Below are 72,089 nucleotides of genomic sequence, written 5' to 3'. Positions count from 1 at the left end.
GCCCTATTTGTGTTTTCCACTTGGCCGCTTGTTTGAGGGTGATAAGAGGTGGAGAACCTATGGGTGACCCCATACCTCTTTAAAACCTTAGCAAGCTGGTGATTCGCGAAATGGGACCCGCGATCACTAATTAAGGCCTTTGGTACACCAAAACGACTAAACAACTTTTTCAAGAATTCAATTACAACTTTAGCATCATTAGTCGGAAGGGCTTTAGCCTCGGCCCACTTGGACACATAATCAACGGCTACCAAAATATAAAGAAACTTATGTGACGGAGGAAAAGGACCCATAAAGTCAATCCCCCATACATCAAAAACCTCACATACCTGTATCATTTGTTGAGGCATTTTGTCTCTCTTAGTGATATTACCTTGACGTTGACATGCATCGCAAACTTCTACCAACGTCTTTGCTTCCCTGAAAATCGTGGGCCAATAGAACCCTGCATCATATACCTTCTTACCTGTCACAGATGGTCCGTAATGACCACCGGTAGGACCATGGTGGCATGCATCCAAAATCACACGGGTTTTAGCACCGGAAACACATCTCCTGATCATTCCATCTGCACACATTCTAAACAAATACGGTTCCTCCCAAAAATAATGCTTAATCTCAGAAAAGAATTTCTTCTTTTGTTGAGATGTCATTTCTTCAGGGAGAACGTTAGCACAAAGATAATTAGCAATGTCTGCAAACCATGGTTCTTCTTCTCCTTGTACCTGCATCAAATCTTCATCAGGAAAATAATCATTAATCTCATGCTCTTGCAACTCCTCAAGGCGAGGGTTTTCGAGCCTACTCAAATGGTCGGCCGCCACATTTTCCGCCCCCTTTTTATCCTTGATCTCTATGTCGAATTCTTGCAAAAGCAAAACCCAACGAATGAGACGGGGTTTGGCATCTTGTTTGGAAAACAAGTACCTCAATGCGGAATGGTCGGTGTAAACAATAGTCTTATTCAAAACCAAGTAGGGACGAAATTTGTCAAAAGCATACACAACGGCCAACAATTCTTTCTCGGTCACGGTGTAATTTTGTTGGGCCGGATTCAAAGTCTTGCTAGCATAAGAAATGGGACAGAAATGTTTATCCTCCCTTTGGCCTAAAACGGCCCCTAAGGCATAATCACTAGCATCACACATTAACTCAAAAGGTAATGACCAATCGGGTGAAATCATAATTGGTGCATTAATCAACTCTTTCTTTAACAAGTTAAATGCGTTAAGACAATCATTATCAAACACAAACGGGACATCTTTTTCCAACAACTTGCTCATTGGCCGGGTTATTTTCGAAAAATCTTTTATGAACCTACGATAAAAACCGGCATGACCCAAAAAGCTTCTAATTGACTTGACATTAGTAGGTGGAGGTAACTTAGCGATAACATCAATTTTTGCTTTATCAACCTCTAGACCTGCTTTAGAAACTTTATGTCCCAACACAATCCCCTCCTTTACCATAAAATGGCATTTCTGTAACACCCCGACTACGGCGGAAACACGAGATGCCACAGAATGACATGGTACAAAAGATTAAATGGAAAAGATCTTAATTAAAGTCTTAAAACCATTCCAAATTAAACGATTACATAGTTCAAAGTAAAGTGTTAAAAATCATTACATAAGTCCAAATCCGAATAAAAGATAAACTGTTTGCATTACATGTCTTCGTTCACCAAACAAACACAATGTCCGAAAGCGGTCCATAAGCAAACCTACTGCTCTAAACCTGAAAAGCATGAAGAAAAAGTGTCAACTACGAGAGTTGAGTGAGTTCATAGGTTTTTAACTAATACAATAAGCATATATACACATCATAACAAAATAAATTGGGAATCACCAATTTCCATGAATATTTCCAATTCATCCTTTGATAATCATTTGTTCAACTCATTATAACCCATGTAAATAAATCCTTGTCATATGACCACAAGGTCTAATTCCATTATCTTAGATGAGTAAATGCTTGAGCCACTACTACTACCATTTTATTCAAGTCCGATTACAATCCAATAATTCAATTCATAGCACAAGCTGTCAATCAAGTGCCGTAATAGTAATAACAATGATGATAATGGGTCGTGCCATGGAGACGCCCGATTATCTTAAGGTAGTTAGAACACCTGGGGGCCAGACTAGAAGTGGAGGTTGTCACGAAGGCAACCAACCTTCCAACGGTACGCTTTGGGTGGGCGGACGAAACCTAGTTGCGCAACTAACTAACTACAGGCCTCCACTTTCGGAGTAAATAGTAGTGTACCGAATGCCGCGGTTTGACAGAACTCAAGCTCATCACATAAATCCTTTATTATCATTTCATACTCATATATCAAGAATCATTTCATATAACAAACTCTCTTTCAAGAAACATTGCATATATAGAAAGTAGTTTCATTTATCATGCTTTTCACCCCGAAAGTAAAACACATAAAAGAGTTTGAAAGGGGGCTATGACTCACTTGATTTGAGAGTAATGGGAGCTGATCAAATACGAGATGTGCACCTAGTGGTGTCGTCCCTCAAGCAAGCCTAAACCATGGTATTCAAATATACACAACGTAAGTGCGTGTTACATGAACTAGTGAACTAGATCATGAGATTTATGCTAGTAGGCTTGCCTATCTTTGGTTGTTACTTAATTATGGAATCAAAGTGTATTATGATGTTTAAGATGTTTGGTTAAATTGGAATTGATGGTAAGAGTAGTTTTTGCGTTAAGCGTTTTTGCGCGTTTGCTGGAATTTCGGTAATTCGGCTTTGATTCGCGAGATTTCTTTTGCACACTTTGCTTTGTACTATTATTTGATATTGGTACACTAGTATTTTGGATTTTAAAATATATTTTCTGATTTATATTAATTTCCTTGATTTATTATTATTTAATTAATTATTTATTCCATTTATTCATTAATTACTTAAATAATTCCTTATAATGATTCTTAGGTTCTTAAATTACCTTTAAAATTTATGGATAATTATATTTGGATTATCTACTGATTATTATGTTCTTAAACTTGTAATATTATATTTTATTTATTTATTTAGGCTTTATTAATAATTATTTAATATTAGTGATTAATTAGTGATGTTAACTTAGTTATTTATTCTTAAATTATGTAAAACTTGTTCCTCTTCTTGAAATTATTTTTCTCCAATAGGTTTAGGTTATTTTAACATTAGTTATGTGATTTTGTCCAAGTTCATGATTTATATAAGTTATTATTGATTTATTTATTCCTTAAAATCCCTTTTAAATTCACTAAATTATAAAAACACTTAGAAATCATCACAAGAGCTTTTGTCAAAAAATCCCAGGCCTTTTTAGGCAACTTTTATCAATAAAAACTTGTAACCATTCAACCTCTCTTGTGTCCTTATAACTTGAGGACTTTTAAACGTAAAATCGTTTACCGAAATAGTGATTTTTGCCTCATTTCTCAACCAAATTAAATGCTTCAAAATGGATTTTTGTTCCTATTTCATTTTGTCCAGAATATCCATCATATTTTGATGTCCTAAGTCGTGATTGTGGTGGTGGTGTGCTATGTGCAAATTTTGTGCTTTCGGTTGGTGATTATTTGACCCGAAAAGACGATTTTTGAGCTTAATCTTGCCATGCATCAAATGACTTGAGTTTTATACTTTTAATATGTCATATTTCCAGTATGTTCATCACATTTTCATGGTCATAAAGTCATGGTGCATATGTGTGCTCAAAACGCATTTTAACAAGCTTTCGGTTCTCGATTTCAAGCCTATTTTGCCTTGTTTGGTTCCATAATCATATTTTTGTTATTACCATAATTTTTCCAGCATATTAACCTTGATATTAACACATTTTTCACTTATGACAAGCCTATTTTCATCTCATAATCCAAACAACAATCCAACCTTCTTAAATCTAGCATATATGCACTTAAATCAATACTTTTTAACATAAAGCTTTAACCATCAAAAATCCATCAACATAAAAATATATTTTTCATGAAATATTCCAGAAATATATATGCAAATATTTATACAACATGTTCATCTTTTTATAAAAAAAAGTTACTTTACAAACTATCAACACATATCCACCTTTTTGATGCTAGCTTTTATAGATCCAACACTTTGTCAACAAAATCTATATTTTCATAAAATTTTCCAGAAATATAACCCTCATATTATTCATAAATATAACCATTTTTCAAAGGAAAAATCACATCAAGAACTATTAAACATATATCCACACTTTTGGGTCTTAAACTAGTTGAATCCTTGGATCTTTTCTTCATGGATTCAACATGCATGAGCATGGAAAGAAAGATCCTATCAACTTTGCCTTCATCAAGTGTATATTCAAGAGAAACATGAAGAAAACATGGACTTTTGATAAAACCTTTTTAATATAAACAAGAATAAGATTAATCTAATAAAGGGATGAAGATATATACCCTTGAAGAACACTTTGAGATGAAGAAAAGATGGCAGAAAATCGTGACTAAAATGGCTCCAAAAACCCTTGTTCAAACCTTGCAACAACCCTTAATCTATAGCTTAATCAAACCCTTTGTTAATCTAGCCTAAACCCTTATTATTAGTATAAGTTTAAGTTGGATTTTTGCCTTGTTCTTGCTCCCCTTTGGCTGCCGAAAATGATGAAGAAAAGAGGGAGAAGAAAGAGTTTTTGAGAGAGAATTGATTAGTGTGTGTGAAATGGGTGTGCAGTGTGTGTTGGAGTGGTGAGTTCCAAGACTAAAAGCATGCAAAGAAATTTGAAATGGAGTGATGTATGTGTGTGTAGGAGGCCGGCCATGGGGGGGGGGGGTATTGAAAGGGTTTTTCTTTTTATTTCTTTTTTATATAATTATTGTATAAGTTGTTGTATAAGTATATGTTAATTATGTATTTGTTTTGTAAGTGTTTAGTTAGTTAAGTGTAAGTATTTGGTTTTTTTAGTTAGGAATGTGTATAAGTCAAGTACATTTATGTGTATGGATATATTTTTGTATTTTTAGTTGGTTACATAGGTCATTGGTTGTAAATTTGTATTAATTTTTAAGCTTATATGCTTACTTATTAAGTTTCCGACGCTTTTACGTACATAATACTTCCAATTATATTTTTAGTTGAAAATTTTATTTATCATGATCATATCTTCTTGATTTGGTTTTATTTTTGATTTGCTGGGCATTCCATAGGAATTTTGATTGGTATCTCAATTGGCGAGTCTTAAGTTATTATTATCGTATCGATTGATCACCTCTAAAAATTTTTGTTCCGAGGTAATTTCATTAGGAAATTCTTATACATATCATTAGCTTTAGATTACTAATTTGGGGCATTACCTACTAGCTTCAAGTATAACTATGGCTTGCGGGAACGTAGACAACCTAACTAGCACATATATAATATTAAAAGTACGGTTGTTACATCCTTACCCCCATTTTAAAACCAAATGTGCCTTTTCACATCTTTCAAACATTTTATCAAGACTCTCTAAACAACTCTCAAACGAACTACCAAAAACAGAAAAATCATCCATGAAAACTTCCATGGAGGTTTCGATCATGTCTTGAAAAATGGCAATCATACATCTTTGAAAAGTTCCGGGAGCATTGCAAAGACCAAATGGCATCCTCCTATACGCATAAGTGCCATAGGGACAAGTAAACGTGGTCTTTTCTTGGTCTTTGGGGTCAATGGGTATTTGGAAGTACCCGGAGAACCCATCCAAAAAGCAAAAATACTCGTTTCCGGCTAACCGTTCGAGCAATTGATCAATAAAGGGTAAGGGAAAGTGATCTTTGCGGGTTGCATCATTCAATTTCCGATAATCAATACATACTCTCCACCCCGTGACAGTTCTAGTAGGAATCAATTCGTTCTTTTCATTCAAAACTACGGTCATCCCACCCTTTTTCGGTACACAATGCGCCGGACTTACCCATGAACTATCCGAAATGGGGAATATGATTCCCGCATCAAGTAATTTTATTATCTCCTTTTTTACCACATCTTTCATGTTCGGGTTCAATCTACGTTGCCTTTGCACAACCGGTTTAAAATCATCAATAAAATTTATGGTGTGCTTACAAAATTCTGGACTTATACCCGGAATATCGGAAATTTCCATGCAAAGGCCTTTTTATGGGCCTTTAGGATGGTCATAAGTCTAGATTTTTCATCCTCCAAAAGTGAGGAGGAAATGACAACGGGCAAGAAAGATGTACCTTCAAGATAAGCATACTCTAGCTGGTCCGGAAGTGGCTTGAGTTCTAAATCGGTTGGGGGATTCTCTACCGAAGTTAGCACTCGTCTTCTATCATTAACGGTGATTTCTTCAGATGTTTCATCTTCCGGTGGCGTTTCATCAACACTCGACGCCATGATCTCTTGCACCATATCGCCAACCATTTCTTGTTCTTCTTTACTACAAGCTAGAAATGCTTCATCTCCCTCCATATCTAGAAAATCCATGAGTTCCGTTTCCAAAACATCTTCTTCCTCGACTACATCAATCCTGAAACAAGATTCATCACATGAGTAAGGATGCTTAAGAGCTCTATCAATATTAAAAACAACCCGGTCATCGCCAACCCCTAAAGGAAATCTCCTTAGCTTTAACACGGATGATAGCATCCGCGGTCATGAGGAACGGGCGGCCAAGAATTAGAGGGACATTAATATCCGCCTCCATTTCAAGAACAACAAAATCTACCGGGAATATCATGTGACCTACCCTAATTTGCAAATTTTCCGCTATCCCCATGGGATATTGGAATGAACGATCTGCTAGCCTAATGCTCATGCGGGTAGGGGTCAAATCACCTAAAGACAATCTTTTGTACACAGAATAAGTCATTAAATTTATGCTAGCCCCTAAATCGGCTAATGCCTTGTACAATACAACACCAAAAGCACAAGAGATAAGAAAAATCCCTGGGTCTTCTAACTTAGGAGGAATCTCATTCTTGATGATAGCTGACACCTCGGCACTCAGTACAGTTGTCTTTGCCTCTTCTAACTTCTTCCTATCCGAAACAAGATCTTTGAGAAACTTTGCATAATTTGGCATACCTGCAAGAAGATCAACTAAAGGAACAGTTATGTTAACATTTTGAATCAAATCAACAAACTTTTTAAAATTTACCTTGATCTTCGCTTTCCTCAATCGTTGAGGAAAAGGTATCTTTGGCTGATACGGTTTAACCGGTGGTTTCTCAACAGGAGTCTTCACGGCGGGTTCCGGTTCCATCTCACCCTCATCATCAACGGTTCCATCGGCATTAACCTGCACAAGAGGAGTAACATCATTAGGCAATGGGTTTGCAGAATTATAAGTGTTACCTGCTCTTGTTGTGATTGCGTTGACTTGCTCGTTTCTAGCGTTCGGGTGGCTATACTTGGCTCCTGATCCTTGGCTATTTTGCTGAGGCTTAGGATTCTCCTGGGTATTGCTCGGTAATGTACCGGGCTGCCTATTTGATGTTCCTAGCCTTTCAAGCTTAGCCGCGATATCCTGAAACGTTGCTTGAGTACTCTTCGAACTTTGCTCAAGCTTATTTGCCAATCCATCCAACCTAGTAGTCATAGCATCCCATTGAGAGGCCATCTTCTCATTGGTAGCTTTCGGAGCACCTACCAAATCCTTCATGATATCTTGTTGGATTAGGGATTCGCTGAGGGACTCAGTGAGTGGCTCATTCAGCGAGCTGTCAGCGAGCTCATACATCTGCAAGCATAATCTATCTTCAAAGTCTAAAGGATATGTTCAATGACTCACCGTCCAGTATTTGTTAGTCAAATATGAGCGGGAATTTGAAGATTAAAAGAATGGTCCCAAGGACACGTGTTGAAAGATCAAGATGAAGACAGGTGACCTTGTACTACTTCGGTGCAGTGAAGTTTCTCTTTCATACCGTTTTTGGAAACAAACAAGATAAAGGAAAGAGGTACCTGATGACCGATTTTGATAACCGGTACCCTGATTGAAGTTCCCTTGCTGATTCTGGACATAGTTAACTTCCTGAGCTGGCTTATCCGGACAATCTTCTGAATAATGCATGTCCCCACAATAATCACACCCATCAGCAATCACCTTAACATCCCTTTCAATGCTTTTGAATCTCACATCTTGGTTGTCAAACCTCTCGTTCATCTGCTTTGTGAGGGCTTTGACTTCAGCAACCAAGCTCGATTCTTCACCACTCTCCACCTTCGCCACAGTCTTAACACCAGTTCTCTTGCTTACAAGCTCATCGCGATCAAAGAACTCCTTGGCCATATCATCTAAGATCTTGTACCCTTCAGCCGGGGTGACATTGTTCAAACTACCTCCAAATGCCCAGGATAATTCCCTTCGAGTTCTCTTTAGCAACCCATCATAGAAGATCTCAACCACTGCTTCTGTGTTCAGATTGTTTCCTGGGCAATTCCTGATCATCTCCTTATATCGTTTCCAGGCATCTACTACATCTTCCCCTGGATCTTGAGTGAATGATCGGATCTTATTCTCCAACTGTCTCAGAGTCCTTATAGAATAGAACTCATCAATAAACCCAACACGAAGCTCATCCCAAGTTGTATACAGATCATCTGGTTGCTCCTTTAACCATGCCTTAGCTCCTCCACATAAAGTGAGTGGAAAAAGCTCAAGCTTCACATTATCATCTTGGTTTGCGCCATAGTGGTAAAACCTGCAAATTTTCTCAAACCTTTCCAAATGGCCATACGGATCATTGTTTGTCACCCCATCAAACTTCTCTTCCTCCACACTTTTCAAATGACTTCCTTTAAGCGAAAAGTTTACTCCGGTGGTTGGAAAGCGAATAGGAGTGCCCCTATTGGTGGGGACATTTCTCCTACGGTCACCGTAAAGACGGTTATTGGGGTTTACCGGTTCTTGATCACCCATTCTCCTAGCTCTAACTGGTTGAGTTGCTTGAAGATTTTCTCTAGGAACCTCGGTTAACTCCGGTTGACGAGTTTTATCCCGATTATCTTCTTCCTCTGAGCTATCACCAGTTTTGAACAAACCACTACCTTCGGAGAATTTAGGACTTAATTGCACCTCGGACGTTGAACCTTTCTTTGAGTAATATTGATCCAAATCTACGTCCGGGTGATCACGGTTTTCGGTGTTTGAATCTATGTTTTCGGTGTTTGAGGGCTCCGTGTTGTTTGATCTAAGTAAGCGTCGTCTGGCTCTCCCTGGATTAGATTGAGGACTAAGCAGAGGTCTACCAGAGGCTCTTGTGTTCATCAACTACAAAGCACCTGCACACTCACCACAAGAAATACCGTTAACCGCACCAGAAACTAACAAAATAACACTAAAACAAAAATAAAATCTATCTATTAAAAACAAATAACTTCCTCACAAATGAATGCAAGGAAGGATCAAATCACAAAACTAAACAACTACATAAACTAAGTCCCCGGCAGCAGCGCCAAAAACTTGATGTGTATTTTCTAGTCTTAAATTTATGAACACGAAATACCTAGCTACTGACTACTACACACTTGCGGGCAGTAAACCCGTTCGTATGCAATATAGTTGACTTGGTAAACCGAGGTCGAACACAAGGACTTAATAAGCAATTGTTACAATAAAATGATTCAGATTAAAAGGGGGGTTTTGTGACCGAATTGTCACGTTGCAAAGTTAGTGAAGAAAGTCAGTAATCCCATAGGATTAATCGCAAAGAGTATTTGATTGGTTGAATCTTAACACTGATTTAAAAGAAACACCTACTTGGATCAGCTCACATGCCAATCATCAGGTCTAAATATTACTTGCATTTGTTGAACGACTCAAAATGTAGACAAGAAGAACTCCCGTTATACTTGAAACTTTAACTTCTCAAAACATAATTATTGCTCCCGCACTTAATTTCTACTCTAAACAGTTAAGCATTAAATACATGAGTTGATTTTATGATTTAATCTTTTGAAAGCTTTCTCCCGAACTGCTTATTCGCCTAATCAGATCCCTCTATCATAAGCGTTTACACACTCGAAATGAATTTAATTGTTTAAAAATCTTTATCGTTGATTTCTCCCGAACTCCAACGATTTTAGGTTAATTAAAGACCGATTAACCATTTCATAAATCGATTGACAATGACATAGATTTCTTCCGAACTTCTAATTACAATTATCAATCAATTAATATAAAAGTTGAAAACAATATTTAAATCCAAATAAATGTGGATCTTCGATTAAACGTATAAACCTTGTTCAACATTCACAAACAACATTAATTCGACCCTATGACATGCTTACTACCCAAGCGGGTGCTAATGATTTAGCTACTCATATTAAAAACACAAGAACAAACAAATAGAGAAGAAATCATATTATACCAAATGAATGAAGATAATCCGGTAGCAATGATGATTACAATACAAAGCCAAAGATATATGAAACCCTAACCACTTGTTTGCTCCCAAAATATTCAAAGCTATGAGAAAACTAATAAAATTATGCTCAAGATTCGTCCAAAGTGCAGAACCCTAACTGAACCCATATACAATATACGCGTGTAACGGCCGTTACTGGGCTAACTGGCCGTTACACTTATACTTGACCACTAACGGGCGTTACTGGGGTAACGGTCGTTACTCGCTAGTTTATTTCTAATGGCCGTTAGTCCACTAACTGCCAGTTACAGGAGAAACCACAAACTCCCTTTATAACGGCCGTTACTGAAGTAACGGCAGTTACAACTTCCAGAATTCGTTTTCTTCGTCTTTCGCTTGATTTCAACCGAATCCTTCTCCCATTTCTTCCATAACTCATCAAAATCGACCAATTCATTCGTCTAATCAATTTCCAACCTGAAAACACTTAACACACCTTCAAAGCATCGAAAGTTGGATATAAAACTATCAAAATGACGAATAATTGGTTCTAAAATCACGTGGGAAATGGTATAAAATATGACACATCACCGTTATCCACTATGCTTACAAGATCCGATTTTGATGTGATTGTAAAAATTCAAGGTAAATCAAAAACTCTAACTAACCATATATTATATCTATCATTACTGTTTATCATAATTTTGCTTCGATGATCGGGTGACTGTAACCACAACTTATTTTATACACACGAATCATATATGTGGCATATTTGAATTTCTTTATAATACAATCTATATAGCTATCGTACATCGTACGGATATTAGGACTAGTGAAGTATAAAAAACGACAGATTTTGGTCATAGTAACTCTAACTAAACATATATTATATCTATCATTACTGTATATTATAATTTTGCTTCGATGATCGGGTGACTTTAACCACAACTTATTTTATATCCACGAATCATATATGTGGCATATTCGAATTTCTTTATAATACAATCTATATAGCTATCGTACATCGTACAGATATTAGGACTAGTGAAAGTATAAAAAAGGACAGATTTTGGTCATAGTAGAGATTTATCAAGGATTTTAAAGGATGTTTATTGGTTTATTATCTTTTGTTTTGATGATATAGTTTCATGGTTGAGTAATGCTTGATTAATTGGTAAAGACCAATGGATGTACAATTTCTTATGGGAAAATTACTTAAATAAACGAAACCTAATGGCATTTTACAATCTAGACACGGTTTTCAAAAGTTACCAATTTAAACAATATATCCGTGTTATACAGTAGAAACCACACGGAAGTTTTTAACCAGTAAAAAAATAACACATGTCACTCCCACTAACACAGATCTTCTCCATTTTCTCTTTCTTCTTCGATTCTTAAACAAATCAATGATCCGCAAACAACCACCTCCTTCAATCAATTATTCACCAACAACAATAACAATGACATCTTCATCCACAATAATAATGAGCAGAATTAACCCTAACCCTAAACCTACATATGAAAAATCCGTAAATCAAATAGAAAGGAAAAGGGAAAAAAAAGAATGGGGGAGAGCTCAGATGCAGAAGGATGTGGGGGATGGAGATGGAGGTTGATTGCATTGTTGGAACAAGCATGTAAGTCGCCTATTGTTATTATTTATTAATAATATTATCATTTATATGTTATTATTATCATTATTATGTTTTAGCTGACAATTAGGCCGAAAACACCATTTGTATGAACCACATCACAAATGCTTTATGTTGCTAGCATGAACTGAGAAGCGTGTACCACCATAGTAATAAACATGGTTCCGGGTCTTTTTACGGGCCAATTTATTTGAATCCATCAAGGCTGTAGTTAGATGCTATTGTGTAGAAATTTTTCCCTTTATAGTTTGCAATTGATTTTTGGACTTGTGTATGTTTTTTGTACAACATTTTGTATTCAGTATATTGACATGCCCAATAGCCTAATTGCTAAGAAAATTTTTCATACGAAGTTATTTGAACATTGGAACTCAAAGCAGTCTACATAGACTGCCCTTTACTTTTATAGACTTTCTATTAACTTGTGATCTATTCCTGCATCCAAACTTGTGTTCTCTATTTAGATTGTAAGTTTGTCTCACGCCGTATACAAAAAACATCATTTGTTATCATTAATCTAGTACAGATACCCTCATTGCGTTATCTGATAGAGTTAGTGTTAGTGGACAGCTGATAGAAACGTTTTAGATATCCGCATGGACCTATATATATGAAACACATTTCCTCATCTATATTGTTCGATGGATGTAATTCCAAGGTGACATTGGGAACAATTTTACTTTCCTCTGATATTGTAACTAAATAAAATATTCATTCGAACAAATAGTTAGCCACTACATGCCTCAGAAATGATTTTGCTTGCTCTCATCATCGTGCTATGTATTACATGCCGCATGCTTATATATATGCTCCTTGGATTTTGTTTATATGTTGATATGCGCTTCTTTGATCTTCAGGTTAGATTTGTTTTTCCTATGTAACTTGTTTGGTTTTTGTTGTGAAGTGGATTTGGTTCGTCTCCAAGTATATCCTATAAGGTTTCAAGTAACCAATAGATGGTATCCTGTTTACAGGTCTTCAATAATTGCGGATTTGCGGGTGCTCTGCGGGAGAAGCAAATTGTGTTCGTATGCTCTAATATGGTACACATGTTATAACTGAGTGCACTCATTTTAAACTGTTTTTTGGTCTGTGACTTGCAAATGTCCAAGACTTTTTCACTCATTTTGGCTCATTACTCAATCCGTCCTTTTCAACCTTAGTTATGGTTAGGTAGATATGCATAACATGATGAATTACACACCCTCCAGCTTTGTTATTTTTCTTAGTACGGATCGTTGACTTACCTTACAAATTTTTGTTGATTAGGCTGGTGACGTTGACCATCTTGCCGCTTCATTACAACTTATAGCATCTCACATGGGATCAACCTGAGAAAGTCTTTTGTACTTCAATACATACATATAATGTATATGAGATGTGTGGTTTTTATTAGCATATATGTTCTTTTGCTTAGTGTTGGATTTGATATATCAGTTCTAGGAACTAGATCAGAGTATAAGTGAAGAAAGTTGCACACGTCTTTTTTTTTTTTTTTCTGTTTCTGTTTGTAGTTCCATGATGCTTAGTTTACCATTTCCAAGTTATTTCTCTCATGTTATGTTGTACCATATTGTTCTTTAGTTTGCCATTTTTGTAAGCATGGACATAATGGAACATGAATGTATGGATAAGAAAAAACAATTAATTGAAAAGACTATCATCCCTTTTGGTCACATTTCATAAATGCAATGATTACGAAACAACCAAATTGATTATAGAATATAAAAAAACACATTGAGCTAATCAAACAACCTTCAGAAACTTTTTCTTCTTTAGTCTTGATTGTGAGTTTAAATGCGGGTAAAGGGATAACCCGAATAGATGTACATACACAAAAACTGGATCAATTAAATAGATGTGAGAATAACTTTTAGATTGTTTCCGTTTTGGTTCCAACCAATATTAGCTTTGCAAAAGACCAAAAGCATGATATGGAGTACACAAAAAAAAAAATAATAAGAAAAAAAAGAAGAAACAAAAGATCATGCTAACTTCTACCAAAACTATTAAGGGCGCGTTTGGTTCGCGGAATGTTTTTGGAAGGAATGGAATCTTTTAAAGGAATTGGAATCTGAATGAATGGAATTTGATGGAATGTTTTTGATTTTTTGAAGATTCAAGTGAGGGACGGAATGAGATTCCTTCCCCCATCCCCAAGGAATGGAGATTCCGTCAAATGAGGGAATGTTAACATTCCAACGGAATGTGATTCTTCCATCTTCAACCAACCAAACACACTATGGAATGGAATTCAATTCCAATTCCATCAGATTCCATCAAATTCTGTGAACCAAACGCGACCTAGTCTATTACTAGAACTTTGTCCATGCTCCAGGCCTCCAGCCTACCCTTCCCATTTTCAACAAGACTATTGTAGAAATGAGTTATGATATCACTCTGTTTTCTGCTCAGCTCATTTAGGAAGGCCTTGAGCTAGTTTGACTTCAATGGGCCCACGAATTTAAGAATCTCGATACTAGCAGCCACTGGTTGAAGGTTAAAGGAACAATACCAAACATAGAGTATAAGGTTAAAGGGCCGGCTTCTACACATCAATATCTATAATACCTTATAAAGCAAACTGGATTCCTCCCTTAACTTAATTAAGAACCTGATAAGACAAAAATACCCTTAAATAATCTTCCTTGCTAAGCACCCTCACGTGATATACCAATTATGCCCTTCAACCATTTTCGTCTCTAACAAAGTAAAACCCTATCAACGACACCACCAGATTGTCTTCCTCACCACCGCCGCATTGCGCGGGTACCATGCTCGTATATGTTATAACACTAATACTCCACATGTCAGCCTCCACGTTATATGATCGGGCCAGCAATTTCAGGTGCAACATAGTGTGCACTACCAACAATATTATTTCATCAATGATCTACAAATCAGCATTAACTAAACTTTCTTAGATATGTGGCCAATTAATGTACCATTTAGTTGATAGGCAGGCTCAGCAATGATTCAGAATGGGCACTTTTGATGGGTTGGCCTTCACCAGAATCATTTATCGACCAACTTTTTAAGATCTAATGGATTAAATATGGATACAAAACACTTATATTGCAACAATAAACCAAAATTTTGAACTATGCTACTTTCTACCTGTTCTTTGTTGTTTTTTTGTGGAAAAATAGGTAACTACTGATATGTCACAATTGCATATTTGGCATGATGGACGATTTGAGTAAATGAGCAAAAATGGGTGAAAATTCTTTAATTTGACTCTTTTTTTTTTAATCTAAACTCTCTGTATCGACTCGTTTGAGATAAAGCACAACCAAATCAACACGTTCATAAGTGTATGGGGTGAAAATTGCCACTCTATTTAGAGGGGAAAAAAGGACAAGTTACTTGGTCTATTGCAGCTGGTGTCCACAGCCATAACGAGCTCGAACATCCTTGGGATATTCAAACCTGAATGCTACTTATGTTCAACCATGTGCATATAACCACCACTGAAAGTATAGTCAATTACACTTGACCACTGACCTGAGCAAATAAGCACTAATACTTGAAACTACGGGACAAAGAAGAAAATAAGCACTAATACGGAGCCAAAGTGTAGATATACCTAACCACCATAGAAAGTATAGTTAATGATACCTCCCACTCTTCATGCCTGAAAGGATTTTGTCACCAAACTATATCTTTAATCGTAATATGTTATTAAAACCATGAGTGAGCGTACCATTTCTTCTTTGTCACCAAACTATATCTTTAATTGTAAAATGCCATTAGTTTTTTGTTTATTTAAGTAATTTTCCATTTCTTATTCGATTTGTGCTAAAGGATGAAGTTTATAAAAAGAAATTGAAATAGTTGTAGCCTTGTAGCTAGGGAACTAAAAATTCCCTTGTCTTCCTAGTAGTTCTACCCCAGCACCCATAAATGATATGATTAAATATATCTTCAATCGCAAGTAAATTAAACAGGCTCATGTTCCACCATATGAACAACAATCCACATCCAAGGATAACTCTTGTTGCAAAATATAAAGCAATGGTTAGTTATCAGTTATCACCACAACAAGGACATAAAGTAGAGCCCGATCGACCCATGCCAATATGATATAGCCGTACTTGCACAGATAACATCCTTTTGTTGGATTTTTCAAACAGAGATGCACACTTTCTTTCGTATTAGTTTGGTCCATCTTGTTTTTTGATTAGCACAATTTTATTCAAGTGTGATGATCGTTAATACAACGACAATGACAACAATACCTGATCTTATCAAAACTTAATTCTTTGACCTCGAAGTTCCCTTGATTGCCCCGTCATCACCACCCAACGAGAGAAAATTTTGAATCAATATATGACTTGAGTTTATCAAATTGATTTTGTCTGTGTCATACTTTTTTCTTATTTTTAATAAAGACTATACTAAATTTAAAGATCTTAACTAGTCCGAGTCGTAGCATAAATGCATAATGCAAACCCCCAACGAGAGAATGCTTTCAGGCCCATTGTTTCAATAAATATGTTCGGAGTTCATATTCTCAACGTTTTTGATATTGACTTTAATTTGTAATTTTAACTTTTTATTTCAAGGGTAATGGTATAAGCCTTAGAAAAAAAAAAAATGGTATGAAACCAGAGTATATTAATTTGAAACATAGAATAAAAAACTGTATGTCTGTATTCTCATCGTTATTTTTAGTTAATTGGTAATACTCGTAATAATCGACTTCACATTTTTAATTAAAGTTGCCCGCAACGGTACGATGATCGTGGCGACCGGAGAGATGTGGATATGTTTTGTGGTGTAGGGTGTTGACACAAGTCTAAAATAGTAAAGTATTTGTTAGTCATTAATTCTCATTGGTAACATTTCCATAGGTAAACCTTCGAATGTTATTTCCATATATCTATACTATATTATAAAACAAATCCACTTTTCAAATTTCAACATTCAATTTCCACAATATATACATAAAGATGCATTGTGTACCATACATCAATGCATACAACTTTCTCTCTGCTTCATAAATCATTTTACTCCACCAATTCTTTCAAAATATTTTATCTCAAAAACCGTACATCGATAAATTATAAAAAATTATATGGGTGTTCTTAAAATTTCATGCTCTTTCATTAGAAATGTCATTCGATATACTTTCGACGAATTTTTAAATCCGAGGATGGAGCCCGTACGGCTAAGACATTTGGCTATGACACTCTATGACATATCACCTTCTATGACCTATCACACTCTATGACCTATCACCCTCATCATTTTACTGTCGTAACGCGCGGATACTTGCTTTCGTAACTTTTGAACGAGTGATATGTTAAATCTCACTGAAAGTAAAACTTTAAGTTACAAACCAGTGACTACGATCACAAATCTTTTCAATTACGTACTCTTGATCAAAAATGAGCAAAAATAATAATGCAACAAACAAAATCACAAAAAACATGAACATGCAAAAAAAAAAAAAAAAAATTAACTTAAAGTACTACAAATCTCATCGCAAAATAAAATACATAGGAACGTATTCTCAATTATAATATTTTGTTGAATCAAAGTTACATCCTTAATCAGTGTGGTGAACTTGATGACCATATGATCAATCAATTTGGAAGCAATAATAAAGTTTAATTATAGAATGACAACTCAAATTTGACGAACTACTTGTTGTTTGTGGCTATTAACATTGGAGAAATGATATTCGTATCACACATTTTATTAAATCTATCATACAGGAATCAAATGAATACAATGTATAGTACAAGTTTTCAAAGCAAATGCGTGGTAAATTTATTAAAACTTGTGGTACGAATATCACTTCCCTTAACATAGATAAAAGTGGTTGCAACTGATTTTCACACTTAACTTTTAAGTCTATAACTTAACGGGTTTTCGAATGATTTAATCTAATATAGTTATGTTGTATGATATATGAACAAACACGTTTACTATAAGTAACCACTTATTGTTGAAGCAAAATAGATATACGAGTACATTTTAACCAGTAAAATGAGAGTTTCAGCCAGCTAGCTGGTAGAGGTGTGATATGTCCATTTATATATACATTCTCATATCGTTTCTAAGTCGTTTTAAGCTTAATTATGTGCAAATTACATGTATATTCGATGCTTTGATGGTATTGTTAGTGGTCGCAGGCTTAGAACAGGTGAAATGGTTAGAAACGGCTTTCGGATGACTAAAAGATGCATTAGGATGGTCCATGGACGTGTATGAGTGAAGACAAAATGAAAATTACAAGTTTTGGCTGAAAACAGAGCTAGTGTGTCGCACCTGGAAGGCTGGTGCGGAGCATATTTTGATCAGAAAGTTGGAAGATGTGAGAAAACAGGGAAGTGTGGCGCACCAACCCTGTGGTGCGTTGCATATCGGGCAGAGATATTTTTGGAAACAAGGCCAGGTGCGCCGCACCTGATGCTTGGTGCATCGCACCTAGAGGTCAGTTTGTGAAGACTTTTTGTAAACTTTATATAAACAAGACCAAAACCCTCCCATTCGAAACACATTTACTTCCAGTCGATTTTAGGGTTTCTTGAGGCACTTTTTAGCAGCTTTTACGTTCTCCAAGTTCTAAGGGTTGCTCGAGGGATTCAAGGCATTCAAACATCGATTTTCTTAGCTTTTCATTCTCTTTCGCACTTTGGTACAAGATGTTTACTCTTTCTTTTACTATTTGTGACTTATTTATGATTATGTCTAGCTAAATAACTTCATCATCCACTAAGATAAAGTGACACATTGAATAATAGTTGCATAATCTTTTGAATTCAAGTTGATTGTTAAACGTTTTGTCGTAATCTTAATGTTTTGAGTTCTTGTGCTCTTATCAACTGTTTTGTTGATAATGTATGAATGATTTAGAGGTATCTAAGTTTAGGAGTACATTGTTCTAGTTAACTGGGTACTATTTATAGGTGTTGACTTGTGGTAATAAGATAATAAACGGCAATAGATAATAGAATTCAAAGTGTTAACGGTTTGATAAAATCGATAGACATGATTGTTTATAATAACAATACAAGTTCGTCAATTTAGTAGGTCTTGATAGGGAAGGTGGTCACCGGAACTTAGGGGTCGAAAGATTGGTTAATGGGTTGGATAGGGTAATAAGCTAGGTGCGCAACTAGTGAGTTCTTTGTTCTACCTCGTTATAAAATCAACAAGATTGAATTGGTTTTAAGATAGATGTAACCTAAATAATGTGTGTCATGGAGTCGAAGTAGATGATCTTTTAATTCTATTTGATATACGACAATTCTCTTTTCGATAAATTCTTTGGAATTTCTAACTCTTATAATCAACTAACTTTTTAATATAAAAAACCAAGATGACGTGGTGTCTTTAAAAACCAAACTCTTTTTAGCTACTTAAAACTCGCTAGCTCTTTGTAGTCTCTGTGGAACGAACCTGGACTTACTTTAGTCTATATTGCATACGGACGGGTCCACTGCCCGATTGTGTATGGTATTTGATTCGGAGTATTTCTAGTATTTTAATATAACTCGATTTTCACACATCAAGGTGTCAATGTGTTCAGGTTAGAGTTAGTGGATTCGGGTTGGCGGGTTGACAATACTCAACATGATAACAAAATCAGATTGGAAATCTCAACCTGAATCCGCCAACTCGTCAACACGAGGCAAACCCACCAACCGTACTAAAAACATAGTTTGTGAAGTGAATTAAGTTGCAACTACTCAATACATCGGTAAAGCTTAACCAAACATCCTTTACATTGCATGTATAGAGACATGCTTTAGATAAGAAACTTACGACTTGAACTCCAATCGCACATACACACACACACACGTACAATATATTCAACTCATACAGATTAATTTGTACGTGTTTCTCTTCGTGCGTCATCTTATTTTAAGACAATGGATCTACTAGCTACTCAATCTCCTTGATGAGATGTGTACATGAGAGGGCCAATTAGTTGTAGCATTAATTTGAATTTAATTGAGGAGACTGATCCAGAGAGCCAAATTATATATATACTGTCAACTACGATGCCAAGTCGATCATAGCTTAAGACTCAAGTCCACTATCTTTGTATCATCATCAGGCCAGTGAGAAACTGGTTGTAGATTTGATTGATCAAGACCTAATGGCCATTTAACATCAACTGATTCCTCCTCCGCATAAGGTGGCCCATAAGGTTCTCCGTTGTCGTTAGACTCTTGGTGACCTGTAAAAGTTTTCAAAAACGATAAATATGACTAAAACTCATAGCCCTAAACATGCCTAAGGTGGAGGTCTATCAAGACACATGGTGATATTGAAGGTAAAGATAAAATAAGAAAACCAGTGGAATCCATGTGTTGATAGTTGAGCTGACTAAACATGTTTAGGCATTTGAATTATACGCCGATAATGTATATATAATTACTCAAAAAAAACTTTTACCATCTATTTGTGGTGCGTGAACCATGGCAATTGATTGGCAATTACTAGCATTAAAGTTTAATGCATTTGGTAAATGGTACCCGTATCTTGTAGCGACATCTCTCTCCCTTTTGTGGGCATTCTGATGCCCTCCTAATGCTTGTGAACTATAAAACTTTCTCTTGCAAAACTTGCATGTGTATACCTTCATGAGCTTTCTCTTCACAAAAGTTGCTTGTGAAGAGTCTCCTAGATGTGGTGCTAGGCTAAGACTAAGCCACCCATTATTTTGATGATCTAGGACTTCTCCAACTCTATCCTTTTTGGTACTCATCGTATCAAATGCTGAACAAGGCAACTAGCTAGCTAGTTGAAAAGGATAAACAAACTATATATGAGTACTATTTTATGGGAAGAGGTCAAATAATGTTGTTTGCTTCACGTTTATATCATGTCTCTATTACTAGTGACCCTAGTGTAACTCATTGATGAGTACCCAGTAACTTTAATAATGAGAAAGTCATTGGTTAAGTTTCACATGTGATAAAAAGTTGGCTAGGTTTTCGATCTCTCACCTTTGGTGAGTTTTTTCATGTGAGGAGTTGAGATGATCGAGTGGACTAGTGGCCCGTCAGTAATATCGTTGTATGTCATTCAAAGAAAAAACATATCATGTTTCTAATTATCTATACTTCTTAGTGAGGGTGTGCATGGGTTAGTTTGGAACGGTACTATGTTAAAGCCGAAAACCAAACTAATTAAAGGTTTGGTGCTAAAAATCAAACACATGCAGTTTAATTTATAGATTGAAAAATAAGTTGTAATATGATAACAAAATGATAGTCTTATGCAGAGGCGGTATCAGAAAAAAATTTCAAATTAGGCAAACTTAGAAAACTTATGAAAAATAAATCTAAAAGGGGGCAAAATGTTAAAAAGCTATAGAATAGTTTTAAAATTTTATGAAAAATTTAAAAATACATGACAAAGTTTAAATTTGGAGGGGGGCATTGGACCCTCTTGCCCCCCACCCTTTAGTACCGCCCCTAGTCTTATGAATTTAAGTTTTAAACCATTGACGTTATTATAAACGTTAAGACAGACCCCGTTCTTTTTTTTACTTAATAGACTTAATAATTAAGAACTTAATACATTAAGTCACATTTAATGTTCTTTTTTTGGCTTAATAAACAAAAATAACCGTCAATGACCTATTTATTACTTAATACATTCAACCATTATTTATATATTCAGCCAGTTAATACATTCATCATTTAATATCGGAAAAAAAGAACGGCAATATAATATGATAGTTTAAGAGCTATGTATAATTTGTTTTAATAAGTGTAAATAGCCATCCAATTTACACATTTGTATAAGCCTTTGACCATAATTCTTGTATGCATTTCGAAAATCTATCTCATACCTCATTATTTTTTCCCACAAACTCCATTGATATACATCTAGAAGTTTAATTTTAGCTTAATTTACTTGAAATCAATTTAAAACAATAACTTTTACAAGAATGCCATCAACTGAAGATTGAAATGTCAACTAGAGTTCGATAGGGCCTCCTCTCAGTATTCTTTGATTTTCATAATTGTGGGAGCAGTCTAATGAAGTTTGTGTTTACTTAAAGTTGCGGTTATCACAATATCAAAAGAGAGACTTAATTAACGAAATGAAGGTGTTAATTTAGTCTTAATTAACGAAATGCAGGTGTTAATTTAGTTATTAACACCATTTCATTTTAATGTTCCAAAAAAAAAAAAACATCATTTCATTTTGAAAAATGATAAATCCTTCTATATAATTAATTTATGTGATCATGACACTTGATATAATTAACAGATTTAAATTAGGAGAATGAACATTTGTCATATTTTTAAATTTTTAATCTTTCTAAACCCTAATATATCACTTTCAATTTAAAATCGATCATCAAGGGATCCAAAGTGTTGTCAATGTACGACCATTTTCTTAGCATCTAGTGCATCTGCTCGGCAACTTCTTCAATGTATTTGATTAACTTTTTGTTTGTCCTTTTGAGGAGCATATATAGTACATTTTGATTTTTTGGTCAGTACAAATTTTCTTTTTTAAACTTTTGGTCAGAACAAAATAACTTTCAAAATCACTACATAATCGACATAAGTTTTACAAAAATGGAATAAGATTCTATTCACATGGCTGTCCTTGATGTTCCAGAAAAGGATAGAATTCACAATCAACGACATTTCCAAATATGGTCATGACAAATATCTTTAAACTTGATTTGAAGTGTCTGGCATTATTTTGTTTTCTACTTTTTTTCTTGCAATTCTATCCTTTTGAAAAGCATTCTAAAGTTATGAACTAATGATAGTGAGAGCACAGCACTCGCAATGCATCCGTGGTGTCCCCTCGCCCGCTCGTTTTTAACATGATCACCAGCACAAACCACAGTATGGGACTCGTGCGGGTCCGACTCGTGATGAGGAGTTCATGTATGATTCCAACAATGGATGATTTTTTCCCTCTAATGATACTAAAAAGAACAAACACTAGTGATGAGCTAGTTTTACAAAAACCTTGGTTGATTAATAATGGATTAAAAGTGTTATGGTTAATTAGTGATTGAAATATGATCAGAAAGATTTTTCTGATGTAAAGATCACTAGGACTAGTGGGTAATATCACTACTTATTTGAATGCTTTGATCCACATGTCACCAATGTGATATATACCTATATATGTTAATAATCTTTTTAACAATTTCGATTGATGAGATATGCCCTATTTGCCAGAAGTGTGCTTGTAATTCTTTTGAGGAGCATGCGGTTCGTTATAAGGAGCTCTCGGGGTTCAAATAGAGATACAATTTGGTTAGTGATGTTCTCTTAGACATTTTTAGGTTGAATGGAATTTCCGCTAAGAAAGAAACGTCAGTGAATTTCTTTTCTTGACTGACCCTTTGGAAGAAAGATCTACCTTCAGACTCGTTGACATTTAGGCCTTTGATTGGAATGAAGGAAAACATACATGTGCGGATCAAGTTCACAGCAGATCAAGTTCACATACATGTGTTATGGTTATTAGGCATTCTCTACTCTTGTGGGCTTAGGGTGCAACTTCACAGCAGATCAAGTTGCTTCAAAAGTTTTGTCATGCAAATTAAGTGGCCAAACACGAGAATGTGTGTCTTCATAACCAACACGTGTTACATTTGAAACTTTGCTCCTGAGGCCGTTGAGCTACTTGGAAGGATCCAACGATCATGCATAATAATGTTTTGACACCAAGATCTATAAATGTAGTTTTTAAATGTCTTAATTTGCTATACAAAAAGAAATAGCGGCACAACTTGGTCTATTTGCCTTTTATTTTTATATAATGATGATTACTTTTATTAGCTTCTTGAATAGCAACTAAGCAAAAAATTTACCCTTTGATTTTACTATGTATCATAATGAGTTACTAAAAGAATTATTAGACTGATTTTTTAGCAGAATATATCATTATTCATTTCTTATTACTATATATAGCTATCGTTCTACTTCTTTCAATCCAGAAAATTTCGTTTGTTATTATTGTATATGCATGTCTTTTCTTTAGTCATCACTCATCCTAAAGTCTTTAGAATATTTAATCAAGCAACGCCTATACATGGAATCATTGATGACGCAAAAGTAAATAAAAAACAATAAATTCTGTGACATACAATTAAATCCACGAAACTGCATGTGACCTGACCTGGGAACCACTTAAATCGACCATTCAATTGAAAACTATGGAAACACTATGCACTCAAAAATTCATTACATCTTAACATGATCTGTTTTAGTAAATTACATTTTCCGTATATGAAGTTGGCATGATTTTTACTTTTAATCCTTAAAGTAAAAAATCATCTTTGACCTTAAACTTGGTTTTCAATCGTGGTCCTTTGGCCAAACGACGTTAGTTTTTAGCCGTTAGCATACGCACTTGCTAAACACGTGAGGGCACTAATGTCACTTCACGTTACACCAGAGGGACGAAAAGTGAAAAAATTAAGCTAAATTAGGGACGAAAAATGAATTTTCGATGGAATTTTCCTACTATACAAATAAATTTATTCTTCCATTCTTTCTTTTCCGATCATCTTCTCCGATCATCTTTTCGATGGAATTTTTCTACTAGACATTTATTTTCCGATGATACCTAATAAAAACTCAACTTTCAATCCAAATCTAAACTACAAACAAAATCATTTACTCAAATTCATGACATTCAAAACACAACCAATCAACCAAATTATAGTTGAAACGGGTCATCTCCTTCCTTTTTTTTCTAACTTTGGTCCCCTCGGTCTTCTATTCTTAGACTTAATCTCACTGAAATACAACTTAACCAACAATTAAACAAATTAACTAGATAAATACAACTTAATCTCACTGAAAATTTCAATTAAAAAAACTAAACTACTGATTTGTACTATAATATAAAGAATTATAAAAAGTATAAATCAAAAAAATCCAAATACTCGAATCCGTATAATCTCTATCGCTATTATAAAAATTCAGCTTCACTCGTAATTTACTAAAAACCGTTAAGAGTTTTAGTAAATAAAAACTTAATTGGTACATATACATAATTAATAAAAACTTAATAATGCAAATATCAGCATAAATACAATTAATTAAAGCCATTAAAAACTTAATCTCACTAATAAATAATGAATGCATGATTATATAGATACATATACATACAAATATAAATATAAATATAAATATAAATATAAATATAGCTATACACAGAGAGGGACAAATACGAGTAATATACATCGTCTTCAAGTTGACAACGTAATTGGTACTGAGAGAAATCGATATCCATAGTCATATAAGATATATATATATATATATAGAGAGAGAAAATAGATATTTAGAGAGAGAAAAAGTGTAGTGTAGAGACAAAATGATTTTGTTTATGTAGTGTTTTGAATGTTATGAATTTGAGTAAATGATTTTGTTTATGGTCTTTTAAATTTGGATTAAAAGTCGAGTTTTTATTAGGTATCATCGGAAAATAAATGTCTAGTCGGAAAATTTCATCGGAAAAGATGATCGGAAAAAAAGAATAAAATATATTTGTATGATTTTCAATTTTCGTCCCTAAAGTAGCTTAATTTTTTCACTTTTCGTCCCTTGAGTATAACGTGAAATACCATTAGTGACCTCATGTGTTTAGCACGTGCGTAAACGCCGTCGAGAGGAAGGACCTTGATTGCAATTATTTTCCAACTTTCAGGTCAAAATTGATATTTTTTACTTCAAGGATCAAAAGTAAAAAACGTGTCAACTTTAGAGACGAAAAATGTAATTTACTCTATTTTTTTTTCTCTCATCATTTTAAGGTTTTGCAGAAACTTTCTTAATTCTTAACCTGCTAATATAGAGAATAGAGATAGAGATGTAATCATGTGAGAAGAATTGAATAATTTCCAACAATTGTTTCTAATTAATTTTCAATGTCGAATTAAGCTATTTGGTGGTTTAAACCGTATCAATTTTTATTTAGTATTAGTCTAACATTGCTATTCTACTTTAAAGTAAAATATTTGATAATTTAAAGTCGTCTAAAAAGATTCAACTAATCATTCAACTTATCTATAATACCTTATAAAGCAAACTGGATTCCTCCCTTAACTTAATTAAGAACCTGATAAGACAAAAATGCCCTTAAATAATCTTCCATGCTAAGCACCCTCTCACGTGATATACCAACTATACCCTTCAACCATTTCGTCTCTAGCAAAGTAAAACCCTATCAATGCCACCACCAGATTGTCTTCCCCACCACCGTCGCATTGCGCGGGTACCATGCTCGTAAATTCACAATGCAAAAGGATTTTCGATCAGGCAAAGGTGAAAACATCATATGAACTATGACTTAAGAATTCCAAAGTCTATTGGTAAAACCTCAAAGCATTCTAAACTTGCATATTTAAGGGATAAGTATCCTGAAATGTAACAAATTTTGAATTAATGTAATCATTTTTAAATTATGTCTATTGTATGTAAAAAAAATACGTGACAACCATATATTGATGTCAATTATTAGTTTTTGATTGATTGGATACATTTTCTTATATACAATAGACATAATTTAATGATGATTACATAAAATAAACACAACTTTAATTATTTCACTCTATAGATCATCGTTCAAAGTTTATTACATTTCAGAATATTTATCCCTATATTTAAAGAATTTGAAAGGAAGATGGAAACCAGTGGACATAGATAGTGCAAAGACAACACTAAACCACATGCTTTAATGAAAGAGACCAACAAAAAATAATGTAAGTAATCAACATAAAGCTTAGAAACTACACGTTGGAATATTAATTTTGTTAAAATTGTTATACATAAGAATAAGAATTGTATGACTTGTTTAGAGATATTAGTTTTGCTTTAATTTATAGATAAGAATTATTAAAATTGTTAATTGTTTTTATTTATCAGTTATAAATTTATGATGTCAATGTTTTAATGATCGAGTTGGTTTTATTCAATGGGGTAATTTTATTTGACGAAGGATACTTTGATATGCAATTTGGGTGATTCATCTATTTACTTGCTTATACAGGATTTTGATGAGATAGAATTGCGAGTAAATTATCGTCGTCGTTGTGTTGTACGAATTCAAAATAAACGTGTTGTAATCCATATGTCGTTGCAAGGGGCAGACACCCTTATAGTATTACCATAAATAACTAAGAACAAGAAATCACATTATATTCGATGACGAACAACATTGAGCGTCTATTAATTAGGGGCTACCCAATACTACAAATTTGTCCCCAAAAACACTAGTCGTAGTCATCATCACTCATCAAAATAACATTCAAAGACTAATTCATTTAAACCAATCCAAAAATAAGGACTAGTTTTGGGCCCATTTTTTATTTGATTTTACATTGCATAAATAAAAAACCAATCAATTAAAATAAAAATTATATATATAATTATTTTTCATGATAATATTAATAACAATAACAACAAAAATAATAATAATATACTATTATAGTTAGTAACAAAACTAAGTTAATAACATAGGGTTAAAACTAAAAATAACAATAAATAGTACCAATAATGATAATAACAATGGTCAGATTTTTTCCGCCTAGCCACCACCCACCCATCTTCAACATTTTCTTCTTCGTTGGATTTTCTATCACACACTGGGAAACACATATACACACATAAATATAGATACATACATATACATATATATTAAAAAAAGGGCTAAAAAGAAAAAGAAAAACACTCAACAAAACTTGTCCATGGATGAACGAATGTGGCAGGGATGAAACCAGGGATGAGATGAACCCAGTGGTATTCGTTTGTCCCTATGTGGTGGACGAACGGGGACGAGAGGAGAACAAGTAGTATAAGGGTGCTTTTTAGACTGTGAGGAATGAAGCGTCCTCTTTCCTTGGCACGCCCAAAAAGGTAATGGAACGCCCCGGAAACACCCCGGTAACGCCGTGTACATCGCCCCGAGGGGCGTTCCAGGGCAAAAACTTCTCCCCCTCATTCGAAATGGAACGGATGAAATTTTGATGCTTTCTAGGCAACTATCCGTTGCCCAACGTCTCTTTCCTTTTATTATTATTTTTTTTTAATTCCTTTACTCCATATATATATACATACTACACACATTTTATACATAAAAATACATATAAACACACATACAAACACACTTATATACATATATACATATGGATAATTTCGTATTTTCATCAGATTCGTCACCAAGTGATGTGTCTTATGGGTCCGACGATTATGATGATGTCGTCGAGTGTGCGGTTGCTATGTCCGTTAATCTAGCGATGCGAGCCGCGGTTAGAGATGGTGATGCCGAACCGCGACAGCGATTTCGGAGGCGCGTCACGCTTGTACGTAACCGTGCTGGGGCGCAACAACCGTGCTGGGGCGCAACAACGGTTGATGCGTGACTACTTTGTTGACGAACCAACTTACAACCCAAGAATTTTTAGGCGTCGTTTTCGTATGCAAAATGGGTTGTTTTTGAGGATTTGTGGTGATTTGGAGAGGGAGTATAGGTATTTTCAGCAAATATATGATGGTGCCGAGAAACTTGGTTTTAGTGCAATTCAAAAGTGTACGTCTGCGATTCGACAACTTGCTTACGGTGTTAACAGCGACTTACTTGACGAATACTTGCATATGTCGGAGAGGACTTCGAGGGAGTCACTTGCACACTTTTGTTCAGGTTTTGTTCTTTATATACGTAATTTATATATATAGTGTATATATATTACGTAATTTATATATATAGTTATAGGTATAGTTTATATATTACATACATTTATATATATACTTTATTATGTATATTTATATATATTACATACATTTATATATATACTTTATATATTTATAGGTATAGTTAACTTGTATGGACCTACCTATCTACGAAGATCGACTTGGACTGATATTCAGCGCATATACAGTGTCCATGAACATGTTCATGGTTTTCCCGGCATGTTAGGTAGTATAGATTGCATGCATTGGGCGTGGGAGATGTGCCTCAATGCATGGCGAGGTACTCACACACGTGGTGATATTGGACATCCGTCGATGATACTTCAGGCTGTTGCCTCTTCCGATTTATGGATATGGAATGCTTATTTCGGACAGCAGGGGTCGCATAATGACATAAATGTGTTTGGGTCCTCTCCTATTCTTGAAGAGATCCTTAATGGTTGGCGCCATTAGGTAGAAAGTTATATTAATTTTTCTTGTGTTACTAATAAATTTTTGTTGAAACTTATACACGTTAGTAGAAACTTATATTAATGTTTGTTGCGTTACTAATATTTTTTGTAGCTTGTTTTTATGCAAATGACAACTACTATGCGAGGGGCTACTACTTGGGTGATGGCATATACCCAGAATATGCCACATTTGTGAAGACTTTTACTGACCCAGTTGATGAGAAGAGAATACTGTTTAAGAAGAAGCAAGAGGCGGCACGAAAAGATATTGAAAGAGCATTCGGTGTGCTAAAGAAGCGGTGGAAGGTTCTTAAAAATCCGGCACGATATTGGGACAGGGAGAGGATGCAAGACGTGGTATATGCTTGTGTCATTTTGCATAACATGATTTTGGAGGACGAGGACAAGGCTACTTGCCAAGACTTTGATGAGGAGGATCCCACTTTAGTTCTAGGATATTGGTATACACAAACTCCGATGGAACAACGTCTCCAAAATCTACGTGCGGTGAAGAATTGAGAGACTCACAACATGCTAACGGCGGACTTGGTTGACCATATATGGTCGACGATACCACGTGACTTCGAGCCCGTTGCCGATCCGTTTGCAGACTTTGGTGATTACGTTAGTTCCGACGATGAGTAGTTTTATGTTTAATGTTTACGTATTAGTATTTTGTATGGTTTAAAACTTTTATTTGATGTGTAGTTTGTATTTTTTTTTAAGAATTATGTAAGAATATTATGTTTTAGTAGTATGTTATTAATAAATAAATAAAAAATACTTACTAAAATAAGAGAAATTAAACAAATAAATAATAAAAAAAACAAAACAAAAAAAAGGAACAAGAGAAAGGAGGAACCCCTCACTCCAAAGAGAACCCCCCAAAATCAAAGGAACTCCACATGTCACAAAAAGAAACAAAAGGGGGATTCTAAGAACCCCTTGCTCCCACTAGCCTTATCCCATGAACATCTACGCATACTAAGACAAATACTAAATCAAAATAATTGCAGATATTATAAAATTATAATAATCCTCAAAAAGGATGAATGTATTTTGAATATAATTAAATCAAATAGTTTAATTGTTCATACCTATATACTGGTAAGATATTAGATTCATGATTCACATTAAAAAGTCACTAATTAATAATTAATTTCGGAGACATCCCCAAATCTTTAAGAAGAGTAGGGGACGAGCAAAAGATAAGGGTGCTATGAGCCGCTTAAATCTCACATAATCATGCATGAATGGTAAAAGACGTTCAAAGGGGTGTGTTTTTATGGGAGCACTTGTTGAGTTTAAAAAAGGGGTTCATTTAATTATTATCTATGTTTCAAGCAAGATTGTAAATGGATGAGAATCCTCTAAAGTTATTTATAACTTTATTGATAAAGTTGTTAATTTTAACCCTTAAATTAAAATCAAGGGTCAAGATTCATAATTGATCTTTGAATCTTGATCTTTGATTTCAATTCAAAGGTCAAGATAGTAAAGCTGAAAGTAACTTTACAAAATCCCCATCTGTTGTAAATACTGATTTTCGGTATTGTCTCGGTCAACCACTGATAAGCAATATATCGGGAATATATCATCTCGGCCGACCATTGATAAACGATATATCGGGGATATATCGACCAAGATAAGCGAGATTTACAACCATGGTTCTAGGTTAAAGAAAACAAGTATTTAAATAAAACAAATAAAACAATCGGTTCTTCTATACTGAAAATCATCTTGCATCATGAAAATTATCGTGCATCATGAAAATTATCGTGCATCAATATATATACTTGTGTTTCGGGAATATTCGTACATCAATATTATCATGATCTAAGGGTCAAAATTTTGTTATATTTGTTTTACTTTAATATTTCTTTTATAATAAGTAACCCATATCTATCTAATACATAAAAAATTAAACAATATGTAGTTTGGAAGAGTTAGTCAGGCATTTTAGTGTGTCATAGGGTTTGAATCTCTGTTTGGCCAATTCACTTTTCTCTATTTCTTTGAGTTGTTAAGTACTCTTTAAAATGTTTATTTAACAAGACACATTTCTTTCAACTATGCTTTATAAGTATTATAATTGTGTTATGAAATCATTATTACATTGCTATTTACATTCCCAACTCACAAAGCTTTTTATATTCTATCACATTATGATTGCACATATTAATTAGATACATTTCCTTTGAAAACAGAGGTCATGGGTTCTATCCTCATCCTTTGCAAGGCCGGAGGTCCTTTTTTATCTTTAGATAGAACCTGGAAGCAGTCTCTCTACACCGTCGTGGTAGGGGTAAGACTGTCTACATCTTAACCTCCCCCATACACCGTCGAGGTATTGGGACCCAAAACCCATGGAAGACGGCATTAGGTGTTACTTACTATATATTAATTAGACAGATTATAGATAAAATTACATTTTTGGTCCCTCAAGTTGGTAAGATTTTTTTTTTTGCCCTTAAATTAATTAATCACAGAAAAACCATGAAGTTGGTTAAATTTTTCACTTTCCACTCCGTAACTAACAACCGTCTATTAAGTTTGTTAAGTGAGGGGCAGATTCATCATTTCATCATGATCATTTCTTATTTTTCTTCCACACTCAAACACAAACCCAGATTCGTCAGATTTTACAGAAAACGAAATGTCAACTGAAATCACGGCGACTAAAATTTTTTTGGGTTTAGTATCTGTGGATGTAAGTAACTTTTACATTTTTTCTATTGGGTGAATGTAACTCTCATTTGGTTTATTGTATGTAATCAACTCGCCAAATTGAACGATTAATGTAAAAGTGTGTATATGACACACCATATGAGCTGCCACGTAAAAGTTTTTGATTAGTCAACCTTAAAACTTTACATTATTCGTTCAAATTTAACAGGTTAGTTATACAATGAACCAAATGAAAGTTCATTCACTTAACAGAAAAAATGTAAAATTTACTTAAAAAAAAGAAAGGAAAAAAAGAAAAAAAAGTGGGGAGTGGTCACGTTGAAAGGAAAGGAGTATAGGCGACAGTCGTTATCTGAATTTTAGGTAAGGATTCCTCGTCAGCCCACCAACCCACTCACACTTGACAACACCACCACCACCACCACCACCACTCACAGATCCAACAACTCCATCCTTCCAACAAACCCAAAATATGGCCATGGCTCTTGCCCTTCGACGACTCTCTTCTTCACACCGTCTCTCCAATCGATCTTCCCTCAAATACTTGGTTCGTTTTTATATCATCTTTCATATTATAATCCATCATAGATGTATATATGTATGTATAGTAATAGTAATGTTGTTTATGCATATAGTCTTCGTTGCCGAATCCAGTTGCACGTGACATCGAAGATTCACGTGTCAAGGTAAAGTAATATTATTATTTTACTACAAATAAGTACAGTATCTTTCTTTTTACCCCCTCCCTCCCAAAATAAATATCTACCGTACCAGATGTAATTCACGCTACAGTTTAAAAAAGTAATTACTGTCACTTTTACTTTTCTTAAGAAATATTTTCATCTGTTAAAACATGAGACAATTTTTTTTTTTTTTATGTAGAACTTATTATGGGATGGATGTCGGATGGAGTGTTATTAAGTTTGTTATGTTTGTTTGTTTTTTTTTTTTTTTCTGATGAATAAATAATGAATATATATATAGTGGACAAAGCAATTGAATGCTCCATTGGAAGAAATTGATCCCGAAATTGCGGATATCATTGAACTCGAAAAAGCTAGGCAATGGAAGGTACTAGTTTGTTACCCTTTTCATTTTACTTGACTTGTTATTCTCTTTACTTGCATTTACGCTTTAGAGATTTCCGTCGAACGTATAAGTTGTTTTGATTGGCAATGAAAATGGAAGTGCTTTTTCGGATTTGGATAACTACGATTGTGTTTGTTTCGTGAATCGACTTAATGAGAATGTGTCTAAATGTAGTAAGTTGGAATGATCTGTTAACAATGTCTTAACTAAGTCACATATATACTGCGTTATCCGTTAAGTTGTTGACTTCCAATATTCTTCTTTTACATGCACAATGCTCATTTTTTTTTTAGATATATTTATCCAGCTAGCTAGGTACTTTATCTGGGGAGCACTTAGTGACTATAAACATGCCAAATTCTGGTTATTTAGACCTTAGACAATAAAGAAAAGTATTCAAAACCGTAACAATTGTGGCCATAACTCATAATCACTTTCAAAGTACTTACAGACACACCTTGATAGGACATATATTGAGCTGCATTGGCGGATCTAGAGTGCATTGAGGGTGGTCACAATCCCCCTTTCAACTTAGTTTTATTAGTGAATTTTCTTTTAATATATACAATTTAAGCTTAAACCATTCATTAGTCTGCCCTCAAGCTTCCATGTGTTTCCATGGTTAGTATTCATAGCCCCCCTGTTTTATAAACTTCTGGAAACGCCACTGTTGAGCTGTAGTTTGTGTTTCGAGGGTCAAACGGATGTTTCTTGAACATCGATACTGATTTGAGTTATATAACTTTTGTTAGCAATGATTGGTAACAAAACCTGGTTTTACGGTAAATAGTATGGATGACTGACGTGATGCCTATATTATATCTGTAACACCATTAAATACGGAGAACGTGATTACCCTGTGTGACAATATAGGGATTCGAGCTTATACCTTCAGAGAATTTCACTTCGCTGTCGGTGATGCAAGCTGTTGGCTCAGTGATGACCAACAAATATAGTGAAGGTTATCCTGGTGCTAGATATTATGGAGGAAATGAGTATGACAAAGTTCACTTTTGAGCTATTACACTTTTCCTCAAACTTTTCGTTTTTATATACATTATTATGTTACTATTTGTAACTATGAAGGTACATTGATATGGCCGAGAGATTGTGTCAGAAGCGTGCTTTGGAGGCTTTTAATTTGGATCCTTCAAAATGGGGAGGTAATATATCAGTTTCCAATTGCTGTCAAAGTTGACCATTGTGCACGAACTTCTATGGCAAAACAGTAAGAAGCCTGTACTTTGTGAGAATGGTTGCTTATTTTGGCTTGAAGCTACCAAAAATGATGATCTTTTTCCATTTACACTTCCATAATGCTAAAGTTCCCCAATTTGTATGAGGCCGTTTTTAATTTGTAATGGAAACCAAGTGTTGCGGGTCAAAAAGTCATTAAACTTTTGACCTTTTTAGCAAGCAAATTTACTCTGAATTGCCTGTGCATCTATTGAGCTAAAGCACGTCATAAGGGCCTAAGGGATTGTTTGCCGATTTCTTTTGAAATTTATTATTGTGGCATAAAGAATGACAATCACATAGTCAGCTTTAGATTTTACTTTATTTATTTTTTTCTTTTAGAAGTGAACTTAAACATGAGAATTTTTTATGAGGATTTTATATTTGTGTTTGTGCTTTAAATATTACCATCTCTGTTGCAGTCAATGTGCAGTCACTATCTGGATCGCCTGCTAACTTTCAAGTTTATACTGCACTGCTGAAACCTCATGAGAGAATCATGGCTCTAGATCTACCTCATGGTGGACATCTTTCACATGGTTATCAGGTGATGATGTTATGTAAATTTTTAACAAGCTAATAGTCGGTCCTATTTGATGAGTAATAACCTAAAGTTTACCAGTTTTGATATAATTTTGCTCTTTTTCATTATGTAGACCGATACAAAGAAGATTTCTGCTGTGTCCATATTTTTTGAGACAATGCCATACAGATTAGATGAAAGCACAGGCTATATCGACTATGAGCAAGTAAGCAATAAACATACATTAAGTTTCATTTTTTCCAAAATCTTTTCTATTTCTTACTATAAAGTTGACTGTATGTTGTAGATGGAGAAAAGTGCTGTTCTCTTTAGGCCAAAACTAATTGTAGCAGGTGCAAGTGCCTATGCTCGAGTATATGATTATGCTCGTATGCGCAAGGTAAAAGTTTTATTCAAGTTATAAAAGCCAATAATTTTTCCTTCCTTGCTAGTCGATAGATACCAAGTTCTATCACTTACACACACGAAGGTTAATGTCGGACCTGACAATGGGAGACGCGGTTAATCAATAATTTCATCTATAAATCATGAAATGGCAGTGATTTCTCATTTCTTTTTCTCAAACAGTAATATCTCGAACCCTCTTCATTTTTTATATAGGTTTTGTGACAAACAAAAAGCTATTTTATTAGCCGACATGGCACATATCAGCGGGTTGGTTGCTGCTGGTGTTGTACCGTCTCCTTTTGAATATGCAGATGTTGTGACTACCACGACACATAAGTCACTACGTGGTCCACGTGGAGCAATGATTTTTTTCAGGAAGGGGCTAAAAGAGATCAACAAAAAAAGGAGAAGAAGTGAGTTATAGCTGTATGATGGCAGTGAGTTTGTTTTTATATCATTATGAATGTTCAGATTATAAACTAGTGTCAATGTGTAGGTTATGTATGACTTTGAAGACAAAATCAATCAAGCTGTGTTCCCAGGGCTTCAAGGGGGTCCACACAATCATACCATTGCTGGTTTAGCCGTTGCATTGAAACAGGTTTATTACCTTTATAGTAGAATTGCTTGGCTGTTATTTAATCCTAATTGGGTTTATGTTTGACAATCTTTGTTCTTTAATATCTAGGCTACAACTCCAGAATATAAAGCATATCAAGAACAAGTTCTTGCCAATTGCAAAAGATTTTCACAGGTTTACTATAAGCATACATATATATATTTTTTTCCATTTGTCCATTGTGAATTTGTGATTTGGTCATCCTATACAATTACACCCACAATCTGAAATGCTAAATAAGATATTTGACTTGCATAGTACAAAAGAGTTGTTATTCTGGGCCTTTTTGGCCGAACATTATCAGAAAGATAAGACCCACAAAATGGATACTGAACAAAATGGTACATAATAAAGCAAAAGAAGCCTTATTCATATTTATATTTGTATAACCAAAAATGAAGATATGATTGTGGGCACATCAGATGAATTTACTGCATTTTTATTGACTTTGCAGAGCTTGATAGAGAGGGGATACTCTCTTGTATCCGGTGGAACCGATAACCATTTGGTTTTGGTAAATTTAAGAGACAAGGTATTTTCACATTAAATATTATTACTTATCTGCCTATATGTGTCATTCTTGGTGGGCAACTTATAAGTTTCTAGAAATTTACCTGGTGTGATAGTTAAAGGTGGCAAGATGGGTGGAATAAGTAACCGATCAAAACTGCTTTGGCTTGAAATATCTCATTTTAGTATGGGTCAAACTGGGGTGGGTTGAGCTGGGTTTTATAGATTAGTAGGAGTAATGCGTTTTTTATTAGTAAAAACATAGTACGATTAAAACATAGTCTTCATTCATTTGACTCATTTGTTCACCTTGATTTTTTCTAGTTCCTTTAATTTGTCTTGTTGGAGATTATAAAAAAACAACTCTGCCCATTCATAAATAGACATGTTAAGTTTCACGCCTCTAAGGATATAATTGGTTTTGAATACAGGGTATTGATGGGTCAAGAGTTGAAAAGGTTATGGAGTTGGCTCATATTGCTGCCAACAAAAACACTGTTCCCGGTGATGTGTCTGCCATGGTACCTGGTGGTATACGTATGGGTAATGTTCACAGTCTCTAACTTCTTTCACACGTCTGAAGAACAAAGATAACTTTCCATATTTCTAAATTTATTAATATTGATTTTTTAACATTTAATTTTGAAGAAATCTTGTATTTCTTATGGTTCAGGAACTCCTGCTCTAACATCTAGGGGATTTCTTGAGGAAGATTTTGTCAAAGTTGCCGAGTTATTTGATGCCTCAGTCAAGTTGGCCTTGAAAATTAAGGCTGCTTCTTCAGGTTAGAGGTCACTTTATTTTTACTAAAAATAACTAGTTCTACTTATGGACTACTTTTTGCTTATTATAGTTCATTAATGACTAGTTTTTAGTCTAAATTTAAAAACATTTATAGAGTTATAGAAATAAATCGATAGCCATGCCAATCTGGAACTAATGAAGCTCTTTGTTCTGTTCATGAAATTGGTATCAGGAACCAAGCTGAAGGATTTCGTTGCAACTATGAATGGAGATGAGAAATTTCAATCTGAAATTAAAAAGATCCGGGGTGAGGTTGAGGAGTATGCTAAACAGTTCCCTACAATTGGGTTTGAGAAGGAAACAATGAAGTACAAAAACTGAAAAAGATAAGTATGCCACACAGAAGCCTAAACATACTATAAACAATCAGGTGTCCCACGCTAGTAGCTGAATAAATTCTAATGGGGTTGGTAAAAGTTTCTTTGAACTTAATAGAGAAGCTAAGGTTCGTGGTCTAAAGTTGTGTGTTGAAGCTTGGGAGATGCTAAGATTCATTCGGAAGATTTGGCGGTCATATATAGTTCCATATCTGTTCCAGTTTTTTGCTGATTGTAAGTTTGTGTAACATGGATATTGATTTTTGTTCTTTCCATCTGATAAGCAATGTAATTCGTTGTATTGGGCCATTGGCGCATATATTACTGTCAACACTTCTGTAGAATTTCTTTTTTGTAGAGCACTCAAATAACATACAGCATGATCAAAAATTATTTTTTAAAAGCTTTTCATTTAGAATATTAGATACATCCTACAATCTTTCTGATCCTTATCCTACAATCTTTCTGATCCTTATATCTTAAAAACTGGTAGTCCTTTCCTACCTTAAGCAACGTTATATAACTCCCCGAGTAGAGCTGACTAGCTGAGTACTAACTACAAGCTAGGGCAGCGAGTCTGCCAAGTTCGTCGTGTACTCCCCGCCTTGACTCCCTGAGTATTCCCGGTATAGAGCAAAGTACTTGCAACTCCCAGTCCACCGAGTTGGTAGCGTCTAGCAAGTTCTACAACCATGACCTTAAGCATAACCGTTTTTTTTTTTTAATCCTAATCGAAACAAGTGTCTATTTTTAGTAGAGGTAAGAAAAGAGAAGTAAGATTTTACAGGTTAATTTTTTTATATTATTTTTATGGAAAATGATAAATCTTCCTAACCAAATAACCTAATAATCTTCCTAAAACATTAAGATGGTAATTTGTGGTATTCACTAATTTTCTTTCTTAATCTTATATCATTATTAGGAAAATTATTAAGCTATCTGGTTAGGAGGATTAATATTTTTATATGACAAGGAGTAAATACTAAAAATGTGGGGACCTAAGCAAACAGACACCAGTCAGTAAGTCAGTATCCCTCTCCTTGGTTTTCCTAAAATCAATTTTCATCCAAACACACATACATATATATACAGATAGATATAGATATAGATAACATGAAATTCAAACAACATTTCAAGCTTAAAAACAAGCACACCCCACACAAACCATAAACCATGTCCAAAAAAATTACTTAAAACCATTCAATCATCCATAAATAATACTAACTTCCATGGCATCTTTACCTTCAGTAATTACAACCACCAACACCATCAAACTTGAATCAGATTTCAAGAAACGTTCCTCTTATTTCCCTTCTTTTGAAAAGGTACAATTTTTATTTTTTATTTTCAACACCCATGTTTTATTTAGTAAGGTATATATGTATATATATGTATATTTATATCAATATGCATATCTATAGGCCCGCACCTTTTTTAGTCATTAAGTGACTGAATGTATAAATAAAAAAAAATGAAATTTGACTGAATGCATTAAGTTGTTATCTAAAAATGTGCTTTTTAATGTAGTTACTCTGTTTCAGTAAAAATAAAAAGTATATGTATTTATATATCTTTCTGTTGTTGTATGCAGAAAAATGTTAACTTGGATAAGGGTTTTGATGTATTGACTTTGGACTATGATAAAGAGATTGAAACATCAGCTTATGTTCCATTATTACAAAAATGTATCGAAAAGAATTCGTTGCAAGAAGCACATACGATTCATGGACATATCGTGAAATCCGGGAGACAAGACGATTTGTTTGTGATGACTTCCTTAGTGAATGTTTATGGAAAATGCGGTGCAATGGAAGATGCACGTAAAGTGTTTGATACATTGTCTAAAAGAAATGTTGTGACTTGGACTTCTTTGATGTCGGGTTATGTTTATAATTTGCAGGCTGAAGAAGGGGTTAGGGTGTTTTTGGAAATGTTGAGAAGTGGTTCGTATCCCACGAATTATACGATTGGTGTTGTTTTGAATGCATGTTGTGCTTTACTTGATGCTAAGTTGGGGAAGGAGGTTCATGGGTATGTTGTGAAATATGGGCTTGAGGATGATACAAGTATTGGAAATTCGCTTTGTAATTTGTACTCGAAATGTCGTGGAAATTTGGATTCTGCGATGAAAGCGTTTTGGAGGATTGAGGAAAGGAATGTGATTTCATGGACGACGGTTGTTTCTGCCTGTGGTGAAAATGGGAATGCTGCAGATGGGTTGGGTTTGTTTTGTGCGATGCTTGAGGAGGATGTGGAGCCGAATGAGTTTATTTTGACGAGCGTTTTGAGTTTGTGTTGCACAATGCAGGCTATAGATGTGGGTTTGCAGGTTCATTCGTTGAGTATTAAAATTGGGTATCAGTTTAATTTGCCTGTTGCGAATTCAACTATGTATTTGTACTTAAAAGGTGGATTGTATAGTGAAGCAAAGAAGTTATTTTATGGATTGGAGAAAGTAAGCTTAGTAACCTGGAACGCGATGATTGCAGGCTATGCCCAGATGATGGATGTTGCAGAAAATAGTGTTGTAAGATCTCAAAATGGAGCTGAGGCACTTGACATATTTTTGAGATTGCAAAGATCGGGATTGAAACCTGATCTTTTCACCATGTCTAGTGTTTTAACAGTTTGTAGCAATCTTGTCGCTTTAGAACAAGGAGAACAAATTCATGCGCAAACCATCAAAACCGGTTATTTAGCAGACGTTGTTGTTGGGACAGCTTTAGTTAACATGTATAGTAAATGTGGTAGCATCAAGAAGGCAAGTAAAGCTTTTGTTGAGATGAATTCGAGAACTTTAATTTCTTGGACATCGATGATAACAGCTTTTGCTCAACATGGTCTTGCTCGACAAGCGTTGGATCTGTTTAATGATATGAGATTAGCAGGTGATAGGCCAAATAAGGTTACATTTGTTGGCGTTCTTGCAGCCTGTAGTCATGCGGGAATGGTGGATGAGGGTTTACGTTATTTTGAAATGATGAAAAGTGAGTATAAAATCACTCCCATTATGGATCATTATGGATGCATAATTGATATGTTTGTGAGACTAGGTAGGTTAGAAGATGCTTTTGATTTTGTGAAGAAGATGGAATTTGAGCCAAATGAGTTTATTTGGTCTCTGCTAGTTGCAGGCTGCAGAAGTCATGGGAATTTAGAGTTGGGGTTTTATGCTGCTGAACAATTACTCAGCCTCAACCCAAAAGATCCCGAGTTGTACATTATGCTGTTGAACATGTATGTTTCGGCAGGAAAATGGAAGGATGTATCAAGATTAAGGAAAATCATGAAAGATGAAAAAATTACAAAACCGAGAGATTGGAGTTGGATTAGCATTAAAGATAAGGTTTATTCCTTTAAACAAGATGATAAATCATGTTATCAGTGTCATGAAGTTCATGGGTTATTAGGGGATTTGCTTGAAAAATCAAGAAATCTTGGATTTGAGTGGAAAGAAAACTTAGATATACCCGAAAATGAAGAAATAGAGGATAGAGAACCAAGTTTTTCTAGGGCTCATCACAGTGAAAAGTATGCTGTGGTGTTTGGTTTATTGAAGATACAAAAACCATCACCCATTCGTGTCGTTAAGAGTATGGGTATGTGCAGTGACTGTCATAGTTTTATTAAGTTTGTTTCTGTGTTAACCGAGAGGGAAATTATGGTAAGAGACAACAAACGGCTACATAGATTTGTTCATGGGAAGTGTTCATGTGGGGATTTTGGTAGTCTTTTGTGATCCGACTTTTGTGCATTCTAAAGAATGTTGATGCAATAGGGTCAGTCGGCTAGTGTTTTGTTGTTCATCATCTTCAACTTATAGTTCAGTTGTTAAACCAGAGATATGTTGTACCAAATATACAGTTAGGATTTGTATGTTTATATGGTTCAAATTAATTGACACTATTATTATTTAATAAAGTTCAGTTAGCAGGATTTTTCTCTTTACTAATAGAAAATCAATATTCAAAAACTCTACAAAAAATAAACTCTGAAAAGCCTATGATACATCATACGTATAGTAAGTGTTAAGTTTTATAACTGTGATGCTTTGATATCCCTAGTTTCAGGTAGCAGATACCAGCTGTAACACCTACAGTCTTTCTATGTTTTCGAGTAAACAGCCATTAGAATTTATAGCTCAGCATGATATGTTATTAAGAAAACAGCAGGATTTGGTAGTTTGAATTCAAGTGATCATGGCACTTATATACTTTGTTGTAGTGGCGGTGTGCAATAAAAGGAACCTAGACTTATAAACCACCAACCAATCCCATACTTTGCTGATGTGGGATGCTAACACAAGCACTATGGTCTATTAATCATACCCATATAGATATTTCCTGAATGTTTCTCAGCTATAAACATATCGTGTGGAAGTATGAAACCATAATCAGAGATTCACAAGATTTACCCGCTAGTGTGATCATGGACGTAAGTCATTGATTTAAAGATTTATATATACTTACTCGTATCTATTGTTTTTCTCTTATTTCTTTTAATTGTGATTCTGTTCATACTTATGTATTCTTGCAGGCTGCTGTATCTAAATGAGATCACAAGAGACGTACTGACAGAAAAGTGTGGCCTGGAGATTGCAGATCATGTTTTCTGCCACTACGAGAAATAATGAGTATATGAAATGACAGGAGGTATATTCGATTACTTTGTTTAACTTCGGTGACATTCTACATTGTATATTCTAGTTTCCTAGAATAGTTGGTATGTATGTATGTATGTATGTATGTATGTATGTATGTTCTGTTTGCTTGTGTTTCCATTGTATATTCTAGTTTCCTAGAATAGTTGGTATGTATGTATGTATGTATGTATGTATGTATGTATGTGAGTCTTAGGATTGGATCTAAATTTCTAATATTGTGTAAAACAAAGCGTGAAGAAAATGGATTGTCAATTTTCTTAGTCTAGTCCACCTTCTAATAACTGTCACTGCTTTAGACTGTTACTGAATCGTAAAGCAATTCTGAAGGAAAGTTTGTACTTAAAGACTACTCAAGTTGAGAAGTATATCTTACCTTGTCAATTTTCTCATCCATTTTCTTCACGCTTTGTTTCAATATTCTGGCTGTGTGCCTGTGTCATGTATCTTATCCTCTGTCTCTAATGTTAAGAAGTCAAACCTTTGAAACTCACTATCTCATTCCTAAACCATGATCAAGGCAAACAAAAGTTTACTAGAACATAAGTATATTCCAAAAATAAATTCGGTAACTATAATATTATGTAGAATGTCACAAAGTAATGGAAGTGACCTCTCATCTCTCTATATACTCTTATTTTCTGTCTGTCAATCACAATTTAATGTTTACCGTTTCGTAGATACTACATAACTAAGTTAAGAAGCTCAACAAGATCTCTATTATTCAAGAACGTCCTCTATAACCCACTTCTCTTATAAGCCATCCTTTGGCAGTCATTCTTAGCTATACGAACAACTGATACCCAATTTAGTTTTGCAGTTTAAGTACAGGACACTTGACTTTCCAAATCAGAAAAAGCAACAAAACTGATAACAATTAACAAACGCCCAACTTCAATTATGGATTAAGGTATATGAAACAATGAAACCACAATTTAAAGAACAAAATAGGCACACGAAACAGGCACATATGCCTATATTCTTATTCATGCTGTCCAAATTGTAACAAACATGATCAAGTAAATCAATAATAACAAACTTAACGGACTCTTATTACTTATTTGGAGTCACAACCATCTTAACATCTTGAACAGCCAAACCAGGTCCCTGTCTCATATCTGTTGCTGCAACCACCGGTTGATAAGTGGTCGTCATTCCTCCCTGTGACGTCGTATAATAAATCTGCCTACCCGTTGCATCAATCCCAACCTGCCCATATCCCAGTTCAACCTGTGGCCTAACAATTCCAATAGCTTCTTGATATGTTCCAACTTTTGGTTGCTGAATTTGCGGTTGTGGTGTCATTGTGCTATACACTGGCTGCTCCCGATAAAACTCAGGCGGACTAACCATCCTTTGCATCCCATAGTAAGCCTGTCCCTGAGTAACCCGAGTTGCCGGTCGCAGAGTCTGAGCTGCCGCTGGAGCAGGAACTGGAGGCGGTGTTGCAGATGGATAAACACCAGTCGAAGAAGGAATCAAATAAACCTGAGAATCAGTTCCTGCCACTGACATAGGATAACCCCCATTCGTCATATGTCTCTGGTCCTGCCAGTAACGCGTCTGCCCAGCTCCTGCAGCCTGTTGAATCTTTTGTGTGTAGTAATCTCCATAATAAACTCTTGGATCGATATTAATTTGTTTTTCGTTACTAGGCGCAATCTGCACCCTTTGTGTTTCTTGCATCTGTCTTTGTATCTCCACTGCAGGCGAAACAACCTGCTCAGAAATCACCTGACGATTATTATTACTATTACTATTACTATAACAATTACTGCCACTATCGTCCGAACCACACTCAGACACCGGCCGAGCTCCATCCGTATTAACAACATTCTGCTGCACAACAACCCCACTAACATCCTGCACCTTCCCAATATTATCATTACCATTACCAGAACCCGAACCTTTCTCATTTCCTTTATCAAACCCAAACAAATAATCCGGATTATTATTATTACTATTATTATTACTCTCCGACGCAGGAGATGACGCTTGCCCAGATGAAATCTGGACCGCATTCAACGCATCCACAAACCATTGCTGTTCAGACCTACTACTGTCACCACCAAACGAACCAGGTGAACATAATGCAAATATAAACAACCTTAGCCTAACAGGCTTAACCGAACATTGATAGATTCTATCATATTCGGTCATCATATGTTCTAAATCATCATCATTCGTAACAGATATCAATGCATCAAGATCTTCACCTGGTAACTGGTATTTAACACATATATCCGGTGAATCAGATAATGAGACGAGTTTATTAAACATGGACGCATATCTTATGTTATGATCAACCGTAAGAATCTTTGTGTCACCACCAATGTACGTAAGTTGGTTATCATGGGGACGTGGTAATATCTTACCACCATAACTACACATAAGTTTCACCTTATAATTATTATTATTATTCGACACATTGTTGTTGTTGTTGTTGTTGTTGTTGTTGTTATTGTTGTTGTTATTAACGTTGTTTTGTTCCTCATAGGATGCGGTTTCACAATCAACTTCACGTGAACGTGGTGTCGAGGTGTTAGAATCTGGATATGAAGAATAAGAATATGTGTTATTATTGTTGTTGTTTGTGTTATTATTTTCCATGTTTTTTGGTTTTTTTTTGTTGCTTGTATGATATATTGTGCAAGAACTTCAATGGTGGTGATGTTAGGATTGAATGTTGACGGAATTGGTGGCCATTAAAGGTGGTGGAGGAAGATGGATGGAGGTGGATGTGGATCAAGATGAAAGGTTGAGTTTTGGTTTTCTTTGTTAGTGCTTAATTATAGCTGGTAACGTGGAATGCACTTTTGAAACGTCAAGGACTAATAGTATAATTTGTGTAACCTTTGTTTCTTTTTTGCTCATCTTTTTGTTTGGTTTAGGATGTTATAACAACCAGTGATGGGAAACATACAACATAAAAGCGGAGGTTAATGGGTTAAATCCCTCCCAATGTTTCTTTAGCTATAATATTATGTGATTTAGCTTATCTCATGTTGGTCGTAGGCCCGGTTGGCGGAAGACCAATAGTGGATCGGTTATTCATAATACTTGGTACTATATGAAAGGAGTAACCATCGTTGGTGTTGTGACTCAGTCGAATCAGTGCCGTCTTCGAGGGTGTAAAAAATTTTCGAGGTCTGGCTCGAAAATAAAAAGTTGGCCTCTAAGTGTTATGACGATAAACATTTTTAACAATTGAAACAAAGTATGACAGTTTAAAAAAAAACAGTTTATATTATTAAGTAATCGTGCAGCTCTCCTTGCATTTTTTAAGCAAAGTTGTCAATCAACACTCTATAAACTCCTGTTTATAAACTTATCTAAGGCCCCTGTTTGAGACTTGATAAACTCTTGTTCAATTTTCTCTTTTTCCGTTTTTGACTACCAAATAAATATCTTTTAGACATACTTAAAAAATGAAAATTAACATTCATAATATTAACCACTAAAATCTAACTAAGCTATATGTTTTCTTAATTTGATAAACAACTAAATAATAAATTATAAATATTATGATGAAGATACCTATTAAATAAAAAAGTGGGATAAGACTGGAAGGGAAACAACGACAGGAATTGTTAATTCATTCAATTGGTGTAAGGTTAAATGTCATGGGCTTTTATTTCTGTCAATTTGATTCACAACAGTCCATGAGTTATCAATTCAAAGATTTCATAAGAGTGTATATATATAACTTTTATAAAATCATGGGCCCTCAAAAACATTGGGTCTGGCCCTTTAGCACCACTTGAGCCACCCTATCACCCTGAGTCGAATAATGTGATGATCATCATGGTTAGAACTTAGAAGCTCGAAAGCTACATCTCTCTAATCTTGATCGCATAGAAATCGCCTTTCGATCTCCATGACATCATGTACCTTGTCCGTGAAACTTAAGATATACTATCGTTACTTTGTCTGTTTAAACCGGTTGGACCGGCCGGTAAAACAATATGGCAATGGCTGGAGGGGACACTGGACAATTGGACATCTATTTTAGGAGTGGGCAAGACTCTGCCGGATTAACTAGGAATTGAGCCTCAAAAATCAATTCGGTATTTCGGTGAAAGTATTGCAAGGTTGATGGGCCCGTGAATTTTATTTTAGTTTTTTGCTTCGACGAAATATTGGTGTGAGGCTCCCATTGGTTTTCCAACGCAACAAAATCTTGTTATCTCAATGATTATGCTGAGAGCAACTATTTAGAAAACAGACGACGAATATGAAGCCGAAAGTACAAGAGCTCAAAATTGGATAAGAAAAAGTAAAAGAAGAAATTAAATCGGGAAGTCTAGTCGTGGATATATAGCTTGAAAAAGACCACTTAGGTGAGAGTCACATTTATGATGACGAAGCTTTTATAAGAAGGTATACCAAATGAGAAGGGAGTTATTTCTAATGAATTGTTGAAGATGTATAGAGATCTTCAAAATATTTTACACAATGTTGGGATACTAAAATCACTATGTTTGACTAGGTGATGAGATATATACATATACATAATATATGGAAGATAGCCAAGTCATAAACTCATAATTTTCATATACTTTATTTGTTTTGTTCACTTTACATAACATTATTAGGCATGGTGAAGTTAGCGTCACATCACGATTCACTACGAACACGTTACTTTTGTACATGCCGTCATTATTATAACCTAGAGTGACCAATGACATCTAGGGCCGACTTTACTATTTGGCTAAGTGAGCGACGACGCAGGGCATCAAACAAGTAAGCATCAATTTTTTTATCATATAGGTTATGGCTATACCGGGCACGGTGAATCAACCAGGATATGAGCATGAACATATATGTAAAATAGTAAACAAAATTAATAAATACACAAGTTAATTATTTATTGTTTGATCAATATTATTAAAAATATACATAAAAACCCATTAAAACTATATTAAAAAGTTGTGTTATTCTCCTTGTTATCTTTAAATAATAAGTATAAAATGAAGAAAATGAAAAAAAAAAAAAATTTCTTTCTTATTTCCATTAAATAAAAAGAATATTTCCAATTTTTTTTCCCTCTCTTTTCCATTGTATGCTATCAAATTATCTCTTTTACATTGTATGCTATCAAATTAACTAACTGTCCCATAAAGTTATGAAAGAAACGTGTCAAATGAAGTAGCAAGAATGAATGAATCTGACCAACTTTCATGATTGCCAAAAGTTGGACTTAAGACTAAAACTAAAGTTCAACTTCTTTTCTTAAAACCGTGACATCTTTTAAGGTTGAATATAATAATTAATAGTAAAAGTCATTAGGTTACGTACTTTTTATACAGTAATTAACAAGTCATCAAAGCTACTTTATATCTCAAACAACTAATTAATAGTCGTCTGCAACTTTACCAACATATTTAAACAAACTTCAAATTAAAATGTTTGGATGTACACCTATACATAATGCTAAGATGAAATATAGTATAGAGCTAATATATATATATATATATATAATCGAACTGCAACAAATGGATTTGATTAACTTCAGTCTAATTATATGATAAGATAGTTTGGATTTACATAAAGCAAAAAAGCATAAACAAAAGAGAAAATGGCACAAAGTAAACATAAGCTTTATTATAGATGACAAAAATCAATCACGAGAGAACGATTTACATTCTCCCCCTTTTAACAAAGTTACAACAATTTTAATTACTCTCATCACTCTAACTACAATTCAAAGTTTAATTATGATCTTTTTTTCTTATGCCTAACATACAAGAAGAATAATTTTCATCCGCAAAATTAAACCACGTGCAGCCGCGATAATAAAATTGTTTATAGACACTTTCCTCCATAGCCTGCGTTCTTAAACAACGCTTGTTTAATATCTTCAGAATTTAAGATTACTCTTTGCTCCATCTCCTGTAACCAATTGTAATTACTTTATGCAAAATTAGTTGTTACGAATATTTTACAAAAGTAAATTTACCTTTTTTTTAAAAAAAAAGTTAGTTTCGATTCAGACGTGCTGAAGACAATTTTAACCAACAAATCGCTGGACCTCCACCCCCCCCCCTCATGGAAAATATCTTGAGGTGAGAAACCCAAGACTCGAACCTGAGATCTTTGGGGAAAACTCACCTCCGGGGCCCACATAGTGAATTTTGAAGATACTCTTGGTCAACCCACCTAAGTGGAGTTGATTTAAGTAAATTAACCTAATTGGTAGTAGCTATGATAAGAAAAGTTAACTGAAGAATGAGTGAAATACTTGTATTGAAACTTATATATAACACACATTTAGCCAAATAATTAAACTGAGAGTGTTCAAGAGTAAACTATATAGATATAATGCGAATTACCTCGGAGCAAGAAGCGTGCATCGCGAAATCGTTGAAGCAACTTATAACACACTGATTAATCTCGAGGCCTAGCGCTTCGAGTGTAGTCATTGTTGATATCAACAACTCTGGTTTACTTGTACAAGATACTTGTACGAATGTATCTGCGTTTCTCCTTTCCACATCGAACTATAAATAACAGTGTAATTAATTAATAATAAGATTAATTTGGGGAAACAACTAAATTATAAAATTTAGATCAATTTGTAACATGAGAGTTAACATGAATTATGTGAGACCGGAACGTTAATTAAAATTACTTTGAAAATGGTATTAAAATTACTATTCAAAGTATATATAAAACTTCGGAATATTACTATTCAAGGTTGACCGATCAACCTAATTAATAATTTGTGTATATTAATTTCTAATTTCAGAATAACAAATGTTAATTAATATTGGTGGATGTTTGTAGAATACTTATCATTTGGAAATGAATAATATTAAATTGTCAATAAATAGAATAAAAAGTACATACCTTTGGTGAATTTCTGATAAATATTTCTTTAGATTTCCCATTCATTAAACTCGAATGATTGGTGGAAATATCCATTTCTTCTTGCATATGATTGATTTTCTCTGTCAACTCCTTCATGTAGTCTATTGTGTCTCCAAGAATTGATGTTCTATCCATCTTTTTAAATGGAAAATGGAAACACAATTAGATTACAATAATCATATATAATCCATTTCTCAACTTAATTAAAGAACATTAGGTTACAATATATTCGCAGAAAATTAATCATTACTTGGTATATACCAATTTCAGGTTTAATAAAGAGAGGAAATCGTGACTTATTCAGTTATTCAAATCCGTCCAAAAGAATGCATTCAATGGGTTGGTTTAATCGTAGTCATTCAGGATAGTTTAAAAGTATAAGTATGATAGTTTAGCGTTACAAAAGAAAAATTAAGAAACTAATATATATTAACGTCGCAATAAGATTTTTTGAAAATTTTTTCTACTGGTGACCTAACTCCTAAGACTTTTAATTTTCTCTTTAGAAAATTTATGTCTTAATAGATAGATATTATATATATATATATATATGGAAATGTTAAATGCAGCCCTAAGGGTTGTATTTAACGTGTATAAAAAACTTGCACATTCTATATTAAAAACCCTTAAATTTTATGATAAATGTACAAATAATTTATGCACCTAAAATACAACTCTAAGGGTTGTATTTAACAAACCTAAGACCCCATTTTGGTAATCGGGGTCTCCAAAATTTGACAAATATCGGCTTCATTCCTGATGTTATATATGTTGTGACTATGAATCTACATAACTATTGAAATTATTATTACACGACCATTTTGTTGAAAACATATAACTAGCTATACAACCGCAATTATTTACTACACAAAAAAACATTATTTTGATATTTTCTAAGTTGCTTCTACAAAATATAAAGAGAGATTTTGTATTGTAAAAAAGCATAAAGCTACCCTACCTCTAGGCAAATAAACCAAAAAAGCGTCAAAATTGTACTAAAATTCTTTTCTTTTTTCTCTTTCATATATATGTTTCATTTATGTTCTACTCATGTAGTGATGCGTACGTGTTTGTAAAAAGGTTTAAAACTTTTAAAAGGTGAACTTTACCAACAAACATAGTGAGGTTGATATTGCTTTGTTCATTAAGCTCAATAATATTAATAAACGTACCCAAAAAGCTAAAAGACACTAACACTCACAATTTTTTGGATATATTATTATAGTAAATACTATTAGACATTAGTACTTATACATGTAATACATATATATGTCTTCATATTTAGCTAGCTTAATTAATTAGTGACTAGACATAGCTAATCAAGTGGGGATCCTTTAAATTTGCAAACTGAATGTGGAGAAACCATCAACTTTAGTGGTATTGTCTTTTTAAATACACAAACCTCATGTGGTGAATGAGTGTTTAAGTTTATATTATTGGCTATTGTACTGTAATGACACTTTAATCTCTATAAGACTAACATGTTAACTAAAACCATACAAACTACAAAGTAACATATACGGAGTATTAATCTTTACCTTGCTGATTTTTGGTACAATTGATCTAAGCATGGAAAGTCTATCATTCAACCTCTTCCTTCTCCTTCTCTCAGCCATTAGATTTTTTGAGGGTTGCCCCTCAACTTTAGGGTTCTTAACATTTTTCCCTATGTTGAAATTGGATGGTCTTTCGGATTCTAGTTCACCCATAAACCTTTGTGGGTCGACTAGCATTTCCGGGTTATTGACTTGAGTATTATCTACATCATTTACAAAAGGATTGTTATGTACATCATCCAACATTGAAAGCATGGAGTAGTAATCTTGGTCAAATATTGGTGAAGGTTCAAGCTTAACATTTGGAGGCTGGAAATGAGAGAGCTCATGGTCAACAAAAGGGTTAATGAAGTCTTGACCAAATGAAGAACAATTTAGGGTTTGTGGTTCAAAGATAAATGGCAAGGAAAAGTCTCCAAATGAAGAAGAGGTTTGAGAAGTGATGGAAATTGGAGAGCTTTCAAGAAAAGTGGTAGGAGTTGAAAATATGGTATTTTCGTTAAAATGATCATCAATGTAACTCATTCCAAAAGAAGTTTGTGAGTCTAATATATCTTCCAAGAACTCTTGGCCATTGTTATGGTGGTGAAACTCCATTAGTTGATTAACTTCCTATATATGTTTAAAGCTAGCTCACTATCTCTCTCTCTCTAGCTGATTGATGAGACTATCATATGACAAACATGAAGTTGCACCAAGTGAAGGATGAGAGCTAATTAATATATAGGGGTTAGTGAAGGTGGAACTTCAATGTATCATCTCATTGTTCAATTTATCATCTCTTAAAAAGACCAATCCTAAAGGAATGTGAAATAGATAGGTGAAGATAGGTGATGAAAAGATGAATGGTTAAAGAAATGTGAAACAAGGGTGTGAGAGGATAGGTGAAAGAGATAGGTGAAGGATATTACCTATAGTGAAAGGGAAATGATATTCGTACCACCGATTTTGATAAATGTATCACACTGTACAATTTTTCGAACACACTGTACAAGTTATTAAAGCATAAGTGTGGTAGATCTATCAAAAACTGTGGTACGAGTATCACTTCCCATAGTGAAAAGGGAGAAGTCAGTTCCATATCTTTCATTTATATTTTTTGTTTGGTTTTAATTGGGTATAGTTGGATAAAATAAGGTATAATGAGGTATCAAATATAAAGTTGACCGTGGAGAAAACAAATGTTAAAGAGATGACAAGATGAAGCTGACGTAACAAGAAAAAGTGTCGATAAATAGGGTGAACGCTTATGAATGATTTTAAATAGAACAATATTTTTGATATTAGAATTGTACCATTTACAATTTCCAGGACATTTTTATACTACATTGTATAATTATATATATATATATAGGGCCTTATTTTGAGAATCTATTTTTTTGTAAAAAACCTTGAGAACTCTTAAATTATGTATTGGATCACATGTTTTTTTTTGTACATTTACATGTGAAACGTTATAAAAATACATGTTGTAGAAGAAAGTTTTTTTCAAAACCTTATATATACCCATTTGTTAATATGTAAACGAAAACGTAAATATATTTATTCACAAGTTCACAAAAGACTATTTCGAAGGTTTTTTAAAAAAATTTCTTCTACAACATACTTTTTTATATTATTTCACATGTGAATGAACAAAAAAAACATGTAAACAAATATATTATCTAAGAGTTCAATTCTCATGGTTCTTACAAAAAAAATGGTTCTCAAAATAAGGAAACTATATATATATATATATATATATATATATATATAAGTTGATTATCTTAATATATTTATCAAAATATTTTATATTCGACACTTATGAGTCATAAATTTCCGATTTATCTCCAAATTCGTACTAAAAGGATAAAACATATAAAATAATGTAACAATAAATTTAATATATAAATATAACCATTGTATCAAGATACAACAATCATAAATTTGCAACTTGTATTGACTCGGTCCAGGTTTACAACGCGACTCGTAAGAGTCCTGAGCAAAAGGGGGAGTCACCTAGCGAGTCGCCTCATTTTTTGTGTAAGTTGACTCGACTCATATTAGTTCATTCGTAAGAGTCGACTCATGACTAGTAAAAATCAAACAACTATATATGTAAGTCATAGTATCTTGAAAAGAGTAACAATAGAGAATGAAGGGTGATGAAACGTTTAGCAGATTCGTAGATACCTTAATTTTACATTCGTACTATGTTCATAGACTAATCAAATTTGTAGGGCACCTTGAGAACTGAAAATTAATCACATCAGGTTGATTGAAATTAAAGGAAAAAGGGCAACTCGATTAAGAAGACTAAATCTAGAACTAGAAATTTTCGATTTTAGAAACTCAATTATTGCCAATCATAGTTGTTAAACTCGAATGAGTCGAGTCGAGTCAAAACAAAAGGAAAAAACTCTTAGATAACTTGAAGTTGCTATAGACTCGTAGCCTAACTATCGATTTGTGGCATGACTCGATCCATCGAGTCAAATCACAAACTTATGCGACTTAGGATCTTCGTACATATTTTTTATATTGAACCATGAAGTGAAAAAAATTACATATTTTAGGCATCATATTTGAGGATTTCCCTATATAGTTTAGGTTTTAACCTATTTTTATGGATTTTTTAAACCAAATATCTTTTTTTTTGCGTTTCTAAAAAACATGGTTCCTAGAAAATATTTCTACATGTGTTTTCTAGAGAAAATACAAAGGGTCATATTGGTGAGAAAATGAGAGAAATATAAGTCACAATGAGAAATTGTGTGGCGGTGTGAGAAAATGTGATAACATACAAATTAGATCTTTTGAATAAAACAATGTTTGCATAAATTATTTTTAAGAAAAAATCATTGTGGCTATTCAACATTTATGCTTAAATGGTCTTACAGAAAAGCATGACATCATGGTGTTTTGATTTTGATTTTAATTTTTAATATTTCATCTCCTTTTATCTCATTCCTTTTTCAAATTTGTTTATTTTATTTTATTTTTAATGCATAGAAGCCTACTAATTAAAAAATCAGTGAAGTTTTTTTTCTTTCTGAAATCTTTGTTCATGCTATATTCAATCTTATTTGTGATAGATTTCATTTAAATATAAATTCGATTTGTTGCTATGAATAGGATAAAAAAATTTATGTTATTATTGACTCTGAATCTTTTAATCTAATTAGTTTTTGCATCGTATGTTTTCTTTATTTATTTAGAATTTTAAAAATTTCATTTGGATTTTGTGTAATTTTAATCTCATTTAATGATCGTAACTCATTAGTTATATTTAAAGGTTTATATGTTTTTTTATGTCACTTACTAAATTTAAATGTTTATCTTTCTTATTTGTGTATTATATTTTCGTTTTTTCCCCTAATTATAAGAAAAATGGTTATTTTTGTACAGGTGACAACGAAAACCTATTTACTCATATTAGGTTTATGCGGGTTACGCACGGATCAAGTAAATTTTATCAAAAAGTTTCATTAAAATACTCAGATCAAACATGAGTTGCTTAGGTAGTAAATGTATATGGTTGATAATTATATTTTTGTAATATGAAATGAAAAAGACATATGTATTCGTTAGATTACATATTACAATTTCAAAAAACCCATGATTAAGAAAATTAAATAATAGCAACGAAAAGAACCCGTGCATGTACCTAATTAACAAACACAGCTGGATTACATGGTTAATCATCATTGAATTATGAAATTGTCTTGTTTATGTAGATTTCTTCTCCTTTATAGGGATGTGTAAAATGAATCTGTCAAAATGAAAAGTCAAAATGAAAAGTTATAAGGAGAGTAAAATGAATCTGTCAAGGCTTGAGCAAAATGGGCCTGTTAATTAAAAGGAGAGATTTAGGTTCGATTTTCTTATATGTCGGTAAAATTATAAAACGCCAAAACATATGAAGTGGGTGGGTCGGGTTAGTAAAAAGATTTAACACAATATTTGTGTTATATTACATTTTCAAGTTTTTAATGGATTTTGTTTCATTTATGGAGTGTTTTGTGTGGTCATTGAATTTAACATAAGGTCTTACCCAATTAGACCGTCCAAAGTAGCCCATTACTTTTCGTAATTAACGTCCGGAACGCCTCCCTAATGTCTGACATCGGTCCCGGGGAGCGTTCTCTAGGCGTTCCACCCGTTAGAATTTGAAGCCTTCCGAAAAGGAACGGGCTAATTTTTTAGTTTTTATCCTCTTTTCACCAAGCCCAAAGCCACTTATTTTATTTTTTTTTAAACCCTAATTTAAACACTATATATACATACACATTACCACTTAACAAATCAATTCTCATTTTATCTCCAAAATCTTCTTACTTTTTTCATTCTTCTTCTAATATTTATACACTCAAACAACAAATGGCTAGACCTTGGACACCAGATGAGACTATGAATTCAGCGAGAGTTTGGCTTGACGTAGCCGAAGATCCAAACGTAGAGGCTTTCCAAAAACAAAGAACTTTTTGGAGCCGTGTAAGAGAAGTATTTATTAATCTCCAAAATCATCAAGGCGAGCAAAGGAGCCTTGAGAGTGTGCAAGGAAAATGGCGGAAGATGCGCCACTCTATTCACGAGTTCGAGCACATCTATGCTCGTTTGCACAATGAAGAAAACCCGAGGCGTGCCGAACTTGCTTTAGAGAAGTATCGTATGATGCATCCTGATTTTCTCTACCTCCCGGAGTGGCACTTACTACGAGCTAGTGCAAGATTTCTGATGTGATTTTATCGAAGATGTCTTAGTTTCATATCTATATATGTTATTCGGTTTTACGTTTTATGTGTCTTTAAAATAAATGTATGTTTTATGTGTGTTTAATTTATGTTTAATGTTATATGTTTAAAATAAAATAAAAGTGTGTTTAATGTATGTTTAATGTTTTATGTCTTATTTGTTTTTATTTGATTAAGTATGTCACCAATAATTAAACACCAAAAAAATAAAAACATTACATTTATTTTAAAAACCAAGCATTACATTTATTTTAAAAACACAACACGAATTAGATTAAAAGTAAACACTAGCACGAATTATGGGGTACGCCACCCATAAAGGGAATCGGCCGAGGAAATGTCACTGTCACCGTCATTACGGCGCTGGTATTCGTAGTGATCTTCCTCTTCCGATTGAAAATCGTTGACGTACTCTTCACCAGGATCAGTCTCGTATCCTTCAGGCCTCCCGTCATTGTGAATTCGATTCTGCCCTGGAATGCATGGCCTAAGTTGTCCGCTTTCGATTTGAATCATGGTATTCCATACCGCGTTCAATTCTTCATTAGTGAAGTCGTCTGTTGATTGCAGGTTCACGCGGGTTAAAAACTGCGTCGTCCTCCTGAACTCCAGACGACGAGGATGCAGTCCTTCAGGTTGACCTCGGGTTGAACAGGTGGTGGAATGGGTGACTGAACAGGGGCACGAGTTGGTCCGCCTCGTGTGGGTTGCGCTCGTGCTCTTCCTCATCCTCTACCTCGTGTGGGTTGCGGTTGTTTGATGGGACGGGTTGGTTCATCTCATGCTCTTCCTCGCCCAAAGTTCATGGTTCTAGTGTGTGGTATGTGAGTTTTTTTTCAAATTTTGAGTTGTGTTTTGAGAATGAGAGGATGATGAGGTATTTATAGATGAAAATTATGAATTTGAAAAGTAGCCGTTACTTTTCAAATTCTGTATTTATTTTTATATTTAGTTTCTATTTTTCAAAAAAAAGAAAAAAAAAAGGAATGCCCTTGGAGGGAATGCCCCAAAAGCAAGGGAATGCCTCCAATCATTGTAAAGTGTCACGTGTCATGATCTGAGTGGTGGAAGGGCATTCCCAAAAGCAAGGAAATGCCACCACTCCTAATAGTCTTAACCCTCACCTCTTTTTATGGATGTTGGCAACATCCACGGCTTCAAAGCGCGGTTAGACCCAACACACCCGGGGTCGTGACTTGGGTCCGGTTTGGGAAGCTATGATTGAAACAACACTACATATCAACATTACATGTATTCATTAGCTATTTCCCACCCCACAACGACTAGTTTTTTTAATTTTAATTAGTAAAATGATGTAGTGTGGGTGTGTAGCTTGAATGAAGCAGTATCACTTACCAACAATGCCAACAAGATGATCATTTATGTTGGATATTTTAGTGTAATTGAATTAACTTATTTGATCAATAACGTCATAATAATACATCAAATAGGATTGGAGGTTCGGAGTGCACGCCTATTTGAATTTATTATGACCTTAGGAGCGAAGCCCCTAAGGTACAGGGGTCCGGGGGCAGTACCCCTGGGAGCGGGGTCCAAGGGGCAGAGTAAGGATGGCAAATAAACCCGTACCCGATGGTGAAATCCGAAACCCGACATATTTAGGCCGGGTCCGGGTATGCGGGTCTTGGGTCGGGTATGGGGATGATATTTAATTTTTTTGCGGGTCCGGGTCCGGGGATGGTTTTTGATTTAAACCCGCATACCCGACCCGTATACCCAAAACCCGCCCCGAACCCGTATACCCAATCCGTATATTTATATAATATAATATAATATTGGTATTTTTATTTTGAGTAGGTATTTAAATGTATAATATACTAATAGATTAGTTAAAAGTTAATCACAAAAACTTGTGTTGTTCGAATAGTAGCTCGACTAAATGGAACTGCATATTTGAGTATGGTCCTAAATTTAGTTTGTTGCAAAGAAATTGGCGTATCACAACGTACTCAGCTCTTATAATCATAAATTTAGTTAATGAAATAGAATAGAGCTCTTGTCACAATTATAAAGGAAGTTAGTAGTTGATACTTTACGTATAGATATGTTATATGTATATAAATTAACGGATCTCCGATTACCCGTGAGGAAACCCGTTATCCGATGGTTAGTAAGTAAATGGGGACCCGTCGGGTCCGGGTCCGGGTTTGTGACGGAGATTCTTAATCGGGTCCAGGTCTGGGATTACTTAAACCCGGATCATACCCGGCCCGTTGCCATCCCTAGGGCAGAGCCCCTGGCAGTTAATTTTTTATTTCCATTGAATTGTTATGGTAAAAACTCTTCCGGAAATTTTATTTTTGGAATTTGAGGGACTAGTTTTGCCAAATTCGTAACATGTTAATTAACTGCCTAATTAAATCCCGTTTTTGATAATTGATCGATATATATCCTTTCTTCCTCTCTTTTTCTCTGGTTCTGTTCTCTCAAACATATACACACAAAACATTCTTAATATTTGATTGTATCCGATTGAATAGTTTTGATGAACCGCCAAATTGATTCAATGTAAAAGCGTTTACGTGCCTTCAAAGATTTATTATATCCGGTAATCTGTTCGTTTATAGCGAAATTCCCTAACACTTTATGTGCTAAAAAGGTAGTTGGGTCTGGAGAAAGATTCCTTACATGAGGTCGTCAATTAAAAATAACATTAAAATGAGAATTGGAAATGGTAAGTCCACGTCTGCTTGGTTTGATGCTTGGAGTGAGAGTGGTTCGTTATGTGAAATTCTGACACCTAGGGAAACTAAAAATGTTCGTCTCACACTGGAAGCTAAGGTTGCAGACATTTGTAGGAATGGTGAATGGGTCTGGCCTAATGCGTGGTATGTTAAATGTCCTGGTTTAATGAATGAGCTTGTCCCTCACCTTGATCAAAATAAAAACGATGAAGTTATTTGGATAGACAATGCAAAAGTTGAACAACCATACCACAACGACTATTGCATGGAACTCCATACGAAAAAATGAGCAGAAGGTGGCATGGATGGATTTTGTTTGGTCCTTTCACTGTATACCGAGGCATTCATTTCATTTGTGGTTGATATTGTGTAGGAAACTTTTGACACAAGACAAAATCATCAAATGGGCATCGGCAAGAAGAAATAACATGAATATGATGTGTTGTGCATTGTGTAAAGCTAATTATGATTCACGTAACCACTTATTTTTTGAATGTCCTTTTTCAACGCAGGTTTGGTTAAAAGTTAAGGATATGGGTGGATTGCAACACCTTCCACCGCTAGCTCCTGGACGTTATAATGGAATGGATGAATTTTCGTGCAAAATCAAGATTGATTGCAAATGTGGTGGGGAGACTCCTTGTTGCTTTAGCAACTTATTTCTTATGGCAAGAAAGAAATAATAGGATGTTCAATGACCAAGCTCGCCCTTCTAATCTGCTTTGTGAAGTAATTACATCCACTGTTCAGTTAAAGCTTATGACATTAAAGTTCAAAAAGATTACTCGGGTGATCCATATGATTGAGGCGTGGGGTATTCGTGATGATTCTGTCTTTATCAACGGTTGATGTTCTGCTTTATCTTTTGGTTTAATCTAACGTGTATGCTATATCAACTGGTATTAGCATAACGGTAGATTGGTGTTTAGCTTTGGTTCACTAGATTTTATTTGTTAACATATATGTAGTATGAATTAGTATGGTAGGTCCACCATGCTACTTGTAATGAATCGTTTTGATAGTTGTTATAATACAAAGTCGTCGGGGTAACTCTTTACTTAAAAAAAGGGATTAGTTTCCTCGAATGTAAGAAACTTTGAACGAATGTCTATTGTAGGAAATAACTAAAGTTGTGTGTATTGTATGTAAACAACTTTGAAATAATGTTTATTGTATGTAAAAATTTCGTTTCAACCAATTAAAATCTGACAAGTGGCACCTGTATATGGTTGCCACGTATGTTTTCTTACATACAATAAACATTTTTTCAAGTTGCTTACATACAATACACATAACTTTAGTTTTTTCCTACTATAGACATTCGGTCAAAGATAGTTACATTCCAGAAAACTAATTAAAAAAAAAAAAAGTAAAAATGGGGTGAATCCAATGACATAAAAGAATCTTGGTTGAAAATGTATCTTGAGTGGAACCACATGGCTTGCAATGTCATGCGCTCGGTACCAGTGTCACATTACTCATTTCATATACTCATAAAAATCACTATCAATCATATAAATTTCTCACTTGGTAGCCAAATAATCTTTTTTTTCTTTTGGGTTTTTTTTTAAACAACTTGTACTTACATAACTTGATATATATATTTTTTTAAACAACGATATTATTATTAATATAAACTCTTTCAGCAAAGAGACGAAAGAAAAATCAAAGTTACATCAGATACGTGGGGCTAATTGCCAAAAGGACCAATCTAATGTTTTCTTCTTGTTACGACAATTAATCCAGAAAAAAAACATAGAAACTTGATATAACTTAAATAACTTGATATAACTTAAAAGAAACATATTTTTACTATTAATATAAGTTGAAAACAAAAGTTAGTCCACCCAAAAAAAATTCAGTTTCTCAAAACACACGAGATGATTTCAAAGATATGCTTGAGAAAATTTTCATGCCAATGGTTTTCTTGAAAACACATTTATGAAAATGTGAGAACACGTTGCATTTGGTAAGATCATGGCCTTAACCAACTTATACCATTTTTATACATTTATTTCACTTTTATATCAACGTTACATTATCTCTTTCTCAGAAATATAACTACCACTACAATCATACATTTTTTTCATCCTTTTTTCACTAATTTCTCAAATATTTTATTATAATCTTTTATTTTATATGTAAACAAATCCTTTGGTTGAAGATAACACAAGCCCTTGCTTACTGTTTTCTAGCATTTTCTCATGAGGACAAAATACATGTTTTCTTAAAAATGCTTGAGATAACTACTGCGAACAAAAGGGTTGGGAACAGTCCAATCCTGAATGAAGCAAAAGTTCATAGATTGAGAACTAACACATAAAATAAATTAATAAAAATTAAATCATAACATCCATTGTCAGTACACAGGTTTAGAAAGTTCATAGGTTTCCTTTATCGCTTGGTGAGAGTTTTTGTGAGTTGTTGTGAGTAGACTAGGATTAGTTTAGCTCAGCGGCCGAAGGTACTTTGCTCCGTAGGTTGTTTAGAAATAGTTTAACCCCTTAGCTTTTAGTCAATACATATGTATAGGTCTGATTGTCCTGTCGGTTTACGTTTCTCCTGTTTGAGCCCCTTGCTGAAGACTTTGTTTATTTTGTTCTTACATTTTATGCTATTATTTGCGTACTATGGTTGCTAGATTTTATGTACTGTGCTAAGGTATTATTAGGCGTACGTTGGCTACTCTTCGCTACTCTTACGGTCGCCTTACCCAGCGGACCCAGCTGACAGCTATATCGTCTTATCATGTTCTCGACAAACAGGTAAAAACACTTCAACCTCTTCAGCTTTTACATCTTCTTGGTCGGAGGTTCTTATGGAAGCAGTTTCTCTACCTTTTGGGTAAAGGTAAGACTGTCTACAGCTCACCTCTCCCATACCCCGCTCAGAGATTGGGTACAGTTGTTGTTGTAAATCATAACATCCATTAAGAACACTTATGACATGTCAACTTGTTAATGACACTAAACTTGTTATCATGTCTGCTTTCAAAATACAAACACGACAAAATAACTAATCGTTTATTAACGGCACATAACTTGTTAGCTTTGTATCATGTCCTGTCATGTTAGCCAAGTTTTTGTCGGAAATTTCAGCTTATGATACATGGGATGATTAAAGATCAAAAGCAATAAAAAACCATCTCATTTTATTTATGTTTGTTTTTGAACTGAAACATCTTATATCATCAATATACGTCAAAATATGGGTATGTTTAGCTGATAGTTTGTAGTTCTTAATTATAGTTTTTTGATTGGGGCTGTAAGTTCTAACTTTTAAACTGCCAGCAAGAGCTTTTTGTTTTAGAGGTTTTTGATATTATATTTGTACTTGCAACTTCAAAATGTATTTTTTAAAATTTTAAAAATCAAAAGTTTTAACCAAAATAAAAGTTCCTGAAACGAAATTTAAAGTAGGTTTCATTTTGAAACTTTTTTGTAAACAAAGTTTTTAACACAATATAAACTAATTGTTCAAAATATAAATCTAAAACTCCTAAAAAGCTCTTGAAAAGTTTTTACCAAGCAAACCTTATGACATTATATTTTAAAACTTTAATGAAGTAACCAGAGTGGTCAGTTGTCCTCTGTCGATCACATTCCTTTTTTTTATCTACCTCGAAGAGGTAGCAATTACAATATAATTAATAAGGCCTCTCCCTATAGGCTCTTCGATGGGTCGTCGATGACCTCGTCGATGTCGAAGCTATAGGGAGCAACCTCGTCGACCGGGAATCTTTCTAAACAATTCGGTCCATCGATGAATGAAGACGAGGAAGAGGTGGCCCAGCTTAACGTTAACTAAAAAAAACAGATTTTTTTCAAAATTTTGAATAAGAAACGGCTAGTTTCTTTTCTTTTGTTTTTTTTTTAAACTTTAGATTTATATATATACTCCCTTATCACTGTCCTTCTTCACACCTTTCTTCACAACTTCTTCCATTTTCTCTACAATTTCTTTCATTCTATTCACAATAACAACAAAATCTTTCACCATGTCAAACAACGAAAACCAAAGTAACGACCTTTGGAATCACTTCTAGAAAACCCGATGCCGCCTATGTCGGCTATGTCGTCAATTAACCAAGGCCAAACAAGCCATGCTTCAGGCTCATCCAACCCGACCCCAATGGGTCCTTCACCCCCTTGCCTTGTTAACCCATATTCTCAAGCGTATTACAATCAAATTGGTTACAATCCAGTTATGGGTCAAAATTGGACCGAGTCTCAACGTTTGGCGTTAATCCAAGCCCAAATTCAAGCTCAAGTGCAAGCTCAAATGGCGTTTGACTATCACCAACAACAACAAAGACCAAGAACGTCACAACCGCCATTGATTATCAATGAAAATGTCCCCGACAAAGATAGTGTCACGTCTGCCGATGATGAAGAAAAAGATGAAGTTGTGGAGGTGGGTCGTGGGAAGAGACGCGCCACAAAACCGAGAGAAAAAAGGAACTAGGAAACGATGATACACTGTTGTTGGCAAGGTGTTAGGTGCATTGGTCGCAGGACCCGGTGGTGGGTAATAGTCAGACGGAGGATATTTTTTGGAAAAAAGTGGTGGAGATGTTCAACAGCAAAACGACATATGGTACACGTACCAAGAGCCAAATACATGGCAAATGGCACAAGATTAAAAAGGGTGTTAAGGAATTTGGTGCGGCGTTGAAAAAGGTTAGCGAGCAAGGCCGACAAAGTGGGGCGGATGAGCGACAGGTGATTGACGCGGCTGTCAAACTATACAAGAAAAAAGCAGGGGAGAAATATTGGCATTACCAGAGTTGCTATGATCTTCTTAAAAACTTGTCCAACTTTTGGAATGAAAACCAGGCCACGAGTAGTCGACAAGCTCCGGTGGTAGATTTGACCGCCGATGATGTTCCATTTGGCGGGACCCCCATTCCGACTCCCATTCCCATTCCCACCCCCACCCCGGGCCCATTTGAGGCTTTATTTGGGCCGAACCCCATTAGGCGACCATCGGGTCGTAACGTTAGCCGTAGGTTGTCTAGTTCATCCGATGTCACATCGGGTCGATCTTCGGGTTCTGAAACAGCTCAACAGATTAGTTCTTATCTTCAAGAACAAAAAGATGCTTTGCGACGGGCCGAGATTAGAGATGCCATGAAGTTTTTGGGGAGACCAATTCCGACGGGTTTGTCGCAATACGACCTAGAAGCACATATGAGATATCGTCAATACTTGCAAGAGAACTATGCAAGCTCGTTTTATGCACCACCTGCGGCACCGGGGCCACAGCCGGGTCCTAGCCACGACCCGGAAGAGGACGAGGACGACCAGACCGCCGACGACGAGTAGGTTTTTTTTAAATAATCGTAATGTTTTATTTTTCCTTGCAATGTTTTATTTTTAAGTGTGTTATGTGTTTTATTTTTAGTGGTAATGTTTAATTGTAATGTTTTTTTAATTTAGTTGTAATGTTTAATTTTTAATAAAATTAAGTAGTTTTTTAATTTTGCGTAAATATAAAATAAAAAAATAAAAAGTGTGGAAGAAGGGTTATAGCGAGTGATTGTGGAAGGGGTGGATGAAGAGAAACAAAATCTGACGTGACAGTGTGGAAGAGGGTAAGGATGATGTGCTAGGAAGAGGCCTAAGTACTAAAAAAGTTACAGTGGTATCATCTCGCTATTGTTAAAGTTAAATCGCCCCTTCATTGTTCTCAAGTCTTTGTGGTCCTGGAATGAAGGAAACAAGCGAATTAAAAGTGGTTGGAGACCAAATCTTATACTCCGTATATCTTAAATATAATAAAATCTATTATAAAATACAGTATGAGTAATAAATTTATTTCCTTAATTGCTAATATAACAATTTTTAATTTGTTAGTTTACGTTGTTAGGATTCCTAAAAGAATAATTTGACTGAAATCCCACGCTCTATGATCACATGAATCTCATGTACCAACCGATATGTATTTTAAGCAACTTGTTAGCTTCTGTTGAATATATGGGAATCGAACTCACAAGATGAAAGGACAGAAAATTAAAGGGTAGTATATGGGCACCAAATCATGGTGTATATGTTATATAATCTTTTTTAAGACCAGGACCACATGAACGTTTTTCAACTACTTACACTTTTGTATCTAATCATCTATCAAATGATAAACTAAAATAGTATTCAAATTCGTGACAAAGACAAAATTGTACGTAATCAAAGGCAAAGCTACTTATATATTTCATTAACAATCATAACAATTTAGTACTAATTTAGTTTTACTTTTGAGAAAGACGAATTTCGGATTTAGTTTTTTTTTTAATAAATAAAATTGCCCAAATACCTTGTACCGAGTAATTTTTTGACAAAAAGTCATTGCTTATCTGGTGGATTCTGCCGCACATATTAATTTAGCTAGTTATGTTGATTATATTCATAATTCATAGTAGAGCTTAGGTTCGATCCATATCTCATGCAAATGTTAGAGGGTTTTTTTTAGCAATTAGGTAGAAAATGAAAGCAGCAACTCTAAAGTTTGTCTACATTTTAACCTCTCTCATACACCGTCAATATATTATGGCTCAAAATCTATGTACTGGGTAGTTCCTTAATTCCTTTAATTTCTTTCTTTCTTTAACCTTAAAATATCTTTTCTTAATAACAGGTTGATATACTCCCCTAACCTTGGAAGTAGGTTATTTTTTTTTTTTTTAAATGTGGATCATTTGCTCGCAACAAGAGATCTAGCTTACGTTGTCCTAACCGGATCCACGCTAAAGAGCCCCTTCACCCTGAATACCTAGTAGGAGGAGAAACTATCAACTAAACCGTCCGAAGACACGACATTTAATTAGGATAAAACTCTATCCCCTTTGTTTAACTCAAACTTGCTTCACTGGAAGACTTTATTGTGAAATTCCCTTAGCAATAAATAATTACATATGTATTTCTAATAATGCTACAACTTGAAATTTAATTACAATATTGTTTAAATTAAATAATTCCACAAGAATCATGCTACTCGGGCAATTATCATTCTTTCGTCGATGCATATGATAAATGAGTCGAGTCGTTATTCAACTATGCATACCTTCAACTTTTCAATGCATATGAAATTATAAATATGTGATTATGGCAACTAATTTTACATAGTTTCGGGATTTAAACATGTAAGATGTCATATTGAACATTTTAGCAATGGTGATAGGCCGACAATCGTGTTGTGTTTTTGTTAACACATGTTACATCTATACTACTATATAAAAATTATATCCCTATGTTGAAAAGTTTACAATTTTGGGACATACAAAATTACTATTTTACCCTTAATTAATTAATTTCACAATCATTCCATAATTTATTAAAACATGTTCACTATCTCTAAAAATCAAATATCTTTGTATCAATTATTGTCACTACCACCCGTCGACGTCACCACATCGCAACTAATGTTATCGCCGCTGCATTGCGCGGGTACTATGCTCGTATCATTTACAACGATAAGCTAAAAGTTTACATGGATATTATTTTAATATCACATCTTCTTCTTTGAATGTAAATTAATCAATATTTTTACGATCTATAATATTTGTACATTTATAGACATGCATTTATAGACATGCAGCTGCACAATGTATCTACATGTGTTAATGTTATTAGCGCATGTGAAAAATTATGTTTTCACATGTGCGAATCATATTTCAATTTATCTTTACATGTCTAATTAACATGTTTTGTATATATAACTAATTTGTGTTATTATCATGATTGGGTACAGGGTTATGTTAATTACTAGAAAACACTCATTTTAAAAAGGACAAAGAGACAAATCTCAAGTGTTTATTTTCCCTCCTCTCTCCCTTTACTTATAATTTTATTTTGTTTATTTTTTTTTATTTGTAAATTATTTTTTAAAACAAAAACCCATTAAAAAAATATTTCCACCCCAAATATGAGATACGGATTTCATTTTTATGGATATTAATAATGGTAGCTGGTATGATAATAGGTTATAAGGAGTTATAGATCATAGACCTGACTTATTTTATAAGCTCCGGCCTTTAAAATTTTACAAGAAATTAAAAAGAATGAAAGAAAGATGAGAAAAGAAGAGGGGGGAGGGGAAGAACAAAAGAGTAGCTAAAGTTTGTTTCATTGTCTTTTTTTAGAAGTGGACGACGGGTGACCTCAATTTATATTTTCGTTTATCATTAAGTTTCGTTTACACACTTGTTTCTTTGTTAGTTTTTTTACGGGTAAATTATACTTTTCGTCTTTGAAGTTGGCACGTTTCTCACTTTTCGTCCCTTAAGTGAAAAAATTACAATTTTGACTTTAAAGTTGGCAGATTTTTTCTCAATCATCGTCCCTCACCAAACGTCGTTAAGTTTTAGTCGTTAAGTCGGACACGTGCAACACACGTGAGGGACTGAAACTGCAAAAAATGACAAGTTCAGGAACGAAAATTGAAATTTACTTTTTTGTTGTCATCATCTTCATCTTCTCCGGCTGACTTTCGTCGAAAAATTCGCCGGAAAACTTAAAATGCCGATATCTCATTCGTTTCTTCGAATCAGACCACGAAACCACCACCAAACTTCTCAAAATTAATTTACGCATGAATCCTAACCAAAAAAATCTTAAAATGCAGATATTTCATGAAATGTAAATGATGTGACTAATTTATACCCATTACCCACATCATTATTGGCCATTTTACTATATGTTTTTAGTCGTTTTTGTATGCATTTGGCGCGTTTATGGTGTTTGTTAGTGTTTACAGGCTCTAAACAGGATACGCGTTCATTTGGTACATTTTCGGATGATTATTGGCCTGGAAGTGCAATATGATGTTGAGAGTTGATTTGAGTGAAAGAGACATCAGAGTTTGGCAAGTAATCGAGATCGAAAGAAGTTGGCTTTGTACAAGTGTTCACTGCGCCGCAGTGGGGATGCACTAGCCCACTGCGCCGCAGTGGGGATGGCAACAGAAAGACTGCGCCGCAGTCTAGTTAAGAAGAAAGGAGGTCGTGGATTTGAACTGCGCCGCAGTGGTGGATACACGAGCCACTGCGCCGCAATCACTTAAGGTCAAAGGTCAAATGCACCTCACTACGCTGCAGTGAGGGAAGGATCAACGCCACTGCACCGCAGTGGATGCACGGGAGAACAAAAGATGAGTCGGTTCTGCATCAGATTGGGAAAGGGTATATAAGCAAAAACCCTAGGTCGAATTTCATCATCAAAAATCTTTCTAGGAGCTGTTCTACAAGGGTTCTTCTTCCTCCAATCAAGATTATTTCTTAGGCGGATTCGTTGAAGATTCACGGGCACCCATCTAGATCGTATCTACTTATTGTCTTGCATTTTATTTTCTTCAAACAATTGGTACATCATGTTTCTCTTCTATTTTATTCATTATTCTGAATTGATCATGAGTGGCTAAACGTTCAATCATCCACCTTGATGAAACTAGATGGATAATGTGATTGCAATATTTTTAATTCAAAAGGGTTTATTTAATTATCGTTGTTCTGTGATCTTGATGATGTTAATTCTTTTCATTAATTAATTTCGATATTGGTTGCATATGATTCTTCGTTGATGGTACCAGTTGAATGTTTATGTGATTTTAAAACGGTTACTTGTCTATAAGTAATTATCACTAGTTCATGGTATGATAGTGAATATCATTTTAAGAAAAGATTAATTTAGTCAACGTGATTGATATCGGTTGGTGGTACCACATTATTGTCACATAGGTTCAATTGATAATTTGATAGTCAATAAAACTGATCGTTAGAAGAATTGTCTTGGTTTTGGTGGTACTGGCTTGGGTAGTTCGACTAGTGGTTAGGTGATTCGATAATTTGTTCACGGTTGGTGGTATCACGTGAGTAGCTTAATCTTGTCACGATTATCTTTAAACTTCAAAGAATTTGTTCTTCGTTAAATGCAATTACATTTGAAGTCGGGGGAAGTCAAGGTGGATGACCTTTAATTATATTGTCTGAACTGTTCTTTTAAATTTATGCAATTATTTTGCAAACCAATTTACTTATTTGTCAAGAGGATTTTCCAAAGCAACACCTGTTTTCCAAATCACTTTACAAGCAACTAATCATTTCACAATCCCTGGGAACGAACTCAGACTTACCTCTTAACTATATTACAAACGATCGGGTCCACTACCCGTGAGTGCATAGTAGTGAGTTTTTGGGTAGTTTTAGTTTATAAATTTAAAGCTCGATTTTGCACATTAGTAAATGAAAAGCATCGTAAATGAAATTGTAACCAAGACCCAGTTGACCAAAAAAATCAACAAACTAGCATGGAACTTGTACGGACTGGCAACTTTGAGTGCGATTAACTTATAACCGAAACGGGATTCAATGAATCGGCTGTCACACCCGAATTCTTTGTACCTGAATCTACTAATCTAACTATTGTAACAACTTAATAACCTTAACGATTAATCAGTAAACTATATCGAAAACCTTACGATGAAACTAACATCTAACTAAATCGCCACAAATGAAAGGTAACGAATCCCTATGAGACTTAACACAATACTAGATGAATCAATAGTAAACCACTTTCAGAATGAGATTTCGACGTAAGGATTTCACGAACAACGGATTTAAAGTTTCTATACAAAATATAGAACAAGAGTTATAATCAACCAAATGACAAACTGTAAATTGCTTTGAACTTCTATTACATAAATTAACAATCAGGTGACGATGATCGGAATTTTTGATACAGGGGCTTGTCAGGCCTCCTGGTCCTTTCGTCCCTCTTTGCTTCCTCTTTATATATATTTCTAGATTTTTGATCTTATGTCTTTGCCTCATTGATAAAAACCGAACCTACATGAAGGTCTCTCCCCATTTTCTACTTTTCTTTTTGGTGCAGAGCTTATGGAATAATAAGTGAGACACACCATTGGTGTGTTAATGAGGAGCACGTACACCTAATCCAACATGGATTTATTTGCGAAAACAGAAATATTGCATTCTTGGAACAAGTTAAATCGTACTGAAATATTGCTCAAAATCCATGTTATGGGTATTTTGAGTTTTCCGGCAAGTGTTGCATCTAAAATCTTTTGGTTAGGATTCGTGCAGAAATTAATTTTGAGAAGTTTGGTGGTGGTTTCGTGATCTAATTCGAAGAAACGAGTGAGATATCAATATTTTAAGTTTTTTGGGGAATTTTCCATCGAGAGTCAGCCGGAGAAAATGAAGATAATGACAACAGAAAAGTAAATTTCAGTTTTCGTCCCTAAACTTGTCATTTTTTGCAGTTTCAGTCCCTCACGTGTGTTGCACGTGTCCGACTTAATGGCAGAAACTTAACGACGTTTGGAGAGGGACGATGATTGAAAAAATCTGTCAACTTTAAGGTTAAAATTATAATTTTTTCACTTAAGGAACGAAAAGTGAAAAACGTGTCAATTTCAGGGACAAAAAGTGTGATTTACTCTTTTTCGACTAACATATATTATTCCATGATGTTGTGATTATGACATATCACTTTAGCTAGAAATATTTAAACATCAGCGGCATTGTACCGATGGAAAATCACTAGTTCTATACTTCTATTCATTTTTAGGGATTAGTTTCCTGAAATGTAACTATCTTTGACCGAATGTCTATAGTAGGAAAAAACTAAAGTTATGTGTATTGTATGTAAGAAACTTGAAAAAATGTTTATTGTATATAAAAAAACATACGTGGCAACCATATACAGGTGCCACTTGTCAGATTGTAATTGGTTGAAACAAAATTCTTACATACAATAAACATTATTTCAAAGTTGTTTACATACAATACACACAACTTTAGTTATTTCCTACTATAGACATTTGTTCAAAGTTTCTTATATTCGAGGGAACTAATCCATCATTTTTATACTAACATATCTATGAATCTATGATGTTATAATCATCATATACCCTTAGCTAGAAAATAAACACCAACAACATCACGCGGGAGGAAAATCACTAGTTGTATTCATGTTACATGATATCACATTTTGTTGTTTTTATGTCTAACAAAATTATTTAATATAATAATTTATTAACTAACCATTATTTGCATTGTGAATTGATGATGTTAGCAGATTATGCACTGCAAATTATGAGTCATATGTATGTACAATTCGACGGTGATGGTAGTAGCGGCAGGGTAGCGGTGGTGGCAGCGGCGACGGGTGGTGTGGCAGTGATTGGTGGTAAATGTAAAAGTAATTGATGTTAAAGGAGGTAATGTAGTTATTTTAAGGATTGAGGTTTAATCTAGTAAATTATTATATAAAGGGTATTATAAGTATATTAGGTGAAAATGTTTAAATTAATGAATAAAAGATATAGGTATTTTTGGTAGTTTGTAGTTGTAATTTGAGATTTGGGAAAGAGTTTTTCTTTTATACGGGAGTATAGATGATCTAAATATTCACATAGTATAAAGATTTAAATCGAGTTTCCTTCTGAATTCACAATGATGATTCAATGGTCCGCCAGTGTTCCAATTGATATATTTAAAAGGGAAGTGATATTTGACCACAACCAACGATACATTTACCACGTATAAGTATCACTAACTTGTATTGTATGCTGAAAAAATAGTACATTGTGGTAAATTAGTCAAAAGCAATGGTACAATTATCATTTCCCTATTTAAAGCAGTGTAAGTAATTTTGTAACTTTTTCTATTGTGTGTATGCATGAAAAATTTTGAACATTTTATGTAAGCATCTCGCTAAATTGAACGCATAATGTAAAAATGTATAGGTGGCAACTATGTGAGCTGCCTACGTAAAAGTTTTTGATTGGTCAACGTAAAAATTTTACATTAAGTGTTCAATTTCGCGAGATACTTACATAAAATGTTCAAAAAATTTGATGCATACTCACAATAGAAAAAGTTGCAAAGTTACTTGCACTCCGGGATACTAAACCCTTAAATATAGCTAAAAGTTAGGGAAGTTACATATTTATATCAATATTTTATTTTATATTATTAATTGTAATCAAATTAAATGTAATATTGTTATTAGTAATTGTAATCAGAATATAATTATAATACTTATTGTTATTAGTAATTAAAATCAAATTATATTTAGAATACATAATTTTTTTATATATATTGAAACCTACAAATAAAATCACAATAAACAAAATTATTGAAACCCCACGAACTAGCTGTTACTTTTATTGTTCTTCACAATCATGGCTAACAAAAATAAAATTACTTTTTTTTTTAGAAAAACTTTATATAATAATAAAAAGGCATCTAGCAAAGCACTAAACGCCTTACAATTACATATACATTATCAAAAAGAAAAATAACAATAACAACGAATTCTTACACACCTCTAGAGGCTTGAAATGCAAGGACTGTAGATAAAATTACTTTTTTGCACGACATTAATGAGAAATCGGTCAATTATGTAATCAATGTTAAAATATTGCTTATCTTAAAAAGTTTGCATAAAAGAAACTCTGCTACACCATCCAACCTTGATATAATTTATCAATCAGTATTTACATTTAAATATCTCAATTTCCCTTTTAAGTATATTTTTACATGTAACATATAGGTAGTTTTTTTGATTTGATATACTAATTTTTATATTAATAATGTTTTAAAACCCGTTTATATGACACGGATTTAATATATAGTAAACAAGTAATACTAAACAAAAAATAGTTTATTCCTAATACTTTCGTTTTTTTTTAAACAACACACTTATTATTATGGGACATGGAAATAACTAATCTGAGAATCCAAATTCAATAGTACCGCACTAGAACCTGTTACTCTCAATCTGATTTTACAATTTTTGATGATGCCAGATCAAAAGCGTTCTTGAATAGAATCTTGAATTTAACAACCTTGGTTATAACATTTATAAAGCCGTCCATGTAATTAAAATAAATCTAAATCCTAACAAGTATATTGGTATATTTACCAATGACCTTCAGTTTAATTAGTTCAGATAAAACATCAAATGATTTGACAATAAGGAAATTAATTATGTAATTAAGTTCCACATGAAATAAAAAATAATTAAGGTTTTCCATGTTGTGTCAAAAAGTGATTTTTTACTTATGGCGGGTTTGATCCAGTGGTAACCATCAGTAGCACGATAATACTTTAGTACTCTAGTGACTTGTCAGCAATCCAAATTAACCGTTTAAATGAAAAACCTATTGACATATTCAATTCAAGTAATTAGTTG

The 72,089-nt window shown here is 34.2% G+C and overlaps 6 protein-coding genes across 6 annotated transcripts; 3 read left to right on the top strand and 3 right to left on the bottom strand.

Moving 5' to 3' along the window:
• Positions 1 to 19,694: 19,694 nt before the first annotated feature.
• Positions 19,695 to 20,805, bottom strand: LOC122580181 (zinc finger protein 6-like). Its single transcript, XM_043752455.1, has 2 exons — positions 20,422 to 20,805; positions 19,695 to 20,203 (listed from the first exon to the last, which is right to left on the bottom strand). The coding sequence occupies exons 1-2, from the start codon at positions 20,732 to 20,734 to the stop codon at positions 20,037 to 20,039; spliced, it is 480 nt and encodes a 159-aa protein (XP_043608390.1). The 5' UTR covers positions 20,735 to 20,805; the 3' UTR covers positions 19,695 to 20,036.
• Positions 20,806 to 28,274: 7,469 nt separating this feature from the next.
• Positions 28,275 to 29,680, top strand: LOC122610496 (protein ALP1-like). Its single transcript, XM_043783481.1, has 3 exons — positions 28,275 to 28,659; positions 28,936 to 29,148; positions 29,274 to 29,680. Exons 1-3 carry the CDS (start codon positions 28,275 to 28,277, stop codon positions 29,678 to 29,680), a joined length of 1,005 nt encoding a protein of 334 aa, XP_043639416.1.
• Positions 29,681 to 32,173: 2,493 nt separating this feature from the next.
• Positions 32,174 to 37,672, top strand: LOC122611255 (serine hydroxymethyltransferase 2, mitochondrial-like). The gene is given in 16 exon segments (XM_043784249.1): positions 32,174 to 32,396; positions 32,485 to 32,535; positions 32,834 to 32,920; positions 33,812 to 33,933; positions 34,025 to 34,101; positions 34,597 to 34,721; positions 34,831 to 34,923; positions 35,005 to 35,098; positions 35,321 to 35,502; positions 35,504 to 35,518; positions 35,602 to 35,706; positions 35,794 to 35,859; positions 36,179 to 36,256; positions 36,666 to 36,777; positions 36,908 to 37,018; positions 37,211 to 37,672. Coding segments are annotated over 16 exon segments (1,542 nt in total). The 5' UTR covers positions 32,174 to 32,321; the 3' UTR covers positions 37,360 to 37,672.
• Positions 37,673 to 38,464: 792 nt separating this feature from the next.
• LOC122578810 (putative pentatricopeptide repeat-containing protein At5g52630) lies at positions 38,465 to 41,276 on the top strand. Its single transcript, XM_043750854.1, has 2 exons — positions 38,465 to 38,680; positions 38,947 to 41,276. Exons 1-2 carry the CDS (start codon positions 38,585 to 38,587, stop codon positions 41,092 to 41,094), a joined length of 2,244 nt encoding a protein of 747 aa, XP_043606789.1. The 5' UTR covers positions 38,465 to 38,584; the 3' UTR covers positions 41,095 to 41,276.
• Positions 41,277 to 42,908: 1,632 nt separating this feature from the next.
• On the bottom strand, positions 42,909 to 44,750 carry LOC122580155 (putative mediator of RNA polymerase II transcription subunit 24). Its single transcript, XM_043752426.1, has one exon. The coding sequence runs from the start codon at positions 44,623 to 44,625 to the stop codon at positions 43,069 to 43,071; it is 1,557 nt and encodes a 518-aa protein (XP_043608361.1). The 5' UTR covers positions 44,626 to 44,750; the 3' UTR covers positions 42,909 to 43,068.
• A 2,953-nt stretch (positions 44,751 to 47,703) lies between these two features.
• Positions 47,704 to 51,120, bottom strand: LOC122580408 (transcription factor bHLH61-like). The gene is made up of 4 exons (XM_043752673.1): positions 50,424 to 51,120; positions 48,865 to 49,020; positions 48,348 to 48,515; positions 47,704 to 47,907 (listed from the first exon to the last, which is right to left on the bottom strand). Exons 1-4 carry the CDS (start codon positions 51,036 to 51,038, stop codon positions 47,821 to 47,823), a joined length of 1,026 nt encoding a protein of 341 aa, XP_043608608.1. The 5' UTR covers positions 51,039 to 51,120; the 3' UTR covers positions 47,704 to 47,820.
• Between the last annotated feature and the right edge of the window lie 20,969 nt (positions 51,121 to 72,089).

Source organism: Erigeron canadensis, chromosome 8 (genome assembly GCF_010389155.1).
Source record: "Erigeron canadensis isolate Cc75 chromosome 8, C_canadensis_v1, whole genome shotgun sequence".
Classification (NCBI taxonomy): domain Eukaryota; kingdom Viridiplantae; phylum Streptophyta; class Magnoliopsida; order Asterales; family Asteraceae; genus Erigeron; species Erigeron canadensis.
This window is presented reverse-complemented; position numbering and strand designations above follow the sequence as displayed.

Bases quoted from the DNA above. Each gene is read 5' to 3' on its own strand.
- LOC122610496 (XM_043783481.1), top strand. From the start codon at position 28,275: ATGGTGATGCCGAACCGCGACAGCGATTTCGGAGGCGCGTCACGCTTG. The intron at 28,660-28,935 runs GTTTTGTTCTTT...CCGGCATGTTAG, and splicing joins ACTTGCACACTTTTGTTCAG to GTAGTATAGATTGCATGCAT. The intron at 29,149-29,273 runs GTTGGCGCCATT...TATTTTTTGTAG, and splicing joins TCTTGAAGAGATCCTTAATG to CTTGTTTTTATGCAAATGAC.
- LOC122580408 (XM_043752673.1), bottom strand. From the start codon at position 51,038: ATGGAGTTTCACCACCATAACAATGGCCAAGAGTTCTTGGAAGATATA. The intron at 48,516-48,864 runs GTATGTACTTTT...TGTTATTTATAG, and splicing joins TTATCAGAAATTCACCAAAG to TTCGATGTGGAAAGGAGAAA. The intron at 47,908-48,347 runs GTAATTCGCATT...AATTGGTTACAG, and splicing joins TGCACGCTTCTTGCTCCGAG to GAGATGGAGCAAAGAGTAAT.
- LOC122580155 (XM_043752426.1), bottom strand. From the start codon at position 44,625: ATGGAAAATAATAACACAAACAACAACAATAATAACACATATTCTTAT.
- LOC122580181 (XM_043752455.1), bottom strand. From the start codon at position 20,734: ATGAGTACCAAAAAGGATAGAGTTGGAGAAGTCCTAGATCATCAAAAT. The intron at 20,204-20,421 runs GTAAAAGTTTTT...AAACTTTTACAG, and splicing joins TCACGCACCACAAATAGATG to GTCACCAAGAGTCTAACGAC.
- LOC122578810 (XM_043750854.1), top strand. From the start codon at position 38,585: ATGGCATCTTTACCTTCAGTAATTACAACCACCAACACCATCAAACTT. The intron at 38,681-38,946 runs GTACAATTTTTA...TGTTGTATGCAG, and splicing joins ATTTCCCTTCTTTTGAAAAG to AAAAATGTTAACTTGGATAA.